Below are 72,089 nucleotides of genomic sequence, written 5' to 3'. Positions count from 1 at the left end.
CAAACGCTTGCCTATCACAACAGTCTTTTATGTGTGTGTTCTGCCACTGCTTGGCGAGTAGATTTTTTATCTATCCAATTAAATAATTTTATAAAGAGTATCTGTGTGTGATGTTTTTATTGGTATACAACTTGTTATAAACAAAACTTATTTTTACCATTTAATATGTTTCCAGATATTTACCAGTGGGAAAGATGAAATTGGGTTGATTGTACTTGGTTCTGACAAGACACAGACTCTACTTGATTACCCAAATGTGAGTGTGGAATTTCCTCTTGCACTGCCTACATGGCAGATGATACCCTTTGTGGAGAAATCTTTACATGAAAGAGAAATAAAAACAGATTGGATAGATGGTGTTGTTGTTGGCATGCAAGTCTTGAAAGATGAGCTAGAGTAAGTATTTAAAGCTGTCTGTTTCATGACATTCCTGGAACATGTTCCAGAATGTGTGTTACACAAATCACAGCGACATAGTTGTGACTTTATAAATTTGAATCAATATGTTTTTGTAATGAAAAGGAAACAGAAGGCACAATACCTGCAGAAATAGGAAATTTTTTTGTGTGATTTTACTGTATGAATGTTTTTTACAGTTTTTCAGCTCAATAATTAAGGAGGTATTGATACAAGGCTTTGCCAAAAATCAATCTGTCACCTACAATTCCAGCCCTGTCACTGGCATTCCCTATCCCCACAACATGACTGGGCCACCATGAAAGCAGCCACATCATTGTCAAATTCACTGAAACTACTGCATAGCAATTTACTTGAGTATGGCTGCTGTTGTGGTCTTCAGTTTGGTTTAAGCACTGCGTCAATACCTTCTCTTCATAGCACTCGGAGGTCGCGATCTGCGACTGTTTTTACAAATGGCAAGAGAACTTTACCTCTAGTTGCTTGTTTTTCAGTGAAAGATGCAAATATTTTAGAATGTAGTGCCTTATGTATATCTGTTAGAATAGCCACAAGGTCTGAAAGTTATTTTCAAATGATTGAGCTCTTCTACAGAGTATTGAAATTCACAGATTCTTCCAACCTGGTCCACCAATGTCTTACATACTCCTCTTCCTCCATGGATTGTTTCCAGCATTTGGAGATGAAACATTAGGCAGCAAAACGTGCCTTATAACCAAAATCTAATGAACATATAATTAAATTAACCAAAGATGTAATGTTGCACTCTCAGGTAAGACTGATCTTGAATGCAAAGCCTAAGTGGAAATTAAATGTACGCTGCAACATTCATCACACTTTTTGTTATTGAAATTATTCACAGTGCCATAGGGAGAACTGAGTTTATGTGTTTTGTAGAGTCAGATACACGCTGTGGTGCAGGGTGCTGTCCGTTATTCTCCTGACTATGATGTGCAGGAATGGTAGTCTTCCTTCTTCTTTGGTCTCCATAGTGAATTTGATTTTGTGGCGTGTGGAGTTCAGATGTACAAAGAAGTCAAGAAGTTTGTCTCTTCCATGAGGCCAGATGACAAGTGTGTTATCCACATAACAGAAGAAGAAGAAGAGGAAGAAGAAGAAGGATTTCCATTTGGATGACATCAGGGCCTCTTCCTCGAAGTGAACCGTAAATATATTCACAATCTCTGGTCAGAGTGGGCTGCCTATTGTGACTCCATCTGTTTGCGGGAGGGGGGTGTGCCACGAGTCAGTGAAGTGGGAAAGCTGACCAAGTAATATGTGTGACGTGTCATACCTCGACCGATATTGAGAACAGAATAAAAAATTCAGAGGCATTACTTTTCAGCACTCCCATGCATATTCTGTATGCAAGATAAGCTTATGGAGCAGGTTTCTCATTCAGAAATTCTATTTCGGTGTTGATTGTTTACACGAAGACCGTGTTAAGCATAATGGAAGAAGGAGAAATGTTTATCAGCATTCCAGATTTGGCAGTGGCAGGCTCATGGTCTGCTGAGACTCTGGTTTATTGTTTCACTATATTGCTGCTTGCATTGCTCAGAATCTCATTTTGTGCGAACATAGAATTGGTAGGTTCAGGAGGGCCATGCTAAATGCCTTGCAGGGCCTCAGTAGTGCCACCCAACTAGCACCTGAGAGGGCAGACAAGTGTTTGCTCATGCGTACGTGATCCTGCAGTGAAGTTGTGTACATTTAGTCAGGAAGTGGGCTTGTATACAGTGAGACAAGTATCCACACAGACAATGTGATGGCATCTGGAGCAGCACAGACTGTCAAGCCCTTAATGCAGCTCTAGAGAGAGGTGAACTGACAGTGGTGCAACTAACAACAATGCCAGACACAGGAATGGCACTGTGTCATCGTATCAGATGAGTCTCGGTTCTGTAACATCGTCACAATTGATGTACTTGTGTGTGGAGGCTCTGATGCCAACAGACCTGGCCAGATTGTACCTGTCATTCCCATGCGGGTCCAGCATGTGATGTGATGGTATGGGGTGCAACTGGATACATGTCACAACCTCTGGTTCACATAGCCAGTAATTTGGACAGCAGCCATTGCATTTGTGTTTTGTTAAGGCCTATCGCTGTGCCGCATTTTCAAGGGCTCCGTGATGTTATCTTTTAACAAGATAATGCAAGACTACACATCACCTGAGCTGTACTGAGCTACCTCGATACAGAGAGTGTTCCACTGTTGCCATATCCAGCATTTTCTTCAAACCTGTCACTGTGGAGAACATCTGTTCACAGGATGCCAAGAGATGGGTATGCCACCAGTCGCCAGCCACCAGTCGCCAACCACTACAGTTGATGAACTCTGACATATGACATACAGTTGAGTAGCATGAATTAATGTACCCATGGCTGTAATCCAACCTCGATTTGATATCCAGTGTGATGAGAGCTGTTCTGCTGTTCCAGTTTCAATACTGAAATTCATATATTATTTTTATGCTATCCTTACCAGATTGGACTGTGGTGTCATACAGCATAAAATACCTTACAACATGTTGAATCAGTGATGAGAAGTGTAGAACAGCCAGCAGGGGAAAGATGTTGGCAATGCGACAGCTTTTATGTAGAACAGCAGTACAGTGTTTTACAGTGCATAATGCTTCCTCAGATTGAGAACAAAATGTGCGGTTTGCTGTCATCCATTTTCACAAACATAGCCTTGAAAAATAATGTTGACATTACTGTGCATTTCACTCTGAGGCATATTGCACTCTGAGAATGTTCATCGAATTCAGTTACTTTGTATTATATTTCAGTAACAGTGACATAATAGCAAATTGGACTGTATGAGTTTTTATGGATTTTTTTTCCAGAGACACACTACCATTTCTTCAGATTTATTTTATTTGGGTATAAATCCTTTCCAGCATATATGCTGTACACAAAATGTTGAACATAAAATATAGCTATCTGCTGATTTAACATCTTGCTGAGTATACCAGTACAATGTTTTGTTGTAACAAATAGTTCAATGTATTTTACACACTTATAAACTTATTTATACAGTTATAGTAATTTATACCATTACATTAATGTTGTACCTTAATGTTCTGGAAGATGATATTATAAGGAACCTCATACTTTTCCTGGATGATAGAGTTGTCTATAATGAATTATTGCCTGAAAAAGATCTGTACAAATTTGAGTCAGATCATAACATTTCAAATTGGTCCAAAGATGGGCAACTGAGTTTAAGTTTTCAGAAATGTAAATTGGAGCACATCACAAAACAAATAAAAGACAGTATTGTATGACTACATTATCAAATAATCACAGTTTTAATTGGTCAACTCATACAAATATCTGGATGAAATGAAATGGTGACATAGACTCACTTGTAGGCAAAGCAGAATGCAGACTTCAATTCGTTGGTAAGATACTGGAAAATGCAATCAGTCGATAGAGGACATTGCTTACAAAATACTTGTGTGGCCCATTCTAGAATATTGCTTAAGTATGACCCATAACAAATAAGGGTAATGGCAGACATTGAATGTATACAAAATAGTGTAGCATGAATGATCATAGATTTATTTGATGCATGGGAGAGCATCAAGAAGCTACTAAAAATTGGAAATGCCAGACAAGTGAAGATAGACGCCAAATATATGACAAAACCCAACTTATGAAATTTCAGGAACATGTATTAAGCGAGGTATTTAGGGATTATACAATAACCGCATATGTATCACTCCTATAGGGGCCATGAAGGCAAGATTAATTACAGCATGCACAGAACCATTTAAAGAATCATTCTTCCCACACTCCACATGAGCACTGAATGGGGAAAAACCATAATGTGTGGTACAACAATGTACTTTGTCGGACAAACCCACAGTGGTTTATACAGTGTGCATGGAGACATGGAATCAGTTGACAGTAGTGGTAATGGTTCATATTGATTCCCATTTCTCTGTTTCAGTAGGTGATCTTATGCCTCTAATTATTTTTTCATTGCTATCTTAACTTGCATTCTTCAATTCAGTTTATTAACCCTTCTTATCTCTTTGTATTAGGGCAAATGTACAGTTAACTTTTAAGGAATTTGTATTTTCAATTTATCAACTGGAGTTTTGTTTCATATGCAGCAGAAATGTTACAAATTATTTGTTTCAGTTTGTTTAGAATAATTTGCTGTTTCACAGGTGCCCTAAAAAAAATAAAAGATCGCGAAAGTGTCTTAATGACAACCGATGGCCTCATATTGACAAGACAGCTGGTTGCCTTACAGAGGGCAGGGCTTGACGGTCTGAACATCTGCTTAGACACCCTGCAGTCCCAATGCTACAACCAGATCACGAGGAGGAAAGGCTGGGAGCGTGCCATGGCTGGCATAGATCTAGCCTTGCAACTTGAATACGACCCTGTGAAGGTATTACTAGTGCAGCTGTCATCGCATGCAGACTTTCATAAGCAAGAGATATAAATCTGTTGTTAAGAATATCAATACAAGAATCACCATTTTAAAGCAGTACGCCCTCGCCCTCGACTCCATCCCCGCTCCCACCCTCACCCCTGTCTCCACACTGCAGCTGAAAGTGAAGGAAGGTATATTAAGACAGAAGAAGTAAATTTTAGCTGAAGATGCTAACAGTTTCGTAGTTTATACAACATAAAAAAGTATGCCTTGCAAGTTTACCAATTAAATATCTTATATTTTCCTCCCAAGAGAGTCTTATGAGACTCAAGATCTTTACAGTTTCTCTTTTTTTCTTTTGTGTCTTTAGTTTAAAATAAGTTTCCTCTATTGTGGTGTTGTTTTGAAAAAAATACTCAATTGTTTGGAAAAATTATTCTTAATTCTGTAGTCACACTTTTGTTGTGTCTAAGTACTACTGGTTTCAGTAGCGAGTACCAGCATCAGTTCATCTTATTATCAAAAATTTCTTTGCAAAATAAAAGCTGACCACTGTGGCCGAGCGGTTCTAGGCACTTCAGTCCGGAACCATGCTGCTGCTACGGTCGCAGGTTCGAATCCTGCCTCAGGCAGGGATGTCCTTAGGATAGTTAGGTTTAAGTACTTCTAAGTCTGGGGGACTGATGACCTCAGATGTTAAGTCCCATAGTGCTTAGAGCCATTTGAACCATTTTGCAAAATAAAAAGCTTCTGTACAACTGCAAACTAGACATACCATTTTCAGGGTGCAGTTCACATCTATTGAAAGCACAACAGTGACCTTTACTTTTAGTAGATAAGACACCTACTGGGGTAAGTGACTTGATGAATGCACACAAGAAGTTGTCATTTATTCCATATGTAGCTGCCATGCAGAATCATATTTTGTATTAGTTTGTCCTTACTCTTCCAAAAGGTTAAACCTTGTCTCTGCAGCCACAGCTTCCTCTCTTCAGCAGTTGTTTTCATCTCCATGTGTGAAGAAAATCCCATTCATTGATCATATTGTTTAAGTAGGATGTTCTCAGTCATCCCCTTGTTTTCTTACCTATGATCTTGCCTTCAGAAATGTTTTTTAAAAGATTATCATCTCCAGTTAAGTGTCCAGTGTATTTTGCTTTGCTCTGGCCTATAACTTTCAGTGGTTCCTTCTTCTCTCCTATTTCCTTTAATTTTTCTGTCAATGCAGCTAGTTCTTGTACTTCTCCTCCAGAACCACATTTCAGCAGGTTTGAGGTGAGCTTCCTTTGGCTTTTCTAATGTACAGATTTTGCATCTGTGTGTCAGAACACTCCACACAAAGATCTTTACAAATATTTTCTTAATGTGGGAGCTGATATGTTTATTCAGTTGCAGCTTCTTCTTATTTTGGAAGGAGCTCTTCACCTGTGCTATTCTTTTCTTGAATGCCTTGAAATATTGATTGTTTTCTTGCAAAATGCTACTGAGATAGTGAATTTCAGTTCCTTTCTTGAGTTGCTCATTGCCTGTTCTTGCGTCAGTCCTGCCTCCACCTCCTTTCTTGTTTGTAGCCATAACTTTTGTCTTCTTTGTATTCATTTTTAGCTTTAGTTTTACCATTTCTTGATTTAAGGCCTGAAACATTTTATTTAGTTCCTACTCTGATTTACTATTGTGATGTCGTCAATCTGCAGTGTATATGCATGCAATTAAATTTCCATATCGACATCATGCTCCAAAAACCACCTAACTGTGTGTGACAGGGGGTACGTCTCATGCCACCAACTGACCCCCTCTGCCTTGTTCCACTTGTGAACAGTGTTTGGGAAGAATGACTGTCAGTACGCTTCTGTATTATCTCTAACTTCTCAAATTTTCTTCTCGTGATCATTTCGTGAATTGTATATGAGAGAAACTATTATGTTGTCAGACTCTTCTCGGAAACTACTCTCTCGAAACATGGGTAGTAAATCTTTCCGTGATGCACAACTGCTCTCTTATGGCATCTACCGCTGGAGTTGCTGAGCATCTCTGTAATGATCTCACAGTGACTAAATGATTCTGTGACAAAACACTCCGCACTTCATTGGATCTTCTTTCTCTCTTCTGTCAGTCGTACTGGGTAAGGACACAGGGGTAATTTACATTCACTTAAGATTCTTCCTGTGGATGTTAGTCTGGCATCTGCTTTTCTATTGCTGTTTTGTGTGATCATTCCACTTTAAGGTTGCTCTGAATAGTTACTTCTAGATATTTTATGGTAGATTCTGTTTCCAGCAATTTGTCATTAATAGTGTAGTTGTACAGTATTGGATTTCTTTTCCTGTGTGTGTGTGTGTGTGTGTGTGTGTGTGTGTGTGTGTGTGTGTGTGTGTGTGTGTGATATGTTACATTTATTTATGTGCAGGGTCAACTGCCAGAGCCTGCATCATTCACCAATCCTTTGCAGGTCATTGTGCAAATTGATACTGTCTTCTGTTGTTGACACTTTCTTATGGACAAGTGTAATACCTGTGAACAATATTAAGGAGCCTCTGACACTTTCTACTGGATCATTTATATACATTGTAAATGTAATGGCCCTATCACATTTCCTTGGAGTATTCCAGAAATTACCTTTTGATTCTTGTCATCTTTTCTTTGTTGTTGTTATTACTTCCTTGATGAACATATTAAGGAAGTAAGGTGATAGAAGGCACCCGTCTCTCACTGCCCTTCTGGTTTTCCTTCTTTCATATCCGGTTCAGTACTCTGACTTTTGTATATACTCAAAATTAATCATCTGTCCTTCCAGTTTGGACATTACTTTAAGGAATGATGATATAATGGTAATCTGTTTATTAAACAATATTTTAATGATACACTATGCTTTCTGATCATATAGTGGCTTGATGATGGAATTTGATACTGAAATTAGTAATCATTAGACAAAATAAAAGTGAAGCTATAATAAAAGAAAGTAATATTTTGGATCATGTCAGTCGTTGTTCCAAACAACTGCACGTCAGGAATAGGTTCAAATGGCTCTGAGCACTATGCAACTTAACTTCTGAGGTCATCAGTCGCCTAGAACTTAGAACTAATTAAACCTAACTAACCTAAAGACATCACACACATCCATGCCCGAGGCAGGATTCGAACCTGCGAACGTAGCGGTCACTCGGTTCCAGACTGTAGCGCCTAGAACCGCATGGCCACTCCGGCTGCCTAGGAATAGGTACTAAATTATTTGTCCGCTGATGACCTCACAGCTTAGAACACTAAAAAACAAATGTTAATTGTTTGTTATGTGCCCTGGTAGAGTGTACAACTGTTTACAGTTCACAATTGGTTGTTGGAGCTTGGGCGTTACTCACATAGTGTATTTGGTGCACAGTGCAGAAAAAGGCAGTGTCCAGAAAAGTAAACAAATGTAAAGGCAAAAGTTTCATGACAGGATGTTGTGTCACCATACTTGGAAGACAATTATAGCCAAAGACAGAAATTTAAAGGAACTGGCTCATTTGAGCTGTGGAGACCTAGTCGAGGATTCTCAGTAGATAATTGTTAGCACAGTAGAATTTATAAAGAGACAATGTCAGTTCATGTGAGGGAAGGTTGATTGGTAAGTACCTATCAGCTTTCTCATAAAACTCACAATTTGAAGAATACACATCAAGGAAAAGGTAGAAGTCCAACAGTGTCAAATCTAGACAATAATATCGATCATCCAACAGTTTTGCAAAATCCCCAGTTGTACTTACTTTACTTACTTACTTACTAACTTACTCAGATTTGCTGTGTACCATACAAGGAACTGGTTTCCACTAGTTCACTCGATCAGCTGCCAAGTTCTCACCTTCCTCCAAGTTTGTGTCCATGCATTGAAGATTCATTGCAAAAGTTCCAGGTGTTAAAAGGTCTTCCTGTACATCTGTATCAGTCCATTGATTTCCACAACAGTGTTGATTTTGGGATTCTTCCACCTTACATGTGTAGAACATAACCTGCAATCTTCAGTCTTCTTTCAACAATAATTTTGTGCAGGCTGTGTAGACCTCGTATTCTCAGCACTACATCGTTTGTAACTTGGTCGGGTTAACATCTTCAGAATTCATCTCTAGCATTGTTGGTGAAAAATATGGAGACTGTGTGCTGATTTTAATGACATTTTCCAAGTCTCACAAATATAAACAATAAAGGAGTACAGGCAAAGCTTTGTTGACATATTACAGACCTAATTGCCATATGGACTGATTTTCCAGTTCTGCTGGTGATTTCTGCATCTGTGACCTCATTATTACATATAATGCTACCGAGATATGGCAATCTGTCAACATCTTGTAGTATCTTCTATTGCACTGTAATCGGGGAAGAGACGAGTAATTTCCACTTACTTTGCACATTCTGTTTGCCTTATCTCTATTAATTTTCAGCCGTACACAATAGGGCATTTAATGAGAAAGCAGATAAAAATTAACTTGATGCCTTCCAAGGTGACGGTCTCTACTAAGTCTCTACTCCTTCAAGTCTGACTATGTAAGTGTAGACCAGAGATGGTTTAAATTCAGAGAAATAGTATCGACATCAATTAAGAGATATATACCAAATAAATTGAATGGATACCAAATAAATTAAAAGGGTGGTGCACAAAATATGTCAAAACTCAGCTGCAGAAGCAATGAAAAAAAGCATGTCAAAATTTAAAAGAATGCAAAATCTCCAAGATTAGCGATGTTTTACTGAAGCTCGAAACTTAGGGTGGGTTTCAGTGGAAGATGTGTTTAATAATTCCCATAGTGAAACTTCGTTTTGAAATCTGGAAGAAAATCCAAAGAGGTTCTGGTTGAATGTATAGTACACCAATGGCAAGACACAACCAATACCTTCACTGCGCAATAGCTGTGGTAATGTTACTGATGACAGTGCTACTAAAGCAGAGTTACTAAACACGGATTTCTGAAATTTCTTCACCAAAGACAACAAAGTAAATATTGCAGTATTCAAATCAAGAACAACTGCAACTGTGAGTAACTTAGTAGTAGCTCTCCTCAGTGTCATAAACCATTTATGTTTCTTTCAGAGAATGTTGATACAATAGCTCCATTAGAAATCATATATAGCCGCTCATTTGATAAAGATCCATACCTTGAGACTGAAAAGTTGCTCAGGTCACACCAATGCTCAAGAAAGAAAACAGGAGTAATCTACTAAATAACAGACTCATATCACTAAAGTTGATTTGCATTAGGATTTTGGAACATATATTGTGTTTGAATATTTTGAATTATCTCAAAGGTAATGATTCATTGATAAATAGCTAAGATAGATTCAGAAATATCGACCTTTTAAAACACAGCTAGCTCTTTAGTCACACAAAGTAATAAGTGCTGTCGACTGGGGATCTCAAATTGATTCCATATTTGTAGATTTCCAGAAGACTTTTTGAAACAGTTCCTCACAAGCATTTTCTAATCATATTGTGTGCCTATGGAGTATTGTCTGAGTTGTACAACTGGATGTGTGGTTTCCTGTCAGAAAGGTCACAGTTCATAGCTATTGATGGAAAATCGTCAAGTAAAACAGAAGTGATATCTGACATTCCTCAAGGAAGTGTTATAGACCACCTGCTGTTGCCGATCTACATTAACAATTTAAGAGAGAATCTGAGCAGTCCTCTTAGATGATGCTATCATTTACAGTCTCGCAAATCATTTACTGTCTTGTAAAGTGATCAGATGATCAAAATGAACTGCAAAATGATTTAGGCTACCTATCCATATGATGCAAAAAGTGGTAACTGACCTTAAATAATAAAAATTTTTATGTCATCTGCACGAGTAGTAAAAGGCATCTACTAAATTTTGTTTACATGATAATTCACACAGATCTAAAGGCTGTGAAGTCTACTGAATACTTAGGAATTACATTTACAAATAACTTAAATTGGAATGCTCGCATAGATAATGCGGTGGCAAAGCAAACAAAAGACTGTGATTTAATAGTAAAACATTTAGAAGATTAGGATTACTAAAGAGACTATCTACAACTATACTTGTCTGTCCTCTTTTGGAGTATTCTGCATGGTGTGGGATCCTTACCAGATAGGACTGACAGAGGACATCATTTAAAAGTTCAAAGAAAGGCAGCTCATTTTGTATTATTGGGAAACAGGAAAGTGCATGCCACAGATATCACATGTGAATTGGGGTGGCAGTCATTAAAGCAAAAGCATTTTGCTGGAGCAGGTTCTTAAAATTTCAATCATCAACTTTCTCCTCCGAATGTGAAAATATTTTGTTAGAGCCCTCTTACATAGGGAGAAATGATCATTGTAATGAAATAAGAGAAATCAGAGCTTGTACGGAAGTATTGAAGTGTTTGTTTTTCCTCAAATGCTGTAGGGGAGTGGAATGGTAGATAAATAGGTTGAGGGTGGTTCTCTGAACCCTCTGCCAGCATTCAATTGTGAATTACAGACTAGTCATGCAGATATAGATAATGTAGATAGGCTTTCAATATTGTGCACCGATTCTCTAATTTTATACATTGCTCAAATACTTTCGTGGCGCTTTGGAGTGACCCCTTTAAAATAAAAATTTACCAGTCTTCTTAATATGTATTTTGGTAATGAGGTTGATAAGAAGTTACAACAATACTTTCGTATTACTCCCCAGTTTTGGGTTTTATTAATGAACAAAATCGCCGCAGTGTTCCATAACAATTACGGGTTGAAGTTTCCTGCTGATGGAACCAATATGATTTTCTGTGTTTCTGAGCATACAGGTTGTGTACGCTGTTTGGAGTCTGGTGTATGCTGAATCAAATGTTTTTATTGTTGTGATCTTCCATCTGAAGATTGGTTTCATGGAGTTGCCCATGCTAGCCTATCCTGTGTGACCCTCTTCACCTCTGCGTAACTACTACAGCGTACAATAACTTGAACTTGCTTACTGCAGTCAGTTTTTGGTCTCCTACAGTTGTTACCCCCATTATATTCACAGATGACCACATATTGTGGAAATTGCATATTGTAATGTAGGATGCAATAATAACGTACGGAAAGTTTCTGTTGAAAATTACGAATTATTTAGGAATAAAGCAGATGGCTCACCAAAAGGCAGAAGCACTGTCTCATTGATAGGCACACAAACAAAAGGTTTGTAGAATGAGATTTTCACTGTGCAGTGGAGTGTGCACTGATATGAAACTTCGTGGCAGATTAAAAGTGTGTGCCGGACTAAGAGTCAAACTTGGGACCTTTGCCTTTTGTGGGCAAGTGCTCTACCATCTGAGCTATCCATGCATGACTCACGACCCGTACTCACAGCTTTACTTCCACCAGTACCTCGTCTTCTACCTTCCAAGCTAAAAGGTACGTTGCTTGGCGAGCTTCCAGAATGCACTTTCTTTTTCTAGCTGTAGGGAAAACATGCGCGCGCGTGCACACACACACACACACACACACACACACACACACACTCACTCACATGCACATGCATGTCTCCTTATGTTGTGGTCGCTCAACTGCCAGCTCTTTACTGGCCCATGGTGAGTGTTCTGGAGTGAGGTGGGGCTTTAGAGTGGGGTAGGATGGGGTGGGTTGAGGCAATGTGAGGGATGGAGAGAGATGGGAGGGGTTTGGAGGGCAGCATTTAGTGGCTCGTGGGAGAGTGGGGAGCCATCTGTGGGCTATCTAGGGGTGCAGGTAGAGGGGTCAGGCGACAGACAGCTGGGCACTCATAGACTAGGGTGTGACGTGAGATAACAGCACACAACTAGCTGATTGGGAAGGGGGGAGAGGAGGGGGGAGGGGTGGGGCAGGGGCGTGTGTGTGTGTGGGGGGGGGGGGGGGGCAGGGGGGCTGGTAGTTAACTTGGATTTAGGCCAGGAAGCAAACGATGTGCTGTAAGTATGGCTACGAAAGTTGAGTATTCTTAAATAAGATCAGCTGGTGGCAATGTATTGGAAAGTAACTGGCACACAAAGTGCAATTTTGGCTCCTTTTTCTTTGTGAATTTTAAATAGTCTGCAGAGCAAATTGAATTAGGAGGATCAGGCATTTGTGTGGGTCTAGGAAAGTAAATTGTAGAGCCAGATAAAAGGCGCGCAAGACAGGAGGGGTACTACTGCTCATCACTGCTGTATCGTGCTACTAGTACATGTCAGTGTGAGTGCACCGAGAGTGGTGTTGCCGTACATGCGTCTTTAAATTGGTCACCCACTGATCATTGCAGGCTGGCTGCTGGATTCTGTCTCTGGGAGCCAAGCGTGTGGCGCGGTCGCTGCCATGCCATCTGCTGGTGACTCGCACATATATTAGTGTGGAACAGTGCTGACTGATTCTCTGTGTGATTCTAGTTTGTAATGTGCACATCAGTGTTCTGTGCCTTGTTGAGTCCTTAGAGGCATATTGTTCGGAGGTTATTATTAAAGCCATATTTGTGTGACTTGGATCACACTTCAGTATTACTTGGTTATTACATCACCACAAACATATGGACCGGGAATGTACATGCTTTGACAGTTTGCTACGTCTCTCTCTTCTAGGACTGACATGGTAGCTGCCTTGCATTTCTTAATGACTCTGACCTTGTCAACCACAAACCGAATCTTAGTACAGTCATGATTTCCCTGAAGAGATTACATGACAGCAGAGACTTGTAAAATTGTGTTACCCATTTCTCTAGCCAGTGAAGATTCATTCTGTACCTTCAGATACAGTGTCATGTAGGAGTAGAACAGCAAGAAATACGTAGCTCCTCTAACCGTAATGACAGTTTATCACCTCCCAACACTACATGTGCCAATGTTTCAGTGCATTTTTGAATATGTTTGTTAACAGATTCATCAACACAACAAAAATTTACGATCTCAGTAGCATCTTATTTCTTAACTCATACTTTACTATTCATCAGAATCTTCATCGCTGCTCTTTGATTCGTCAGAGCTCCCTGCCATACTTTGTTTTATTTCATAGTCAGAATTAGGTGAAATACCACCTACCGTATTTACTCAAATCTAAGCTGCACTCAAACCTGAAAAATGAGACTCGAAATAAAGAAAGGAAAAAAAAAAAAAATTCCCGAATCTAAGCCGCACCTGAAATTTGAGACTCGAAGTTCAAGGGCAGAGAAAAGTTTTAGGCTGCACCTCCAAATCGAAACAAAGTCGGTCCATTGTAATATGAGACACAATTTAGGTCGAATGAATGACGATACAGCTACAGTAGTTTGGTTTGAGTCGTAAGCTTAGCACTTAAGCTTTACCAGGTAGCCTTTGCTATGCGTCAGGCCCTCCGTCCGTATTTATACTGGTACCCTTCCTTTTTCACGTGCTTCGTCTGGTTTGAATCAATTGCTTATTTTGCTTTGATCTGATAAGTGCCGTTTTCCTTGTTATAGGCGTTTATGTCACTCTAAGCTGAAAATACATTACTGTACTGTGTCATGCATTGTTTGTCGCATTCTGATAGTGCGTGTTTGCGGCCTGTCGTCGCTCGCGGCATGTCTTGCTTTTATGCACGCTACCACCGCCTACAATTAAAAAAAAAAAAAAAAAAAAAAAAAAAAAGAGAGGGAAATCATCTCATTAGCGAAACAATGGCAAGAGACTATTTGTTGTTACTTACACTGCTGCTTTCTTTGATAATGATCAACAAGAACCAAATAATAGACTGTGTATGATAGAACATGTTCTGAACGAGAGTTAGGCGAAAATTTATCTCCGTTTGAAAATCTTTGCGGCCGCTTCTTTAGTACATCAAATTCTGCACAGAAATTAGAGTCATCTTAGATTTAAAAATCTAGTCAGTTGCCGTGCTTCAGTTCTGACTGTATCACTATTAGGCATAAGAATAATACGAATATAAACATGACACGATACGTATATTCTTCCACATTTGCTGTTGTCTCACTCTAGTTTCGTAGTTTATTAGGCAGACAGGATTTAAATAAGATAGCAGCAAACACGAAAGAATACGTGGCAACATGTTTATATTCGTATTACTCTTATGATGAAGAGAATACTGCATGTGATTCACATTTCATCAGGTTCCTATAAGCAACCATCTCTTCTCACAGGTAGGAAAAAATTCAGAACGTAGAGTTGGCCATATTGACAAACATCCGAAACAGTCTTGCCAGTCGGATTTTCGTAATACATTGAAGTTCTGCTACATTCGAAGATGAACAATACGGAATTTATATTTACTTCGTTGGATAATGTATGAAAATCGTCTTCCACCTTTTTTTTTTAATTTATTTACTGACGCAGAGGTTTTGGCACAAGTATTTATCTTTGTGCCTACGAAGCATGCCTGTGTAGCGCTACATATATTCGACGGCAAAAGTTAGTTGTGGCAGCACCTACCGACATTTTTCAGAACTTCCACTTGCTTTGCACTCGATTCTAAGCTGCAGGCGGTTTTTTGGATTACAAAAACCAGAAAAAATGCGGCTTACATTTGAGTAAATACGGTACATCCTCTCCTTTGGATTCAACTTCTTAAGTATTATCTTTCAAGTCAACACCTGCTAATCTGTGAGACCGAAATGATGAGCCATACTACTCTATTTCACTGTGCCTGTTTGTTTCATTTGTATAACATTTTATTCCATCATAGATGCTGCACTTACAGTTTCATATATGCATTGCAGCAGCAGACACAATAAAAGTAGCAATCAGCAGTGCTTAGTTTGTGAATGGGTAAAAAATATGCCGTTGTCCCAGTTCCACATATCCCCAAAATTTGATTCTGCCAAATTCTGTACTCTCTGAAATCGAATGTTTAATCCAAAGATGAAAGTGAACAAGTTTGATGCAGTATTGCTAATATTGTTTATTACTCATCTTGCTGGATGAAGTGCATACTGTGTCCTTTCTGAAAGGTTTGCAGAAGTAATGCACATACCAGTTTTCTAAAAACTTACATTGAGATTGTGCTCTCCTTCCTCTTGTACAAATTAGTAGAGCCCTTCGGATTACTCCACAATATGCCTCTTGGCAAGGTGGTAACGGCAGTATTATGAAAAGGATAGATTGGCACTCACTGTATAGTGTAGATGTTGTGTTGCAGGCAGGGGGAAAAAAAAAAAAAAAAATACACCACCCATTAAACACGTAAGCTTTTGGTGCAAACCTCCCCCCCCCCCCCCTTCCCACACACACACGCACACACACACACACACACACACACACACACACACACACACACACTCACACACACACACACATGCGCGCAAATGCAGATCACACATACATGACCACGGTCTCTGGCTGCTAGGGCCAGACTGGGAGCAACTGCGCATCATGGGAGAAACAACAGTCATATGTGTGTGTGTGTGTGTGTGTGTGTGTGTGTGTGTGTGTGTGTGTTTTGTCCACTTACGAAGAAGACTTTCTGATCGAATGCTTACGTGTTTAGTAGTCTTTTTGTTGTGCTTGTCTGTGACCTAACATTTCCTGTGTACAGTGAATAGCAATGTATCTTTTTTATAATATGGTCATTATTCCAGCCTAGATTTTCTATTGTTTGTTTCCTTTTAAGACCTTATAGAGACAGTTACTGACAATTTCTTTTTTCTTATTGGAGAAAAGTAAAACCATATGGGGGCAGACGTAGATTGTGAATGAATAAGGAATAGAGTATTTTTATTCTCCCTGTATGCAGTGTCAATATCGTCACCTCACACACTTCATTTCTGGCAGCACCTCCTCCTCAACACATGACTGTCCCCCACCACCTCACCATAGTCTTCAAGTTACATCCTATAGCACTTCTGGGTGGACAAATAGATGAAGGATGTAGTTTAAAACAGTATAACTAAACTTAAAAGCCGAACTGCCCTTTTATAGAGACTGCCATCATTATTTAAACATACTAAACAACATCAAAACAGTCAAAAGAAATTGTTTTTCAAAAGAGCAGAAAATTGTAGTGAAATTCATGAAAGGATTGCTTTAAATTGTTATATCTTAAATCTGTCAGCATTTCCCAAGATTTTCTGGCTTAATTAAGACTAGGTCATGCCACCACAGTGGTCAAACAGTGGACTTGCCTTCGAGAGGACAACGGACCCGAGTCCCATCGGGCCACCAAAATTTGGGTTTTCCTTGATTTCCCTAAATGATTTAAGACAAATTCTGGGATGGTTCCTTTGAAAAAGATGACATTCAGCTGAGGAAGCTACACAGTGCTGGTGGAAGCACGAGTATTTCAGAGCACACCATCCATTGCACATTGTTAAACATAGGGCTCTGCTGCAGACAACCCCTGTATGTTCCCATGTTGACAACACAGTTGAATTACAATTTCTGTGGCTCAGGAGCATTGAGATTGGGCAGTGAATCAATAGAAATGGGTCATCTGGTTGAATCATTCGAGTTTCGCATTACACCTGCGTGACGGTTTTGTGCACATACACTGTCAACAGAGTGAATTGGTGCTTGAAAGGTGCACTTTGCTACAGACTTAGGCCAGTGGGAGCAATATTATGCTATGGAGGACATTCACCTGGTCTTCTATGGGTCCTGTGGTAGTAACTGAAGGCTCCATAACAGCTTTGTTCTGTGTGAACATTATTGTGCACTGTCCGCACCCTGTCCCTAATGAAGGTGACATGTTTCAACAATATGACTTTCAGTGTCACGAGGCCAGAATCAAATTCACCCCTTCTGAATCTGATGGAATACATCTGCAATGCTATCAGATACCAGTTCTGCACCCAGAAACCACTGATCTGCAATTTATGGGAATTACATGACCTGTGCTTAGACATGCGGTGCTGCATAATGCTGGGAACATACCTCACATAATGCTGGGAACATACCTGAAATTTGTTGAACTTGTCCCACACAAAATCACTGCTGTATTGTGTTCCAACAGTGGACAAACACATTATCAAACAGGAGGTCATAGTGTTTTGTCTCATCAGTTTATATATTCAATGCTTGAATGAAAGGTGTGCTCTTTTCCTTTTTTCTGCCATTGCGTGTATGTGTAAAGCAGGATGTTCTACCATTTGGGCTTGTTTATATGATGGCTGTCAGTATTACCACCTGCACAGATACTAAATGCTCCTTTTGTGAAGACCTTTTATCTTGAGAACACTTTCAACTTTGTTTCACAAATGGCAGCACAGTTTCATGTAATAGTTAAAATAATACCTTCAGCAAAAGATGTGTGCGTTGGAGTGGGGAAAAAGATTGGAGATGTATGTAGTTTAATTTTCATAAATTGTTAAGAAGGTTAACAGCTTGGCATGCTAAGATAAATTCAGACATTCTCTAAAAAGAGAGAAAAAGATTAATTTAACAGAATCAGTGAGGTATACAAATATAACAACAGACTTGTAGAACCATTATTTTGTAGGTTAGATTAGATTAGATTCAGCTTTTGTTCCAAGACCCAAAACATGAGACGATTCTCATGGGTGAGTAACATGCCAGAAAGTATAACATAAAAAATATAAAACATTTGAATACCCTGATCATTTGTCAGGAGATTGTCAAACTAGGTGAATACAATACAAACTGGAACAGCTAATATTTTCAGAATTGATACGCTGTCAGACTGAAACATCGTTATGCACTATTAATAAATTTATCAAACAAAAAGTACATAATCTTGACTGTTATGGCAAAGTGCTCTCAGAACTGAAATCTAACAGACATTCTTATTTAAGCTGGCCTAACAGCCACTGTTAAGATATTCGTCTATAGAGTAGGATGAGTTATCTATCAAAAAGTCTTTCAAACTCTGTTTAAACCATGCTTTATCTGATACCAAGTTTTTAATGGTGTCTTTCTTCCACAGATAAATTGTGTTGTAATGCGAGGTTTTAATGAAAATGAAGTGTGCAGTTTTGTGGAGTTAACAAAAGAGAAAAATGTTGATGTAAGATTTATCGAGTACATGCCTTTCAGCGGCAACAAATGGAATGATGGGAAGATGGTCTCATTTTGTGAAATGCTCCAAATAATTAGAAAGCAGTGGCCTAATTTTGATCCTCTTCCCAATGGGCCCAATGATACCTCAAAGGTACGTGCAGTATTACGTATGAACATACATTGAAAATAATTTAATGTTTATGACTTACTACCAATCACAAGAATACTTCACATCTGCTGGTGGTATGAGAGATGGACTGGTTTAGTTACATATTTCTCATCCCATTCAGTAAGTCTGTCCTGGCCTGGGTTTCTCTGCAGCTTTTCTGCAACTCTCCCCATTTCCTAAACCTTGACAATCCTTTTCTTTCTTCCCTTTTCCTTCCCCTTATTGTTTCTGCCAGAAGAAGAAGCCACTGGCTCCGAAAGCTTACACATTTCCATAACTTTAAGGGAAGTTAGAAGGGGAAAACATTCTTTTTCACTTTTTCGGGTTTTTAGCTGATTATAAAATTTGCCATTTTCCAAATAAAATGATATGTATATTACTTATAAACTTGCGTGAGAAGTATTTTATTTTATTTTCTAAAATATAATCTACACCAGTTGAAAATGTTAAAATTTTTACATGCATTACTTCAAGACCTAATAAAATCGGTAATTTTTTATATACAGGGTAGTCCATTGATCGTGACCGGGCCAAATATCTCACGAAATAAGTGTCAAACGAAAAAACTACAAAGAACGAAATTTGTCTAGCTCGAAGGGGGAAACCAGCTGGCGCAATGGTTGGCCTGCTATAAGGCGCTGCCATAGCTCAAACTGATATCAACTGTGTTTTTTAAAATAGGAACCCCATTTTTTATTACATATTCGTGTAATACATAAAGAAATATGAATGTTTTAGTTGGACCACTTTTTTCAGTTTGTGATAGATGGCACTGTAATAGTCACAAACATATGTCTCATAATTTTAGACGAACAGTTGGTAACAGGTAGGTTTTTTAAATTAAAATACAGAACCTAGGTACATTTGAACATTTTATTTCGGTTGTTCCAATGTGATACATGTACCTTTGTGAACTTATCATTTCTGAGAACGCATGCTGTTACGGCGTGATTACCTGTGAATACCACATTAATGCAATAAATGATCAAAATGATGTCTGTCAACCTCAATGCCTTTGGCAATACGTGTAATGACATTCCTCTCAACACTGAGTAGTTTGCCTTCCGTAATGTTCGCACATGCATTGATAATGTACTGACGCATGTTGTCAGGCATTGTCGGTGGATCACGATAGCAAATATCCTTCAACTTTCCCCACAGAAAGAAATCCGGGGACGTCAGATCCGGTGAACGTGCGGGCCATGGTATGGTGCTTTGATGACCAATCCACCTGTCATGAAATGTGCTATTCAATACTGCTTCAACCGCACGCAAACTATGTGCCGGACATCCATCATGTTGGAAGTACATCGCCATTCTGTCATGCAGTGAAACATCTTGTAGTAACATTGGTAGAACATTACGCAGGAAATCAGCATACATTGCACCATTTAGATTGCCATGGATAAAATGGGGGCCAATTAACCTTCCTCCCTTAATGCCACACCATACATTAACTTGCCAAGGTCGCTGCTGTTCCACTTGTCGCTGCCATCGTAGATTTTCCGTTGTCCAATAGTGCATATTATGGCGGTTTAGGTTACCGCTGTTGGTGAATGATGCTTCATCGCTAAATAGAACACATGCAAAAAATCTTTCATCGTCTCGTAATTTCTCTTGTGCCCAGTGGCAGAACTGTTCATGACATTCAAAGTCATTGGCATGCAATTCCTGGTGCATTGAAATATGGTACGGGAGCAATCAATGTTGATGTAGCATTCTCAACACCGACGTTTTTGAGATTCCCAATTCTCGCGCAATTTGTCTGCTACTGATGTGTGGATTAGCTGCCCCAGCAGCTGAAACACCTACTAGGGCATCATCATTTGTTGCAGGTCATGGTTGATGTTTCACATGTGACTGGACACTTCCTGTTTCCTTAAATAATGTAACTATCCGGCGAATGGTCCCGACACTTCAATGATGTTGTCCAGGATACCGAGCAGCATACATAGCACACGCCCCTTGGGCATTTTGATCACAATAGCCATACATCAACACGATACCGACCTTTTCCGCAATTGGTAAATGGTCCATTTTAACACGGGTAATGTATCACGAAGCAAATACCGTCCGCACTGGCGGAAAGTTATGTGATACTACATACTTATATGTTTGTGACTATTACAGCAGCTGGCCAAAGTGGCCGAGCGGTGCTAGGCGCTACAGTCTGGAAACGCACGACCGCTACGGTCGCAGGTTCGAATCCTGCCTTGGGCATGGATGTGTGTAATGTCCTTAGGTTAGTTGGGTTTAAGTAGTTTTAAGTTCTAGGGGACTGATGACCTCAGAAGTTAAGTCCCATAGTGCTCAGAGCCATTTGAACCATTTTTGACTATTACAGCTTCATCTATCCCAAAGTGAAAAAGTGGTCCAGCTAAAACATTCACATTTCTTTACGTACTACATGAATATTTAATAAAAAATGGGGGCTCCTATTTTTTAAAAAATGCAGTTGATATGAGTTTGACCTATGGCAGTGCCATTTAGCAGGCCAACCATAGCGCCATCTGGTTTCTCCCTTCAAGCTAGACGAATTTCGTTCTTTGTAGTTTTTTCATTTCATGCTTATTTCGTGAGATATTTGGCCCGGTCACTATCAATGGACTACCCTGTAGAAAGCTGTGGATTGCTGTGTTATAAAGGTTAAATTATGTGTTTGCATTGGTAGCACTGTCAAAAATAGTATCGTATCTTTTCATAGTATAAACATGCTTTGTATATCAAAGTGCTAACGTTTTTCCAAGGAGAAGTGATGAATAGACTGGTAAATCTCTCAAAAAGTATGACTCCAAAATGAAGTGTTTTTAAGAAATGTGGGTTTCATGGTAATAAATTTTTGAATAAAGAGAAACATTGTGTTCAGCATGTGGTGTGTGAAGTTGCAGACAATGAAATACTGGCAAACTCATGAGTATCTAGCGAAACACCCATTAGTGCTTCGAAGATTAAAATAAAACATAGTGATAACACAGTTATCTCAAAACAAAACTCATGTGAACGGTAGGTTAGGTTATATTCTGATACATTTACACGTCCTAACAGGGGTGTTATGTGAATGTGTGTGCTGTATGTATGTGGAGGGCCAGTTAGTTTACATGAAGACATTGAGGTATCAAATGGACTAGCCAGGAAACTTACCATTAATTCTGCCATTTGTAAATACACTCATTCATTTTGGAATTCTGATAAGTGTAAAGATAATTATTTTGACATAAATGTTAGGTGGTTTTATGGATTGAGAGCTATTGGCAAAGGACACACTGCAGCAGAAACAATGTGTGTCGTGATGTATATGCCACGCCCACTTTGTAAAATGGACAAGTATGCAGGATTTATTGGAGCTGCTGTGAAATCCACTGCATGTGAGTCAATTAAGGGTGCTACAAATGAAGCTGCTGAAATAATCGATGGTATGATTGTCATATCAGTAGCTTTTGGGGCACTTGGTAGAAGCGCAGCTGCAGTTCTAAGAATTCTGTTGCTACAGTGATCAGTGTTGATACTGGAAAGCTAATAGATTTCCAGATTTTAACCAAACATTGTTATAAGTATAAATCAGGGAATGAAGAAGGGCATATCTGTGACAGAAATTATGAAGGACAACTAGTCGTACGGAGGCCTGTGCAGCTGTTGAAATTTATAATCGATCTGTAAACTAAAGGGGAGTGTGTTACACTAAGTTCTTAGGTTATGCAGACTCAAATGCATATAACAGTGTAGTAGCCACTCAGCCTTATGGTGAGAAGCTTATCACAGAACTGGAATGTGTTGCTCATGTCCAGAAGAGGATGGATACCAGATTGAGGAAGTTGAAACAAAGTTTGAGAGACAAGAAACTTTCAGGTGGTAAGACCATAAGAAGCAGGCTGACAGACAACATGATTGATGAACTACAACAGTATTATGAGATTGCCATTAGAAATAATACTGAGGATTTGTTGAAAATGAAGCAGGCAGTATGGGCTACCTTCTTCCAGAGACTGTCAGCTGATGATAAACCAGTACACCATCTTTGCCCTCCTAGATCTGGTTCATGGTGCAATTACCGCAATGCCCAGTACTCAAACAGGTCATACAGCCATAAACATTCTATCCCAGCAGCAGTTGTGGATATCATAAAACCTGTTTACAGAGACCTGGCAATCCTGAATTATTGAGGAAGTGTCTGCATTGTCAGACTCAAAATCCCAGTGAGTCGTTCAATAATCTTATTGTGTCAGTGTCGTTGTAACTGCCATCTGCGTCACGTCTGCTGTGCAGCGAGCTATGCTAATTGAAGTATTAACTCTATTTTTCTTACTTGTCACTTCCTTTTCCGTGTGTTTTTGCTTTTAGGAAGCTTTAATTGTCGGGTGCTAGTAATAGTGTTCCATAGATTTCGTGTTTGTTTTGAATACAGTCAGAGAGAGTCCGTTTAGTCAGCCATAGTGCCAGTAGTGCTAGTGTTTGTTTTCAATACAGTCCAGAGACAGGTAGTGCTATTTTCATTGTTTTCTACAGGAAGTGTCTAGTAACCACAGTTTAGTCAACTATCAGCTGCCTTTAGTGAATTAGCAGTCTAGTTATAAGTTGATTAACTCTCTACAGTAAATTGATTTCTTATGATGGATAGGATGTGTGACTGCTGTGTACGGACACAGGAGGAGCTGGCCACTGTTCGCAAACAGCTGAATGTGTTGAAGCCGCGGTTAGCCATCTTCAGGCTGCTGCCTCAGAGTGTAGCGGCAGTGGGGAGTCTGGTGCGTTGCATGGTACACCCCAGGTGTTACATTACATGCTTCACCCACTGACCCTGCTGTCAAGACATCTTTGCGGCTACCGGGCACGGTTGGGCCACCCTCTTCCCAAGGGGAGTGGCGGGTTCAGCGGCATTCGCGGTGCATGAGGCGGAGGGTCAGTGTGGAGGCTGGCCGTGTGGCATCGCCCGTTCTGCCTGTGAGTGGACATGTGGCCACTCAGGTCCGAGCAGGCACATGGGGGGAGGGGTATATTAGTTATTGGGAGCTCCAACGTTAGGCGGGTGATGGAGCCCCTTAGGGAAATAGCGGAAAGGTCGGGGAAGAAGGTCAGTGTTCACTCTGTCTGCTTGCCGGGGGTCTCATCTGAGATGTGGAGGAGGCCGTGCTGGCAGTGATAGAGAGCACTGGGTGCACCCGACTGCAAACTGTTGCTCATGTCGGCACCAATGACTCCTGCCGTATGGGTTCAGAGGTCATCCTCAGTTCGTACAGGCAGTTAGCGGAGTTGGTGTAGGCGGAACGCCTCGCGGGGTGGAATCTGAGCTAGCTACTTGTTGTATCGTTCCCAGAACTGATAGTGGTCCTCTGGTTTGGAGCCGAGTGGAAGGCTTAAACCAGGGGCTCAGACGATTCTGCGGAGATCTGGGGTGCAAATTTCTCGACCTCCGCTATCGGGTGCAGAAATGTAGGGTCCCCCTGAATAGGTCACGCGTGCACTACATGCAGGAAGCGGCTACAAGGGTAGCGGAGTATGTGTGGAGTGCACATGTGGTTTTTTTAAGTTAGAGAACTCCCTCCCTAGGCCCGACAAGACACCTCCTGAGATGCGGCAAGGTAGGAGTAGACAAAATGCAGCAGGGAATAACAATATTAATGTGCTAATAGTAAACTGCAGGAGCGTCTATAGAAAGGTCCCAGAACTGCTCTCATTAATAAATGGTCACAATGCCCACATAGTACTAGGGACAGAAAGTAGGCTGAAACCAGATGTAAACAGTAATGAAATTCTATACTCAGATTGGAATGTATACCGCAGAGACAGGCTGGACAGTGAAGGGGGAGGCATGTTTAATGCGATAAGAAGTGCAATAGTATCGAAGGAAATTGATGGAGATCCGAAATGTGAAATAATTTGGGTGAAGGTCACGGTTAAAGCAGGCTCAGACATGGTAATTGGATGTCTCTATAGGCCCCCTGGCTCAGCAGCTGTTGTGGCTGAGCACCTGAAGGATAATTTGGAAAATATTTCGAGTAGATTTGCCCACCAAGTTATAGTTCTGGGTGGAGATTTTAATTTGCCGGATATAGACTGGGAGACTCAAACTTTCATAATGGGTGGCAGGGACAAAGAATCCAGTGAAATTTTTTAAGAGCTTTATCTGAAAACTACCTTGAGCAGTTAAACAGAGAACTGACTCGTGGCGATAACGTATTAGACCTTCTAGTGACAAACAGACCCGAACTATTTGAAACAATTAACGCAGAACAGGGAATCAGCGATCATAAAGCGGTTACTGCAGCAATGATTTCAGCCGTAAATAGAAATATTAAAAAAAGGTACGAAGATTTTTCTGGTTAGCAAAAGTGACAAAAATCAGATATCAGAGTACCTAACGCCTCAACACAAAAGTTTTGTTTTAAGTACAGATAGTGTTGAGGATCAGTGGACAAAGTTCAAAACCATCGTACAATATGCGTTAGATGAGTATGTGCCAAGCAAGATCGTAAGAGATGGAAAAGAGCCAGCGTGGTACAACAACCGAGTTAGAAAACTGCTGTGGAAGCAAAGGGAACTTCACAGCAAACATAAACGTAGCCAACACCTTGCAGACAAACAAAAATTACGTGAAGTGAAATGTAATGTGAGGAGGGCCATGCGAGAGGCGTTAAATGAATTCGAAAGTAAAGTTCTATGTACTGACTTGGCAGAAAATCCTAAGAAATTTTGCTCTTATGTCAAAGCGGTAGGTGGATCAAAACAAAATGTCCAGACACTCTGTGACCAAAAAGGTACTGAAACAGAGGCTGATGGACTGAAGGCCGAAATACTAAATGTCTTTTTCCAAAGCTGTTTCACAGAGGAAGATTGCACTGTAGTTCCTTCTCTAGATTGTCGCACAGATGACAAAATGGTAGATATTGAAATAGATGACAGAGGGATAGAGAAACAATTAAAATCACTCAAAAGAGGGAAGGCCGCTGACCTGATGGGATACCAGTTCAATTTTACACAGAGTATGCGAAGGAACTTACCCCCCTTCTTGCAGCAGTGTACCGTAGGTCTCTACAAGAGCGTAGCGTTCCAAAGAATTGGAAAAGGGCACAGGTCATCCCCGTTTTCAAGAAGGGACGTCGAACAGATGTGCAGAACTATAGACCTATATCTCTAATGTCGATCAGTTGTAGAATTTTAGAACATGTATTATGTTCGAGTATTATGATTTTTCTGTAAACTAGAAATCTACTCTGTAGGAATCAGCATGGGTTTCGAAAAAGACGATCGTGTGAAACCCAGCTCGCACTATTCGTCCACGAGACTCAGAGGGCCATAGACACGGGTTCCCAGGTAGATGCTGTGTTTCTTGACTTCCGCAAGGTGTTCGATACAGTTCCCCGCAATCATTTAATGAACAAAGTGAGAGCATATGGGCTATCAGACCAATTATGTGATTGGATTGAAGAGTTGCTAGATAACAGAACGCAGCCTGTCATTCTCAATGGAGAGAAGTCTTCCGAAGTAAGAGTGATTTCAGGTGTGCTGCAGGGGAGTGTCGTAGGACCGTTGCTATTCACAATACACATAAATGACCTTGTGAATGACATCAGAAGTTCACTGAGGCTTTTTGCGGATGATGCTGTGGTATATCGAGAGGTTGCAACAATGGAAAATTGCACTGAAATGCAGGATGATCTGCAGCGAATTGATGCATGGTGCAGGGAATGGCAATTGAATCTCAATGTAGACAAGTGTAATGTGCTGCGAATACATAGAAAGAAAGATCCCATATCATTTAGCTACAATATAGCAGGTCAGCAATTGGAAGCAGTTAATTCCATAAATTATCTGGGAGTATGCATTAGGAGTGATTTAAAATGGAATGATCATATAAAGTTGATCATCGGTAAATCAGATGCCAGACTGAGATTCATTGGAAGAATCCTAAGGAAATGCAATCCAAAAACAAAGGAATTAGGTTACAGTACACTTGTTCCCCCAATGTTTGAATACTGCTCAGCAGTGTGGGATCTGTACCAGATAGGGTTGATAGAAGAGATAGAGAAGATCCAACAGAGAGCAGCATGCTTCGTTATAGGATCATTTAGTAATCATGAAAGCATTACGGAGATGTTAGATAAACTCCAGTGGAAGACTCTGCGGGAGAGACGCTCAGTAGCTCGGTATGGGCTTTTGTTGAAGTTTCGAGAACATACCTTCACTGAGGAGTCAAGCAGTATATTTCTCCCTCCTACGTATATCTCACGAAGAGACCATGAGGATAAAATGAGAGAGATTAGAGCCCGCACAGAGGCATACCGACAATCCTTCTTTCCACGAACAATACGAGACTGGAATAGAAGGGAGAACCAATAGAGGTACTCAAGGTAGCCTACACCATCAGGTGGCTTGAGGAGTATGGATGTAGATGTAGATGTAGACCAAAAAATGTTTTTCTTGTAATGAAGACACTAAAGTGGGGGTCAGTCATGCTGTTATTGCTTTTAATGATGGCAACATTGGTAGCGTGAAAGTGCTACAACATATGGGAATTAATTCTGGAGCAAACTGCATCAGAGAATTTGAAGGGATGGACAAGGTTTGCACTGGTAAAGCAGAGTATGCAGCACAGTTGGCCACTACGGAGTCCAGAAAGAAGAAAACAAAAAAAAACTTAAAAAAGATCAAGAGGATGATATACAGTATGGTGCAGGGTGCTTCTGAGTGACTAAAAATAAAATGTTAAGCATATATTGAGTTACAGTCTATTGAAACTTTAAAAACTCTTCCTGAAAATTTACATTTTCTCTTGCATTTTTCCCTAAATCTCAGAAACTACGGCAAGTAGCGAATTCAAATTTTCAGGGAGTAATGACATATGTATCCTGAGTCTTCTGAACTAAAAGAAAAACATAATGTTATGTATAAATAAAATTATTTAGAATAACATACAAAAAGGTACACAAAATTTTAACTGTGTAATTAAAAAATTGTATTTCCAAAAGCAGTGGCTGAAATGCAATTATTGTAAGACTCAGAACATATAGTTTAATGTCCTGTAAAAGTTTCTTGTCAATGGCTACAGTTGTTCCTGAAGTACGGGGAAGTTAAGTCACTAAATGTAACATTGTCAGGATAGGGCGTTCAAACTCCCCTTAATGCACATTTTCTCCTTCCTCCACTTGGTGAGCAACACATTTATAGTATTTTCACAACAGCAGTACCTATTTTCTTACAATTTCTTTTTGCAGGCATACCATGTCCCGGGCTTCAAGGGACGTGTGGGATTTATTACCTCAATGAGTGAACACTTCTGTGGCACGTGCAACCGTTTACCGATAACAGCTGATGGCAATTTGAAGGTGTGTCTCTTTGGGAATTCAGAGATATCTCTCAGGTGAGTGATGAAACATAGAATAATCATGTCCAAGTGAAAATTCATGTGAGGAAACCATAAAATTACTAGAAGACTGACAGACTGATCAGTATTTTACCTTCAGGAGGTGAAATTCCAAAACTTCTTATAGACACATTTGTTCCTCTTGTCCTCAAATTAGTTGTGGAGTCCGAGTGACCTTTCAGACCTTCAGAAACTTATCCCTCTTTCCTCTCTCATGAAGGAACTGATAGTTCCAAATGCTGAGTATAGAATAATACTTTCAAACTGTTTGCCATGCACATTAGGTATGTGGTTGGTATATGGAAGAGATAAACTGCAGTTAAATCCAGCAGGTATGAAATGAGTAATCTTTTCTTGAAGTTTTCAGCTTGCACCCTCCTCCCTCCCAGACATACAAACCAGATACCTCTAGCTAAATAATTTGTGAGTATATATAATTTGCCTCTGTCAACATCATGTTACACTAACCTATTTGTTAGATTAAATTAAAGGAAAGTAATCAGAACTGGAAATTATGTAAAGACATTTTTAGCTATGTCCCTATGTTGTATTAAAGTTAACACAGTATTTCTGTCTGTGTGATGGTAACTATGATTCGCCAGCCACCGTTGCCGAGCGGTTCTAGGCGCTTCAGTCCAGAACTGCGCGACTGCTACGGTCGCAGGTTTGAATCCTGCCTTGGCTCAAATGTTAAGTCCCATAGTGCCCAGAGCCATTTGAACTGTGATTCATGATTATCAGAGTCTATATGTTCCAAATAAAAATTGGAACTTCATGTGTATAAATGTACAAATTATTAGACAATGGGACCAACAACTGACACTTTTAACTTGATGACTAGACTAAGAGATTAATAATAGGAAAAAAACTGCAAGATACTTGGCGAAAAGTTTGTTTCCGGACAAGGTAAGGGGGGTGAGGGGTGGGAAAATCAGCTCTCTCTTTGTGAGCATACCAGAAATCCTTTATCAACCGAAGGTAAAATAAGATATAAAAATACAGGGTCAAACAATTAATTTAAGTATCTTAAAAACCAAATGACTAATAAAATTGGAAGCTAAGAAAAGTAAGTTCGTAGTAAGTAGGGTGAAACACAGGGGGCTGCAACATATTGCCATTGTTGTTTGACTTGTCTATCAAAGAAAAAAGAAATGGATCAAAAGAAAATAAAAGTGAGAATGGAAATGTATCAGAAGCAAATAGGAATAAGCAAGGAACATATTCTTTAATTAAAAAAAAAAAAAAAAAAGTGACATGTGAGGCAGATGTTCCTACAATTTTATGTTCAAAGCACAGCAGTCTGTGAAAGCAAAATATTTATGACATTGAAAAAAGAAAATCAATGAGTGAAAAGTGTGTGTAGGTGAATTGTGGTGAAAGACTGGATATTGGAACTTCTGTTAGGCTGCCCAGTATTAGTTAACTTGGTAGTAAAGGAGCAAGTTTGCAAGGGCAGATAACTGTTTGGCTACGTAAAATAGAGTGGGAGTATGGAAAAGCTAGTCCAAGATAGGATGAAAAAGATAACAGCAACTTAAAAAATGAATTGATAAGTTACCATGAACCCCATTCCAATCTAGTGAATCCAGTGGTTGACAATATCTTGTGACATTCGCCTATAAGGCTCAAACAATAATTGCTAAATAAAATTACAAAATGTTGACAAGACTGTATCTAAGCTGTCACTCTCTTTTGAAACAAGGGTGTTTAAACCAAGAAACACGCAGGAAAGCAGGGACAACTCGCACACTAGAGGAGGATGGGAAGTATCATTGAAGGAGTGAGCATAAACCGTGTGGAATATGTGTGGTAAAAAAATAAAAAAAAAAAAAAAAAAAAAAAAAAAAAAAAAAAAAAAAAAAAAAAAAAAAAAAGAGGAAGAGGAAAAGTCTTGATCTGGAAACAAGGGAATAAAAATTTGCCACGTGAAGAGACAATATGATACTGTGCTGATGAGTGTGTACAAGTGGTGATATACAATATACATAGATAATGGAACTCTGCATTGGGCCCAGAAGACCACGCAATGCTCTTCGAGAGATGTCCTCTACTATAAATCTATGGAGAGTTAGGGGGTCAGTATACAACTCTCCAGGCTGTTATCAACTTCCAGAAGTTGAAGACACTACTTCTCACTTGAGTATCTCCTCAGCTGGAACTACAAGCAGAGTGTACCCTATTCCAGTCTGTCCACCGAGCAGAATTTCCCGGCTCTACAAGGAATTGAACCTGATCGCTTTCTATGGCACGCCTGTGGCATACTGACTGCGTGGCTGTGGCAAGAGTCATAATATACACTTGTGAACAATTGAGTTATAACTATTCTGTTTATTGGGGAGAGAGTATGTATATAGCCACTGTGAATGAAACAGTTTAGTGTATCATAACTGGAATGTATTCAGACCTCGTACTTGTTGTGTGAGAGCGCAGTGTCTTAGACACTTGTAGTGTTTGTCTTAGCATGTACTAACCGGTGTGCCTTACTTTCTAGTATTTTTAATTGTATATCATTACTGGTGCCTCTGGCACTTTTGTGTTGCAATAGCAATAGCTTGCAATAGCAAACATTGAGTCAACCATGGTTTTTGGATTAGAAGTAGAGGTCAGCTGGGTTGACATTGGGAATAGAGTGATGGGAAGTGGACAATAAGCAGTTATATCGAAGGGTGCATTATTTGATATGTTAAGGTTAATTACAAAATGTGAATTGGAGAATTTTTCACGTTGAGCAGAAGTAACTTTACAGGACCAGGTGTCAAATTACACATGATCAGTGTGAATCCCTATAGTCAGCATGAACACTGGCACACAGAATAATTTATAGGTAGCCTTGCTGTATATAAAAAATCAGATTTGTGCTGAACTGTCATGAACAAACTGTCACTTCTCTGGAATAAATAGACTCTGATTTGTTAATTACATCTGTGTAAATGAAAAATACAGGAAAACATAGATTGCTGCTTACTGTAAAGGAGACATGTTACATTGTAGACAGGCACAATTAAAAAGGCACTTACACAAAGCTTTCAGCCACAGCCTTCATCAGCAAAAGAGATACAGAGAAACACACACATTCATACACACAGGCAAGCACATGTCACACACATATGACTGCCAACTCCAGCAGCTTGCCCCTAGCTGCTGGACTTGGCAGTTTTTTTTCTCTGTGTGTGTGCAGGGAAAGATAGATCACTATTTACCATAAAGAAAACAAAGTTGCACCAGGCACAACACACAAGCAATCATTACGTATCCTGTTTCAGACCTCACGCCCTCCTTTTTTAACTTAGCGTGTGCCTTTCGGCTTCCTCTCATTGTGTCTAGGCTGTCTTGTCTAGACACAACAATTTTTGGCGACAAGTCAATGGAAAGGGTCTTGTTCTTTCAAATTGCTTACATTTACTTGTGTCATGGCTTCGCCAGATGTACTGTCCGAATTTTATCACTTGCAGAATCAGCAGACGCAGGCGTTATTGGATGCCCTTGGACGGCTCGTCCAGGGTCAACGTGAACTGCACAACGATGCGGCAGCCACCGCTCTACTACTACCGCAGCCACAACTCGCAGTTGCACCGCCTTTTAGGCCGTTTGACCCAGCTAAGGAAACATGGACGGAGTGGTCACGCCAGTTTGGATTTCATCTCGCCGCCTACAGAATTCAAGGTAACGAGCGGCAGCAAACGTACCGTGTGATAGTGAAATTATTTCCCCAATGCGACGTAGCAACTCTGTCCTACGAAGAACTTTTGTCTGCTTTAGATGCCTATTTCAAGGAAACAGTTAATGTAGTTGCAAAAAGGTATACGTTCTTTCGTACAAAACGTACGGCCGGTCAAACTAATAATGAGTGGGTTGCAACATTGCAAGGCCTTACAAGGGATTGTGCTTTTGAGTGTGAATGTGGACTCCCTTATTCAGATACAATGGTCCGTGATGCAATTGCACAGAACGTTTCTGATGTTCGTATATGGGAACAGATTTTGAAACTAGTTAATCCCTCCCTTCAGCAAGTGATAGACATATTAGATAGACAAGACACACTTCACTTTGCTCAGGAATCATTTGCAACTTCGCCAGCCGTGTGTAACATTAACCAGCCCGCCGGGCGCGCTGCACGGCCCGGTAAACTGCCCTCGCGCACGTCCACGCAGCTGCCACTACGCTCTAAACCAGGTGTGCCGCGACAGCATACAACTGCAGTAAAATCATGCCCACGGTGTGCTACTAGACATTCGCGTGAAAATCGCCCGTCACGCCAAGCTATTTGCTTTTTCTGTAATAAGAAAGGACATGTTCAAAGTGTTTGCCAGAAAAAGCTCAGATCAGACAATCACAACCATTCCAGGCCTTTTGCTTCGCGCCGGAATCGAACCAAGGACACTCAGGCTCATGGACCTTCGCCCATGGACATTCATGTAGTGAATTCCACCCTGTCCAGTGCCACTTTCTCAAACAGTGACAGTGTTCGTCCCACACAAAGCGTGCGTCGATGTCGCCGGAAATCACGTCAATTAGCAAGTGATGCTGTACCTGTATCAGTTCAAATTGCACGAGACAGTTGCTCTTGTCGTCAGCAGGACAATAAACTTTTCGTAGATTTGGATTTTAATGGAATGGTCATACCATTCCAGCTCAATACCGGAGCTGCAGTTTCGTTGCTCAATCACGACACGTACAAACAACTGGGCAAACCTCCGTTGCGTGCCGCAAATGTTAAGTTAAATAGTTATTCAGGTCAGAATATCCCCTGTGTTAGGACAGTGCAGCCTTCTTGCAACATACAAGGGACAAACAAAACTTGTCTCATTTTACGTTCTTCGTTCTTCTACTGCAGTGAACTTGTTTGGTTTCGATTTATTTCAGTTGTTTAACATGTCTATAGTAAATCAGGTCCTATCAGTGAATCAGACTGTGCCTTCAGACAGTGTTTCTCGTCTGTGTGAAGAATTTGCAGACATTTTTGCGCCGGGCTTAGGTTGCGCTAAAAACTATGAAGCACATTTGGAACTGAAAGTCAACGGGCAACCGAAATTTTTCAGAGCGTGCAATGTTCCTCACGCATTGCGTGATGAGGTTGCAAGAACATTACACGATTTAGAATCACAAGGTGTAATTGAACGTGTGCAGGCTTCTCTCTGGGCCTCACCATTAGTAATTTTGCCCAAACCTTCCGGAAAACTGAGACTTTGTGTGGACTTCAAGGCCACTGTGAATCCACAACTAGTGTTTGCAACTTTTCCATTACCCCGCCTGGAAGATCTTTTTGACAAACTGTGCCCGGGTAAATATTTTTCAAAGTTGGACGTCACAGATGCGTACTTTCAAATACCAGTGGACGAAGAATCCCAGCGCGTCTTGGTGGTTAACAAGCATCTTGGTTTGTACCGATTCAAAAGACTGCCATTCGGGTGTGCATCCGCCCCTGCATTGTTTCAGCAATATTTACAAACTGTTTGTGCATCAGTCCCAACTGCTGCGAACTATCTGGACGATATTGTGATCTCCGGAAAGACAGCAGACGAGCATTTAGCACACCTACGAACATTATTTCAGGTATTGCGACAAAATGGTCTTCGCTTGCGGAAGGACAAATGTGTGTTTTTTGCTCGTGACTTACCATACCTGGGACATGTCATCAATGCCCAAGGCACACATCCGAGTCCAGAGCACCTCCGTGCCATACAAGACTTGCCTTCGCCGCAGAATTTGAAGCAGCTACAGAGTGTGTTGGGTAAAATTAACTATTATCATCGCTTTCTGCGCAATGCCTCTTCCATTTCAGCTACGATTCATAGCTTACGCCATAAGGGTGTTCCGTTCGTCTGGACGACGGAATGCGAACGCGCCTTTCGCCAGTTGAGATCGGCGTTGCTTTCTAATACTTGCCTTACGCCATTCAATCCCCAGAAACCCCTTTTGTTGATGGTAGATGCATCGGATTTCGGGATCGGTGCTGTGCTTGCGCACAAAGATGGGTCGCATGATCGCCCTATTGCCTTTGCATCCAAATTGCTCTCGTCTGCGCAAAGAAATTATTCACAGATAGAGAAAGAAGCTTTGGCTCTCGTGTTTGGTGTTACTAAGTTCCATGATTTCTTGTATGGTCGTCACTTTACCATCATCACACACCACAAACCTTTGATGTCGCTTTTTCATCCGAACAAGCCTGTACCTCCGCGTACAGCGCAGAAATTCATTCGCTGGTCTATTTTCCTCTCGCAGTACCGCTACGATATCTTGTATCGGTCCACTGCTAAGCACGGAAACGCCGATGCGTTGTCCCGTTTGCCTGTTGCTGAGGATAAAGCATTCGATTCTTCTGAACTTGCTTGCATGTTCATTGATTCGGAAACCGATGACGTGGTCGACTCGTTTCCGATTGATTTTCGTCGTGTAGCTACAGCCACAGCTGCTGACCCGGTCCTTGCTACCGTTTTGCATTTTGTTGCTACGCAATGGCCTTTGTCAAAGTCTCGGATCGAGGATCCGTTGGTTTGCTGATTTTTTGCTCACAAGGAGAGACTTTTTGTTCGACGCGGTGTTTTGTTGTTGCGTTCTGATAATGATCAGTCCAGAATCGTGGTCCCACGTTCGTTACAGTCCTCTGTTTTACGGCTACTTCACCAAGGACATTGGGGTATAGTGCAAACGAAACAACTTCCTCGTCAGCACTGTACTTGGTTCGGAATCGATGCTGCGATTACGAATATGTGTTCTTCTTGCATGGCGTGTGCCAAAGAACAATCCGCACTGCCGCGGAAAGTCTTTGCATGGCCAAAAGCCACTTCCCCTTGGCAACGCTTGCACATCGATTTTGCTGGTCCATTCTGGTATGCTCGGTGGTTTGTTCTGGTAGATGCCTTCAGTAATTTTCCTTTTGTTGTCCGGATGTCTTCCACGACATCAACTGCCACCATCCAAGCGTTGTCTGCATCTTTTGCATTGAAGGTCTTCCGCAGACTATTGTTTCCGACAATGGCCCACAATTCATGTCCGCAGAATTTCAGTCATTCTGCCAGGCCAATGGTATTCAACATCTGACATCCGCGCCGTTTTCGCCTCAGTCAAACGGTGCCGCTGAACGATTGGTCCGGACTTTCAAGTCACAGATGTTGAAGTTGAAAGAGTCGCATTCTCGGGAGGACGCGTTGTTGCTCTTTTTGTCTTTGTATCGCTCTCAGCCCCGAGATGGTCGCTCGCCAGCTGAGTTGCTCCACAGTCGTCCTCATCGAACCTTGATGTCTTTGCTGCACCCGCCGCATCAGGTTCCTGTGCAGCGGCAGACTTCTGCTTTTGCTCCAGGCGACGTTGTATTTTATCGCAACTATCGAGGTTCACGGCGTTGGCTCGCAGTGCACATTCTTCGCTGCCTCGGCCGCGTGATGTATTTGGTTTTGGGGGCCTCTGGTGAGGTGCGTCGGCATCTCAATCAGCTGCGCCTCTGTCGTCGCACGGGTTCTGCCGCTCCCCGTCTGCTTTCAGCGACGGTGCCATCCGGTCAGCGCCCTGGGGACCCATCTACTGGCTCGCCTCATCCCCAGGTGTTACCAACGATGCCTTCCATTTTGCCCCATGGCGACGCGCCGCTGCCGCCTCCGCCGCCGCCGCCTGTCCAGCTGGTGCCGCCCGCAGTGGACGCTTCGCTGCAGCCACCAAGCGCCTCCCTGGGTCACACACCGCCGATCGCTTCCCGTGACCAGCTGTCCTCCGCCATGGAACTCTTGCCCGCTCCGGACCACATGGCGTCTTCGCGCGTCGGGTACCCCGACGCAATGGAGGTCGACCCTTCGGCCCCTCCTGTCTCTTTACGGGCACATACACCGCATGTTGACGTGCACCCTGGACTAGGTTTTCAGGTGTTTCCTAGCTCCCCTTGGACCGAATGGCCGCGTGCGGGTGGCACAGCCTCGCCTGTTGTTAGGCTCCCCACCTCATCGCATACGTCAACATGGGGTTCTCCCCACGGCGGGCGGAAGCCTTATAACACGACCATTCGCCGATTTGCAGGGGAGGAATGTGGTGTCACCGCCAGACACCACACTTGCTAGGTGGTAGCTTTAAATTGGCCAGGGTCCATTAGTACATGTCGGACCCGCGTGTCGCCACTGTGTGATTGCAGACCGAGCGCCACCACAAGGCAGGTCTCGAGATACGGACTAGCACTCACCCCAGTTGTACGGACGACTTTGCTAGCGACTACATGGACGAAGCATTGCTCATTAGCTGAGCCGATAGTTAGAATAGCCTTCAGCTAAGTCAATGGCTACGACCTAGCAAGGCGCCATTAGTAACATTGCATGTATATAAAGAGTCTCACTTGTATCACCACAATCTCCAGATGTACCAAAAGGATGGATTAAAGTTAAGTATTCCAGAAGCTACGTACTTTTCTTTATAGCATTCATTACGTATCCTGTTTCAGACCTCACGCCCTCCTTTTTTAACTTAGAGCATGCCTTTCGGCTTCCTCTCATTGTGTCTAGGCTGTCTTGTCTAGACACAACATGAAGCATGCAGGAAGGTCGTCTGTCTGATGATTTGCGGTACATATTGCCAAGGTGGCAGGGAGCAAAATAAGGAGTGATCAAAAAACTTCCATTTTAAGGCTGCATAGTTCAGATCAGATCAGTATGCCACACACACACACACACACACACACACACACACACACACACACACACACACACACACATATATCCATCCACACATATACCCTGCTTGTGTCTGTATATGTGCGGATGGATATATGTGTGTGTGTGTGCGAGTGTATACCTGTCCTTTTTCCCCCCTAAGGTAAGTCCTTCCACTCCCAGGATTGGAATGACTCCTTACCCTCTCCCTTAAAACCCACATCCTTTCGTCTTTCCCTCTCCTTCCCTCTTTGCTGATGAAGCAACTGTGGGTTGCGAAAGCTTGAATTTTGTGTGTGTGTTTGTTTGTGTGTCTATCAACATACCAATGCTTTCGTTTGGTAAGTTACATCATCTTTGTTTTTAGATATATTTTTCCCATTTGGAATGTTTCCCTGTATTATATTATATATCAGTGCTTTCCTCTCCCACAACTATCCTGCAGACCTTGTCCACAAACAGATCTCCCAAGCAATACATTCCTCCCCACCCAACAACAATGGTACTACCCCCAGACCACACAGAAGCATCCCCCTTGTCACCCAGTGTTATCCTGGTCTCGAATACATCAACTAATTACTCCGCCAGGGATATGACTTTCTCAAGTCAAGCCCTGAAATGAGATCATCCCTTGACAATATTCTCCCCACACCACCCAGAGTTGCCTTTTGCCAACCCCCTAACCTCCGTATCATCCTTGTCAAACCCTACAATATTCCCAGACCACCTTCTCTACCCAGCGGTTCCTACCCCTGTAACCGACCCCGATGCAAAACCTGAATCCACTTTCCCTTCTTCCCCTTTTTTCCCCTCTCTCCTCCCTGATGAAGGAACGAAGTTCCGAAAGCTAGGATACGTCAATTTTCTGTTCTGTTTTGTGTATGTATCGGCTGTACTGAGCTGAGGTAAGTACTGGCCAGGCCCTCTATCTCTTTGTTAGTATTTGTTTCATATATATAAACACACACACACACACACACACACACACACACACACACACACACACACACACACACACACACACACACACACAGACAGACAGGGTGATGCGTATTAACATTTAAAAACCTCCAAAGCACTGTAGATGACCCTAAGACAAGTAATTTAATACAAGACACATGGGATCACAAATGTTGGATATGATACAAATGTTGGGAAATGTGTCAAAAGTGAATGATAAATGTCACCAGATGATGTACCTTGTCATGCTTGCAGTGGTAGAGCCTCTCGGTCTGTCACACTTGATCATCCCAACCCAAGTCAAGTATTCATATCATTGTGGCTACGGACACACATGTGCGACTTTAGTGATGGCGTTCAGGATTTGAGTCTTGCATCTGGCAGGCAGTATTTTTTCATTGTGTTTAACAATTATGTATTTATATTGAAGTTTATTATTTTATTTACCGATCTTGCAGTTTCCTTGATTTCTTGCAAAGTACAGTACAAATCAAAACCTACCGTATTGCATAAAAAGTAGATGAGTATAAACTTCAGAATAGCATCATTGCCATTAAATGACCTATGTTTTCTTTACTAACTAATGTCTGTAAACAAAAAGAGGACAGAAGCAAAAAACACAAAATCAGAACTGCTTTTGCTTGATTACAGCAGGGACAATAATTTTGTAACATCTACATTTACAACAGATCATATTTACAAAATGTTTTCGAAATTTGCTCTGTTTGCTCAAATGAAAGTATTGCACTGCTCAATCATTCCTTTACACTCAAGCCCGACTGCTGCACATGCTGTGGGGTATGTCATCTGGTTATGTCATATGTTCAGTGTTTCTCGCCAATTTTTGGGGTATTTTGAAATGTACAAAAAGGCAAATGCAGAAAATTATCACATTTGGCTGCACATTACCTGCGTCACAGAAAAATAATGTATACGAATCTTCTCAGATTTTCCACTGAATAACTTTGTGCAAGCCTCACAATATTTCACCAACACAACTGTTCGTCATCTTCAGGTAGTGGTGGGTCCTGTCATCACTGCTGCAAGATGTGACTGGTGATATCTGCACAGCAGAATTGAAATTTGTCAGGCTAGAAGCAGGAGTACGAAGGCACTCCCAGTTGGATGGAAATGCCATTCATAGTAGCCTTCTGCTTATGTGTTGTGGGCAATGACTGCACTTCTGGACACTCGTGTGGTTAAACGCTGAATTAACTCTCTGCAAGGTGCTGCATCAGGTCATACATCGGAGGATCTGGTTTCTACTGTTTTAATTTCATGGCAGTCAGTGCTGGATTCTGGGCAGTGCTTAGTCAAAATTCCATATTCCTGTTGGTAAGATTGCCCACCGTATGGATACATGCCTCATTCTTAAAAACACAATCCTAGAGTGATGATCCTGAGAATAAAATTTCAGTCCTCTTGGGAAACATGTGGTGCCCTGTATTCAGGCAGTGCTCTGCTACCACTAATTTACTGGGTGGGATTTTTGTCAGCTCTGTTGAACACAGTGTTCTTGCACAATGTGAGGTGTCTGCCCTATATAAGATTTCCCATAATGGCATCAGATCTTATATATGATCTGTGTTTTCTAAGGTCGAGATTGTCTTTAACTGAACACAAACAATTCCTTAGTTTTGCTGGTAGACAAAAAACACACTTGATTCTGTTTCTCTTAGTGATTCTTTCTATTTTTGAAAACATGCCGCTGAAATATGGTAGGAAAGCCATTTGCAGTGCTTGTCTAAGTAACTTCATTTACATCCCTACACTGAACTTGCTTTGCTCAGAACACATTGCAAATCTGTTTACAAGAATAAACATTCTGCTGGAACACTGTTCTTAGGTGTTACAGTTCACCAGGCAGACTGTCGGTATCTGAGATCACGTGTGCTCTATGTGCCAGGGAGTGTAAGACACCACCACATTGTGCAGGGTGACGGCAACTTTTGGACCGCAAATATAACTCTGCGTGTATCAGTTTGCAGTAGAGACTAAGCCCCAATGTTCTGTCAGCTTTTCTTCTAACCGTGACATCCAGGAATGGTAAGCTGCTATCTTTTTGTACTTCCACAGTGAACTGAATATTTAGATGGACCGAGTGCAAATGCTGCAGGAACATAGGTAGTGTCTGTATTATGTGGGCCACACCACAAATGTCTCTTCAGCATTCTGCCAGAAGGAGGAATGTTTGATATTTACTAAGGGAAATAGAGGATCTCCCATGGGAACACTGTCCACTTGATTAAAGTAGTTGGTGTTACATAAGAAATAGGATGAGGTATGCACATTTTTAAACAGCACCACAATTTCTTTCTCAAACTTGCTGCTAATAACCTCTAATGAGGGCTGCAGGGCACTTTTGTAAGTAATGATATAACATTTGAGCTAACTAAAAGATCTGAAAGTTCTAGTTTAAGCATTTTCAGGTATTCTATGAAATCCTCTGAATTCTAAATATGATGGTCATAGTCATCCACATGATAAATTTCAAAGCTGTCATGTGGAAATTGCCAGTTCCATCTTGCAGCAGTGATGGTGGAAATCACCATCACCTGAAGATGCCAAAACGTTGTGTCACTGAAATATTGAGGGAGGGACTTGCATAATGTTATCTGGTGGGGAACCCAAAGTGTTTTTGCAACAGATCTATCAGGCAAGCCTGAAAAGTCACATATACTCCAAGCAGCAAGTATCTGTTGTAAAATGGTCACATTAGTGAGCTTCGCAATTAATTAACAGTTTATCAATAAATTTGGCTTCATTTTGCAAGAAATTGTGCTGTGTTCCACTACTCCCTCTTCAACAAAACTAATGTCAGTTTCTGCTCCACCTCTTCAGCCCGAGATCCTATGTATACTCTTGAGCATTTGTGTAAGATACCTGTTTATTTATAAAAATAAAAGTAACTTCTATCATGACTTTCCCATTTTTGTCCAGTGGGTTTGTTATCCTGCTGTTGCCTACTGCAGACTACAAGATTACTGTTGAAGATTTCTGCAAAGTTTTTCTTCCTTTTTAGTGTACCAACATTTCACTGTGTGGTGTTGGCCTGGTACTGTTTAACGGGTGTTTTAACTGTTGTTTCAGAGATGCAATACGAAGCAAATGCAGTGAGGATGACTTGCTTGCCATGATTGGGGCAGCAGTGAGAAGAAAGAAGAAACAACATGCAGGTAAGATACATTACAGCAAATGTAACTCTATAGATAGAAAGAAAATTTCTGTTTAACAAGTCATAGCAAACATAAGAGCAAAACAGAACGAAAAACAACAGTGATAGAACCTGAGTTTTTTGTGTAAAATTGGATTTAATTTTTTATTTAGTATTCATTCTGATTAATGCCCATTGGTCAACAGTACATTTCAGCCCTAGAATTTGGTTCTGCAAGGTCCACCAGATAACCATATATGGCTGTTGTAACTCCTTTATTGGACTTCAGAAGTTTTCCAGCAACAAATCTTTTTTTTTTCTTTCTTTCTTTTTTTTTTCTTTTTTTTTTAAAATAGCTAAAATGCAGAAAACATCATAAAGGAAACACTCACAGAAAAGCATCAGTGTCCTTGAAACAATGGAAACTCCAGTAGGAATACCAACAATGTTGGAAAAGACAGATTACTACTTACTGATGAAGGCTGTGGCTGAAAGCTTTGTGTAAGTGTCTTTTAATTCTGCCCATCTGCAGCCTAAGGTATCTTCTTTATGGTAAGTAACAGTCTGTCTTTTCCTTCATTATTCATTAGTGTTCTTTGTTTTTATTGCTGTTTAGCAAGCATCGTGTGGTATATAAGGGATGTGAATAGCGTCAGATGTTGAATCATCACTCTGGAGGATATGAAGGTGCTGCATATTGGTGTGAGACAGCATTATCTGATGAGAGTTTGAAAGAAACCTCATTGTGGATGTCCATTTGGTCGCCTGGTTAAACCTTGCAACATCTGTATTTTTGGAGTATTTGGATCTGACAGTGGCCTGATGTTGGAAAGTAAGGGCATACTCATCATCAATCTTCCAGTTGACTACATCAGGCCGCTACAAGGGAGCATCACTGTGTAGTGTACTGAGTACATTGTAATCTGTTCATGTCTGTGACTGCCATCTGAGAACAAGTACAGTAAACTCTCGTGCAGCTACACTTTTGGCTAGCTAGATTGACGCTTGACAAGTTTCAATTTGCATGCACCTGGAGCCAAGCATTTGCTGGTGTTTTTTGGCAATCTACTGCTAATCAGTGCACTGGTGCGTGTCAAAAGTCCAAGTATCATCAATTCGTGCGTGTGTTGGTTGAAGCTCTAGTGTGTTTCTTATTCGTATGCCACTGCCATCTATTGGAACTCCTTGGAAGTACAGTACATACAGTATTGTTCTATGCAGCGCAACGTAGCCCTGTCGAAACCGACAATTAGAGTGCGCCGCCTAACACTTTCCACTTGTTGTCGGTACACCAAAGCTGAGTGTTTAACAGTGAACGTACAACACCCTGTTGTGTTGCCACGTGGGCTTGGGTAGAACAGAGGAAATGGCATAGATGTATCGAATGCTTTCATTTGATGGCTGCCACAGCCTGGTTTCAAAAATCAAAAGTTTGTCTAGTGCATCTCGAGTGTTGTCAAGTTTTGCATCTGTGTGTTTCTGATTTGAGGTTTTGTGCTCCCACTATGTGCCTTAAAGTGTCCAGAGATAAAAGGGGCCAAAAACCATAAAGGACTCAGTCGAGTGTCTGTAAAAAGAACACTGAACGTGACTACGGGCACAAAACATAAAACGAATGTGATCTTGTTGGAAAAAGAGCTTCACACTTTGCAGATAATTGATGCTGGTGAGCCACCCACAAAAGTTGCTGCAGAGTAGGAGTACAATTACTGATCGGAAGACAAATCGATCAGGAATTTAAAAATTTTGTTCCATCCAAGCATTGGGCAGCGCAGTGAAATCTTGAAAAACAATGAGAAAAGGTGCACATCCTCAGTTAGAAGAGGCATTATTTTTGTGGCACGAATAAATAAGAGCCAAAGATGTGTCAGTTTCACGTCCTCTACTTTGTCAAAATGAGCTGATGAGCTGATTGAAGGAAAGAAGCAAGAATTCCTCGGAAGTAATGGCCGGCAGGATTGTTTCAAGAAGCGGCATGGCATTCATGAAATTGCCGTCAGTGCCAAATCATTATCTGGGGATGAAGCTGCTACGCTGATTTTAAGAAGAAATTGCACACAATCATTGACAAAGGCAATCAACTTTACAAATGTGATGAGACTGAGTTGAATTACAAAATGCTGCCAACGAAAACCCTTGCCTCTAAAGAAGAAGAAATGGCTTCCGGATACAAAAAAATCAAAGAAAGATTTACTGTCCTCACTTGCAGTAATGCCACTGGCAATCATAAACTGTGCCTTACTTTAATTGGCAAATCCAAAACACCAAGAGCATTTAGACACCAACCAACCAGCTTTGCCACTGAGGTACACGAATCAGTCTTAAGGCATGTATGAACAGTGCCATCTTCAGAGAGTGGTTCCAGGCAGAGTTTGTTCCAGCTGTAGTAAATTACATGGAAGGAAAAGGACTTCCTTGAAAAGCGCTACTTCTTGTGGATAATGCTCCTTATCACCCAGGTGATCTGCAAGATGGGGATATCAAAGTTGTATTTCTCCCACAAAATGTCACATCTCTATGTCAACCGATGGACCAAGGTATTCTTGAGGCGATAGAAAAACATTACAGACGCAAGATGCTGGAATACTTAATAGGTGTGATTGATGCTGCAGATGATTTTGTGGAAGCTCTTAAAAAAATCGATGTTTTAAGTGTCATTCATTGATTGCTGAAGCTTGGAATCTAATTCCTCCAGTTCCTCTTGTTAGGTCTTGGAAAAAACTCTTAGATCGTAAGGCAACCTAAGTGGTGGGAAGGAGGAGGCAACACCGAAACTCAAGCTGACATAATTTTGGTGAATTTACTGGAGAAGCTGGTTGTAAAGACACACACTTCGAAGACATTGAAGAGTGGATGGAAAATGGCATTTTTTCATGTGACTGAGGATGAAATCGTCCAAATTGTGACCGATCATAAAGCGTTAGAAGACTATGTTTCTGATGATGAATCAGAGAAAAATATTCCTCACACATTCTGTTACGAAGTGATCCAAACTGCCCTGGAGTACATCAGCCAACAGGAGGAGACGATTTATCCTGAAATAGTTTGATTTCAATGTTGGAGATGTATTGTTGCAGCAATAGTTCCTCAAGCAAAAAAACAAAAAAAAAAAAAAAAGACATTCGTGACTTCGTTACCAAAAAATAAACTCTAATGAAGCATCCTAGAACTTCTATGTCGATAACTTAAAAGGTTTCTTTTTTTTAATTTTCTTGAAAGTTCCTCTAGACAGACTTTTCGTTCCTTTGAGTAATCTCTAGATTTGTTTCACAATTTTGTTCAGTAGTTTATTTTTTATTCAAAAGAGCAGGTAATAAAATTAAAACTCCTGTTTTTTCCTGCTGCCAAATAAGGGAGATTTTTTTCTGTAAGAATGCAAAATAAACGAGCTTTGTTATACAGCATTTAAAAACTTTGAGTTTTCAATCATAGTTTGGTGCCTTTTTAACATGTCAACACAATTTTTTCAGTAAAAAAGTACAGGGTTATTTGCAACCGTATCAGAAACGTTTTACATACCCTACGCACGTTTTACGATTGTATTTCGCAATATTGACACAATTTGGAGTGTTCACATGTGAAAACAGGGGGACTTTGATTTATCTGAAATTTTCGTTATCGGAACCGGCCACCGTCCTGATCATTTCGGATAAACAGGAGTTCACTGTAATAGACTCCTTGCAACATGCTGTGTCATACAGCTAGGAGCAGCCAGACTATGGCATTGCCATCCTGCGCATAGGCTGCCATTAACACTCAAGCAAATGACTGCATGCGAAGTGGTGCCATGATCGAGAAGTATGGACTGCTAATGAATGGTGTCACATTATGTTCACTAATGAGTCCCAGTCCTGCACTGCTCCAAATGACTATCGTGGAGAAGTTTGACAGTGACCCGGGGAGATTGGGAGAGGTCCCATTCTTCCACATTTTTGGGGGGGGGGGGGGGTCACAAAGGAGTCCCATGGTGTGGGGAGCCATTGGGTATGACTTCAAGTCACGGCTTGTAATGGCCGAGGGAACTCTGATGGTACAGCAGTGTGTAATAGTATTGTGGTGCTATTTTTCAACAGGCCAGTGCTTGTCCACATGTAGTATGTGTCTCTTTAAATTGTCTGTGTGATGTTGATATACTCCTGTGGCCAGCAAAATCCCCATATCTGTCCCCGATAGAACATTATGGGACCAACATGGACGTCAACTCCGTCCCACTGCCTGTATCCATGATTGCAATGTCCAGTTACAACAGTTGTGGATCACCTTTCTCAGGAGGGTATGCAGCAGCTTTACGACATCCTCCCGCACTGTCCAGGCCAGACAGGGTGCATTGCTGTATTGATAAGTGGGCTCAAACTGATAAGTTCTGTGTAAATTTGACTCTGTTTTGTTATCACTGAAATAACATCACATATCCTCTAAATTTGCTATGTTTCAATTTGTTTTCTCCCCACCTTCTGAGTGTCTCACTTTTTTTCAAGCAGTGTAATTTAAGACAGACATAAGAATATGAAAATGGGATGGCATATCACATTGCTATTCAACTATGCCCCTAAGAAAATGGTAAGGTAATGGAGAAGAGCAGGTGCACTATTACACTGACTAGAACGTAAACTTAAAGATAGAATTATATTGTGTAACCTATACCGATGACATAATACTAATTGACAAAAACATTACTGATGTGCTAAAGCAATTTGAAATATTAAGGGAGCAAGCTAGGAAAATTGGACTACTAATTTCACCTGGAGAAAAAATTCTTGGCTGATACCAAAATGGCACTAGTTGAACTTATATAGGCAACAACATAGTATTTGGTGTTAAAGAGTTTAAATAATTAGGTGAAAAAGACCACTGAACATCATAATGAAAAGAAGGCCATAGAATCCAGACTTCAGAAAATACAAACTGTCTCTCAGTTAACTAAAAGTATTTTTCCTGGAACTTTAAAATCTAACATTGTACAACAGTGATCAAATTAGAATTAGAGACTCTTTGTCCAACACAAGACATGAAAACAGCAAACTGAATTAGAAGAATGTAAAATTGTAGTAAAAATCTTAGGCCCAAGAATAAAAGATGGAACACATCACACAGAACCCAGCGTGAAATCTCCATCAAATTCCTAAAAACTCTTGTTACAATGTGTCTCCAAAGAATCCAACTTGTGGGACATACAGAAAGAATGTGTCCAAACAGGCAGCTCATTGGATTCCCACATACTTGAAAAATAAGATCCAACTGATAAAAACAAACAGGAAGAGACCTTAAGAAATTGGAATCACTACATTTACAGTATTCTGATGTAGTGATGAGTCACACAGAGTGCAGTTTCACAGTAGCTTGATCGATGCTTGTACTTGTGTATGTAGTATATGCAAGTGTGTACAGCGTCTATTCTGGTGTACTCACAATATGCTAATTTAGTGGCCGAGCAGTAAACCGGATCCCTACTCGGTTCCAGTGTGCTGTGCTAATTATTCTTCTTCACTTGACATTTATGCTTGGAGCTGCAAGAGAGGTCATTTTCCAGATAGTGCCACAAAAACAACAAATTCTCAGATATCAGTTTAACTTACACGCTTCAACATCATAGACAACATTTCACATTAATATGTAGTAGAACACTAGATTAGTGTTAAAATTGCCAGAGTAAACATTGTTCTCCATGTGACAGATTGTCACCCGACGTCCAAAATCGATAAATTTTATATCTTTGCACAGAGAAGCAGCTGGTTGGTCATTGTCATGTGTGGTGCTAATCAATGGGTCGAGCTCGTTGCTGGCACAGCGCCACCACAGAGTAAGTGGCCCCTCATCCCAGCAGGTGGCGATGTTTTAACACCCGTATAGCTCCCCAGACTTACCACATCTGTGGATAACTCCGTCTCTGCACAGAACTTCCCACATTTCCCACACAGTGGGCCATAGTGCCTTTTACACACAATAAATCTTCAAACTTATTTCATTGGCTAAGTTAAATTTCGAGTGTGACATGCTATTTAGTAAAAAATAGCAAACGGTAGACATGGATGTTATTGTGACTCTTTCCTAAGGCAACATTTGTGTATTACACTTGTAGAAGTGCACTGCAAAATAAAACAGTAGACCGTAAGTTCAAACAATGGAAACTCCAGGTTGGAATATCAGCAGTGTAGGAAAAGATAGAGTGCTAATTACCATAAAGATAGCACGTTAAAATGCAGACAGGCGCAGTTAAGACACTTACACATAAGCTTTTGGCCACAACCTTCATCAGAAAAAGAAATAGAAATACACACCATTCATTCACACAAGCAAGCACACCTCACACACACATGACCGCCAACTCCGACAGCTCAGAGCAGAATGCTAGTCTCTAAGTTTGCTACACAATAAAATAATTATTCTGAGCTACAAGAAAAATGGATTCAAAGAACTAAACTGCTTGAAGAAAAAAAAGGGAAGCTCCCTGAAGCAACGTAGTTTCACGAGTGTGCATACCAGTGGTAAATTATAAGAGTCGCAACTCTCTGAAATGGATACAAAGGCCACCAGATTGCATTAGCTTTGTTTGTGTCTCGGATTGTTACCATGAATGGTAGGAGCTATAAGAGATGTGAAGAGTGTAAGATGTTGAGTGATCCCTGTGAAGGACACAGATGACCTGTACTTCTGTGAGTCAGCATTATCAGCACGTAACAAGATTTGAAGGGGCCTAATTGTGTGTCTCCATTTGCCAGGCTGATTGAATTATGCAATATGCAGATTTGTGAGACATTCAGATGTGGTAGTGGCCCCATGTTGGACTGCTTGGGAACGTAAGGGCAGCGTGCTTGTCAGCAAGCTTCCAGTTGACCGTGTCTGACGAGCCCATGGGAGAATCGCTGTAATGTACACCGAGCACATTGTAACCCTTTCACACCTGCACCTGTCATGTGATCAGCAGTGAGTCACATTCTGCAAGACCCACGATTGCAGTTGTCAGTCAGTATGACAACGACATAGGGAGAGGGCGTGTGGGGCAGCATCGGATATGACTTCAGGTCACTCTGACAGCACAGCAGTATGTCATGGACATCCTATATCCTCATTTGCTACCTCCATGTCCAACAGAGTTACAAGAGACAGAGCAGTGAAAACATATCCAGTTGTTGACTCACAAAATGGTTTTGAGCTGTGACGCATATGGTGTTAAGTGAATCATTCATACAAAAAGAAAAGAAGAAGAAGCTAAAGTCAGAATGTGAAAAAATTGGAGAATGGAATAGATATTTGAAGACTTCACACTTGAAACTCCCAGTTTTCCTATTGTGAAAGTGCCTTTGTGACCATATGCATTTCACTGACGATAAACTTTTTTTTTCCCCCTGGGTCTTGGCTCCATATTTTTTCATCCAGTTGAGTCAGAATACTTGCATAGTATTTGTGAGGTATTGTTTCAGTCTTGCAAGCTAATCTAAAATACAAATCCCTTTTGCATCCTAGAAAACAATGACCACTCTTTCTCTCCGATGAAGTCACCTTAGCTATTTTTGTGCAACTGCTGTTTCATTTCGGTCATCTCTCATCCACGGGAACAGATTGGTGCATAGAATCAGTTGTGTGTCAGATTGTCCCAAATTGTTTTTCACATTAGGTTGTAGTGAGGCTTCAACAGATATGCCACTCACTTTCTGGTACAGCCACGGCATCAACTGTTTTGCACATCTTTTTAATTACTGATCTTGCAATATCACACTGTGTTCTTTCTCAGCATTTTCATATTTGATTGTAATTCTAGGAAATTGTTCATGAGTCATCTTACAGACATATGCCACATATGAATTCAGCCACCCATTCCTTAACTGTTGACTATGAAGGAACTCCCCTCATGAACCATGGACCTTACCGTTGGTGGGGAGGCTTGCGTGCCTCAGCGATACAGATGGCCGTACTGTAGGTGCAACCACAATGGAGGGGTATCCGTTGAGAGGCCAGACAAACATGTGGTTCCTGAAGAGGGGCAGCAGCCTTTTCAGTAGTTGCAGGGCCAACAGTCTGGATGATTGACTGATCTGGCTTTGTAACATTAACCAAAATGGCCTTGCTGTGCTGGTACTGCGAACGGCTGAAAGCAAGGGGAAACTACAGCCATAATTTTTCCCGAGGACATGCAGCTCTACAACTAGACTAGAAGAAGAGATCGGTTGGTAGGACACGTTTTGAGGCATCAAGGCATCACAAATTTAGCATTGGAAGGCAGCGTGGAGGGTAAAAATCGTAGAGGGAGACCAAGAGATGAATACACTAAGCAGATTCAGAAGGATGTAGGTTGCAGGAGGTACTGGGAGATGAAGAAGCTCGCACAGGATAGAGTAGCATGGAGAGCTGCATCAAACCAGTCTCAGGACTGAAGACCACAACAACAACAACATGAATGAACTGACTCCTAATAAGTAAGATGATGCCTGTAGAAAAGTACAGCAAAACAGTAATCTCAAAAAAGGACAGGATAGACAGCACATTCTGTAGGACATATTAAAAATGATTGGTAAAAGAGACTTGGCGTGTTAAATGCAGCTTTTGATTACATGATAATTGAATTGGATAGATAAACAATCTACTCGCTAAGTGGCGGCAGAACGCACACATAAAAGAAGATTATAATTAGGCGAGCTTTCAGAGCCAGTAGCTCATTCTTCAGGCAGAAGGGTTGAAGTGGAAGGAAGAGGGGTGAAGGATAGGTCTAGGAAAAAGGTTAGATTTTGAGAAAGTTACCCAGAACTGCAGATCAGGGGAGACTTTCCAGATGGGATGAGAAGGAAAGACTGATTCCACATCTACATACATACTCCACTAGCCATCATATGGTGCATGGCTGAAGGTACCCTGTCTCACTACAATAGTCTGAATAAAATTACTTGATAGTTGACATCAATCACTTGCTGCAACAATGTTGCCACATTGGCTACCAGCTACCGTTTGGTTACAGGTAACAACAAACAAGCAGCTCACTTCACAAATTATGTTAAATGTTTAACACAGAGCAATTTTTCTAGTGGCTGGTGCAAGGTATGTCAGAAATGTTGGATACTCTGTTGACTATTGATTTAAAGTGACCAGTGACTGAACTGGGGCAGACAACGCGTTTTGTATCCCTGACTGTAAACTTGTGTCCTAACCCAGCTGAGAAAATTGTGGTCAACAGTCTGCAGCAGTACTAATATCATTATCGCTTTGTTCATGGCGATTAAAGCTAACCCTTAAGGGTAAACTCAAGACAACAAAAACTCAATTTCAGGGCTGAAAGCAAATTGAAATTTCTCCGTGACATTTGTTACCTGTAACTATCCTTAAACTAGCTGCACATGCTGCCATGTTTGAAACCAGTGAACAGTCCGTGTGGGCCCTTAGTCGTGGATTATAGATGACTGAGACAGATTCCAAATGAAGAAATAATGACAAGATGAAAAATAAGACCAAATAGAACAGTCAAAACAATGATGAAAAATGATGCAGCGAAGTATTAAAAATAAAAAAATACATTTAAACCAATTAATTGAATGAAAATAATAATCACACTCATTTGGTTAGATTTAGAATTAAAAATTTTGCTACATTGATGAGATTCAAACCTACGACATGCTACACATTAGATTAATCTGCCAACCATTGTGCTATGCCACAGCACTGCATGAAGTATTTATATATGTGAATGTAGTGACCCAGTTCCAACTATGAATTGCAACCTTAAAAATTTCAGTTTCACGCAGTGTAGTGAAAAGCTTATCTAATGTAAGATGATCTCTGTGAATATGATAACTATAAGTATGATACTGAATTACACCTTGTGCTGATTTATTCAGTAGTGTTTGGTTAGTGCTATGAATGAAATATGTGTCTTTCATTAGCATTGTTAATGTGTGTTGTTTTTGGTGTAGTTATCATGTGTCATGAAATACATAATAAAAGTGTCGGGCTCATAATTCGGGATACAAATACATGAAGAAAGAATGCTGTACCAGGAATTGGAAGTGACTGGCCAATTTTGGTGGAGTTTGGCAACAGCAGACAGTTCAAGTGTGACGCTGACAACTCTTATTGGCGTTTGAAGTGCCAACTATCAAGTAATTTTAATTCGACTGTAGTCAGTTCCTTTCCCGTTCCATCTGCCAATCGAGTGGGGAAAAAGTGAATGTCTATATGCCTCTCTATGAGTCCTAATTTGTCATCTCTTATCTTCGTGGTCCCTATGCGTAATGTATGTTGGTGCAAGCAGAATTGTTCTGCAGTCAGCACAGTGTTCCTCAAAATCCCTCCAGGGATTCCCATTTGAGTTCCAGAAACATCTCCATAATACTTGTATGTTGTTGTTTCAACCTACTGTTAACAAATCTAGTATCCTGCCTCTGAAATACCTCAATGTCTGCTTTAATTTGACCCCTTGCGGATCCCAGACACTCAAACTGTACTCAAGAAGAGATCACACCAGCACCCTATATGTGATGTCCATCACAGCTGAGCCACACTAGTAAAATCCACCCAACAAACGAAAGATGATTATTCACCTTCCCTACCATGACCCTCACAAGTTCGTTCCATTTCATATCACATTGCAAAGTTATGTCCAGATATTGAAACAATATGACTTCTTCATTCATGACACTACTAATGCAGGATTCTGGCATTATGGATTTGTTTTTCCAACTCATTTGCAGTAACTTATACTTTTCTACATTTAGGGTTAGCTGTCACTTATTGCACCAACTGGGAACTTTGTCCAAGTCATCTTTTATCCTCCTAAATCACTCAACAATGACACCTTCCATACACCACATCATCATCAGCAAACAACCATAGATTACTGTCCACTTTGTCCATCAGATCAGTTATGCACATAGAAAATATGAGTAATAGCGCTCCTAGCACACATCCCTGGAACGATCCTAATGATACCCTAGTCACTGATGGACACTCACCGTCGGGATAATGTAGTGGGTTCTATTACTTCAGAAGTCTTTGAGCCACTCACATGTCTGGGAACCTATTCCATGTGCTTGTACCTTTGTTAAAAGTCTGCAGTGAGGCACTATGTCAAATGCTTCTCGGAAATCAAGAACTATGGAATCTGGGTTTGTGAATTTTTGATGGCAAAGTTAGAGGAGCAATGCATCTGCATTAAATTTTGCGTGAAACTCAAGAAAACCTTTACAGAGACACACCAAATGATGCAGGGAGCCTATAGCGATGAGTGCTTAAGCCATACTCGGTGTTACGTATTATTCACACGTTTTAAAAATGGCTTTACAAAAGTCAAAAATGATCCTTGTTCAGGACGCTCTTAGATGTCCCCTGATGACGCTTGTGTCAGGAACGTCAACGAAATTGTGTGTGCCAGTCGAAGATTCACTGTCCGAGAGATTGTAGAAGAATGTAACATTTCAATTGGATCATGTTATGAAATGACACAGCATCTTGGAATGCATTGTGTTGCCGCCAAGTTCATTCCACGGCTCATGAGTCAAAACCAAAAAAACTTTTTGGATCTCACAAAAGAGAATGAGATGTTCCATGTGAGAATAGTATGACCCCTGCAGACTTCTTTTTATTTCCAAAGTTGAAAAGGATGAAGTTTTGCAATGGTAGATGAGATAAAAGAAAATTCGCAGACAGCACTTTATGCGACCCAGCAAGAGGTGTGTCAAGACTGCTCCTGGAAGTGGAAATGATATTGGGAGCAGTGTATCAATTGTGGAGGAGAGTATTTCGAAGGAGACAATCCATAGTAACTAAAAGATAAGCATAGAAAATTTTGTGGACAAAGTTCTGGAATTTTTTGAACAGACGTCGTATGACAAAAGAGCATGCTGAGTTGCCCATGAGTGATGCTTTGTACTGATTTGTGGACATAAACTTATTGGTCACTATGAAACTGATTAGATTCAAACCCAGAATATGTACAAGAATTCTGCAGCAAACTGATGTTACGGATTGGTCTGTAATTTCGTAGGTCTGTTCTTTCGCCCTTCGTATTTACAGGAGACGCCTCTGTATTTTTTTCCCCAGTTGCTTAGGTCTTTCTGCTGGGTGAGAGATTCACAATAAATACAAGCTAAGTAAGGGTCCAGTGCCATATAGCACTCTTTGTAAAACCAAATTGAGATTCCATCTGCAACTGGCGACTTATTTGTTTTTAATTATTTCAGGTGTCAGGGATGCTTACGAGGGTGGTTTGAAAAGTTCTTGAAACAGAATAGAAAAAAAGTACTTATGTCACTGAAACTTTTTTGTTTTTCAATGTACCCTGCTTGTAGATTAATTCACTTGGTCCAACAGTGTTCCAATACCTTGATCCCATCTCGACAATGATTTTCCTCCAGGCCTACAAAATAGTTGTCAACTCAGGCTACCAATTCTTCATTTAAGTGAATCTTCATCCACAAAGAAAAATTTTCAGTTTAGGGAAGAGGCACGTGTGGCAACAATTCATACCTTAGTTTGTGTAATTTTACCATGGCGATGGCACACGCGTGTGAGCGTGCATTGGCTTGATGCTAGATGACTTTCTTCCTTATTAAACCTGGCCTTTTTCGCATACCTTTTGTTATAATTTGTCCAGAAGGTTAGCATAGTATTCTCCAGTAATTGTTTGCCCAGTGGGGAGATAATGTACAAACAGAATCCCCTTCTCATCCCAGAACACTGATGCCATGATCTTCCCCGCTGAAGGAATTTGGTGGCGCATCCCAGAACACTGACGCCAAGTCCTTCCCCGCTGAAGGAGTTTGGCGGCGGAGATTCAGCATGTTTTCACTTCTTTGATTGTTGCTTTGTCTCTGGGGTATAGTAGTAAAACAAAGTTTCTTCGTGGTCACAAACCAGCACAAAAGATCTTGTTTGTTTCTCCTAAAACAGGCCAAACATTGTTGTGATATGTCCATTCTCATGCGTTTTTGACCCAGCGTCAAGAGTCGCGGCACCCATCTTGTGAATACCTTTCAGATACATCTGGCAAGCGTGAGCAATTTCATGCCCTCTAAATTGGTGATCCTCCTTGATCATTATGCGCACTTTTGCAATGATTTCTAGAGTAGTGACACATCTTGGCTGACCTATTCATGGATGATCATCATCTAAGCTCTCCTGACCAAATTTAAATTCATTTATCCACTTGGCAACAGTTGAAGACAAAGGAGCAGAGTCCCCTGGTGTATTCTGGAAATCGGCATGAATGTCCTTCGCTTTCATACCTTTCTTTATGAAGTTCTTAATTACTGCTTGAATCTTGACCCCCCCCCCTGTACCGTCCCGTCATTGCAGATCACTACACAGGAACAACAACAGAGCCGTGTCACTGCCACAGCTCTCTTCCAAGAGCACTGACATGGCATGTGTTTACAGGCAACAGTCCAACGAATATCATGTGAACAACTTGTGCTAGCGCTGGCCTCTTGTGGTGATTGTTGTTAGGTGTCTTTGTGCTATTGTCAAATGACGGTATGTTTATATGATTCTCTTGCATGAATGATTTCTTGAATGCAAAATTTAAAACATTTATCTCCTACTGCCACACCAGACTGGTCAAGTGACTTGATGGAAAACTTTGACTCACTTAGTGATTTTACATAGGACAATAATTTCCCCTGCTTCTCAGCCAGATCTTTTGCTGAGGTATGACAGTGGTAGTAACCTTTCCTTGTTGGCATTTGGCATTCTCGTTTGAACTAAGAGTGCAGTAGCTTTTCCTTCCTCAGTATTTTCTGAATTTCATTGTTAAACCACAGTGGCCCTTTTGCATCCATAATTCGTTTACTAGGTACAGACTTGTTGAGAGTGCAATTCACGATCTATTTAAGCTTTGACCATAATCTCTCTATGTCCATCTTAATGGAACTAAGTGGGAACTAAGTGATGTCAGTTCTGTCTAAGTGAGATGCTAACATCTGCTTATCTGCTCTTTCTGGCATGAACATTTTCCTAGCCTTCTTGACTGATTTATTAATTTTTGTAATCTTTGTTGTTATGATGTTATCATGATTATTAATCCCCATCTCTATGCTGAAGTCATTGATGATATCTGGACTGTTTGTAACTACAAGGTCTAAGATATTTCCATTGCATGTGGCATGACAAACTAGGTGCTCAAGACAATTTTCGAAAACCACATTCAAAAGTGCTTCACAAGATTGACTGCACCCCCTGAAATAAAGCCATAGGCTACCATCTATACTCAGTAGGCTAAATTAACCTCCAACTAGCATTGCATGATCTAGGTATTTACGTGCTACTGTCTGTAGACTTTCTTTGAATGGCTCCAAAACTGTCATAGCAGAACCGGGTGGATGATTAAAACATCCATTAATTAACGTGATTTCACATAGACTTGTTATAGGCAACCAGGTAACTTCACTGTCACAATCAGCTTTGACCTCAATAGAGACAATGGACACTTCCTCTCCTACAGTGTCTAACCTGCCTTTCCGATATATATTCCATTAATCACTAAATATGTGAGAGCTTTCTACTCTGGGTTTCAGCCAGCTCTCAGTCTCTGAGAATAATTTGAGTGGGAGACTTTCCTGGATGGCAGTAAATTCAGAAACTGTGTTACAAGTACTTTGACAACTGATAAAATTTTGACAATCTACACTGGAGTGAATTCAAAAGATAAACCTCAACCAACATTGAATGTATCTTGGTGATAAAGAGCCAAAATAAATAAATTGATGATTTTATTCCATTTCATCTGATTGAATGAAACACACACAGCATAACTACTCAGAAAACAACTATAGTGCGGATTACATTTACTATCATACATGTAGCACTCTGAGAACATTTCACCTTGTCATAGTAGTCCTGTGTTTTGGAACTAGGCAGTGCTTCATTTCACAAAGCGAAAGGAATAGCTTGTGTAAAAAAAAAAGAAGAGGAAATAGTGGTTGCTGGTGTTTTTAACACTATCATTCAATTTAGTTCCTACTGTGAACTTTGCAGCTAGGATATGTAAATGCTCTGAGACTGCTATTGATAATATCTTTATGAACAAATCTAGGGGAAAAAAGTCATATCACAAAACCAATAGTAAATGGACTATCTGATCACGACGTGCAGCATCTTGTGTTAAATGTTGAAACTTGTCAGGATAAAAAAATATTAAATCTGAGTACAGGAGGATAATAAATAAGCCAGAAATTGAGGAATTCAGGAAATTGCTCAAAGACATGAACTGGAGAGATGTTTACCTGACTCAAATGGAAAATACAAAGCATTTATTAATAAAGTTACCTCCTCTTTTGAAAATTGTTTTCCCCTAAAGGTAACTCAGATCACACAGAAGTCAAAAGATAAACCATGGATTACACAAGGAATAAAGATATCATGTGGGGCAAAAAGGAGACTGTATCTACTATCTAGGAACATTTCTGATATTAGAATTGTAATGCATTGCAAAGAATACTGCAAAATATTGAATCAAGTAATCCAGAAATCGAAGTAGCTTTATTAAGAGAAAAAGATAATTGTATCGGGCAACAAAATAAGAACTGTATGGGATATAGTGAAGACAGAGAGAAGTGGGGCCAAAAAGGAAGTGGAACCGATAGCTCTAAAAGTAAATGAGACTTTGGTAACAAGTGCATGTAGTGCTGTAAATCTCTTAAGCAAGACTTAATTTTTGTTACTGACGGCTCGGGGTTATCAGGTTTGGTGAATGGTGCAATGGAGTATCTGGGACCAGTCTTTGAAGAACATCGTGCAGAACCTATACGAGGAACTTTGAATTCCAACCATTGCTTCTCAGTATACTTACTCCATAATGAAATTTGATGCAAGTTATATATCTATATTTCCAACAAATAGCTCAATACATATTATCAATACTAGGAATAAGAACAATCTACATAAAGACCTAAAATCACTTATGTTGGTCCAAAAGGGGGCCCAATATTCAGGAACACACATTTTCAATAAATTACCAGCAACCATTAAAAACTTGGTTTCAGATAAAGCACAGTTTAAACAGAGTTTGAATGACTTTTTGATAGGCAATGCCTTCTACTCTACAGATGAATATCCTAACAGAGACTGTTAGGCCAGCGTAAGTAAAAATATGTTAGATTTAAGTTTTGACAGTACTTGGTTGCAACAGTCAATATTAGGTATTTTGTGTATGCTAAATTTATTAATAGTGCATAACATAAATTTATTAATAGTGCATAACAATGTTCCCCCCCCCCCCCATGAACCATGGACCTTGCCGTTGGTGGGGAGGCTTGCGTGCCTCAGCGATACAGATAGCCGTACCGTAGGTGCAACCACAATGGAGGGGTATCTGTTGAGAGGCCAGACAAACGTGTGGTTCCTGAAGAGGGGCAGCAGCCTTTTCAGTAGTTGCAAGGGCAACAGTCTGGATGATTGACTGATCTGGCCTTGTAACAATAACCAAAACGGCCTTGCTGTGCTGGTACTGCGAACGGCTGAAAGCAAGGGGAAACTACAGCCGTAATTTTTCCCGAGGGCATGCAGCTTTACTGTATGATTACATGATGATGGCGTCCTCTTGGGTAAAATATTCCGGAGGTAAAATAGTCCCCCATTCGGATCTCCGGGCGGGGACTACGCAAGAGGATGTCGTTATCAGGAGAAAGAAAACTGGTGTTCTACGGATCGGAGCGTGGAATATCAGATCCCTTAATCGGGCAGGTAGGTTAGAAAATTTAAAAAGGGAAATGGATAGGTTGAAGTTAGATATAGTGGGAATTATTGAAGTTCGGTGGCAGGAGGAACAAGACTTCTGGTCAGGTGACTACAGGGTTCTAAACACAAAATCAAATAGGGGTAATGCAGGAGTAGGTTTAATAATGAATAGGATAATAGGAATGCGGGTAAGCTACTACAAACAGCATAGTGAACGCATTATTGTGGCCAAGATAGATACGAAGCCCACGCCTACTACAGTAGTACAAGTTTATATGCCAACTAGCTCTGCAGATGACGAAGAAACTGAAGAAATGTATGATGAAATAAAAGAAATTATTCAGATTGTGAAGGGAGACAAAAATTTAATAGTCATGGGTGACTGGAATTCGAGTGTAGGAAAAGGGAGAGAAGGAAACATAGTAGGTGAATATGGACTGGGGGACAGAAATGAAAGAGGAAGCCGCCTGGTCGAATTTTGCACAGAGCACAACATAATCATAACTAACACTTGGTTTAAGAATCATGAAAGAAGGTTGTATACATGGAAGAACCCTGGCGATACTAAAAGGTATCAGATAGATTATTTAATGGTAAGACAGAGATTTAGGAACCAGGTTTTAAATTGTAAGACATTTCCAGGGGCAGATGTGGACTCTGACCACAATCTATTGGTTATGGCCTGTAGATTAAAACTGAAGAAACTGCAAAAAGGTGGGAATTTAAGGAGATGGGACCTGGATAAACTAAAAGAACCAGAGGTTGTACAGAGATTCAGGGAGAGCATAAGGGAGCAATTGACAGGAATGGGGGAAATAAATACAGTAGAAGAAGAATGGGTAGCTTTGAGGGATGAAGTAGTGAAGGCAGCAGAGGATCAAGTAGGTAAAAAGACGAGAGGTAGTAGAAATCCTTGGGTAACAGAAGAAATATTGAATTTAATTGATGAAAGGAGAAAATATAAAAATGCAGTAAGTGAAACAGGCAAAAAGGAATACAAACGTCTCAAAAATGAGATCGACAGGAAGTGCAAAATGGCTAAGCAGGGATGGCTAGAGGACAAATGTAAAGATGTAGAGGCCTATCTCACTAGGGGTAAGATAGATACCGCCTACAGGAAAATTAAAGAGACCTTTGGAGACAAGAGAACGACTTGTATGAATATCAAGACCTCAGATGGAAACCCAGTTCTAAGCAAAGAAGGGAAAGCAGAAAGGTGGAAGGAGTATATAGAGGGTCTATACAAGGGTGATGTACTTGAGGACAATATTATGGAAATGGAAGAGGATGTAGATGAAGATGAAATGGGAGATATGATACTGCGTGAAGAGTTTGACACAGCACTGAAAGACCTGAGTCGAAACAAGGCCCCCGGAGTAGACAATATTCCATTGGAACTACTGACGGCCGTGGGAGAGCCAGTCCTGACAAAACTCTACCATCTGGTGAGCAAGATGTATGAAACAGGCGAAATACCCTCAGACTTCAAGAAGAATATAATAATTCCAATCCCAAAGAAAGCAGGTGTTGACAGATGTGAAAATTACCGAACTATCAGCTTAATAAGTCACAGCTGCAAAATACTAACACGAATTCTTTACAGACGAATGGAAAAACTAGTAGAAGCCAACCTCGGGGAAGATCAGTTTGGATTCCGTAGAAACACTGGAACACGTGAGGCAATACTGACCTTACGACTTATCTTAGAAGAAAGATTAAGGAAAGGCAAACCTATGTTTCTAGCATTTGTAGACTTAGAGAAAGCTTTTGACAATGTTGACTGGAATACTCTCTTTCAAATTCTAAAGGTGTCAGGGGTAAAATACAGGGAGCGAAAGGCTATTTACAATTTGTACAGAAACCAGATGGCAGTTATAAGAGTCAAGGGACATGAAAGGGAAACAGTGGTTGGGAAGGGAGTAAGACAGGGTTGTAGCCTCTCCCCGATGTTGTTCAATCTGTATATTGAGCAAGCAGTAAAGGAAACAAAAGAAAAATTCGGGGTAGGTATTAAAATTCATGGAGAAGAAATAAAAACTTTGAGGTTCACCGATGACATTGTAATTCTGTCAGAGACAGCAAAGGACTTGGAAGAGCAGTTGAATGGAATGGACAGTGTCTTGAAAGGAGGATATAAGATGAACATCAACAAAAGCAAAACAAGGATAATGGAATGTAGTCTAATTAAGTCGGGTGATGCTGAGGGAATTAGATTAGGAAATGAGGCACTTAAAGTAGTAAAGGAGTTTTGCTATTTGGGGAGCAAAATAACTGATGATGGTCGAAGTAGAGAGGATATAAAATGTAGGCTGGCAATGGCAAGGAAAGCGTTTCTGAAGAAGAGAAATTTGTTAACATCCAGTATAGATTTAAGTGTCAGGAAGTCATTTCTGAAAGTATTCGTATGGAGTGTAGCCATGTATGGAAGTGAAACATGGACAATAAATAGTTTGGACAAGAAGAGAATAGAAGCTTTCGAAATGTGGTGCTACAGAAGAATGCTGAAGATTAGATGGGTAGATCACATAACTAATGAGGAAGTATTGAATAGGATTGGGGAGAAGAGAAGTTTGTGGCACAACTTGACCAGAAGAAGGGATCGGTTGGTAGGACATGTTCTGAGGCATCAAGGGATCACCAATTTAGTATTGGAGGGCAGCGTGGAGGGTAAAAATCGTAGAGGGAGACCAAGAGATGAATACACTAAGCAGATTCAGAAGGATGTAGGTTGCAGTAGGTACTGGGAGATGAAAAAGCTTGCACAGGATAGAGTAGCATGGAGAGCTGCATCAAACCAGTCTCAGGACTGAAGACCACAACAACAACAACAACAACAATATTTCATTCTGACAGCGTATTAATTCTGTAAATATTAGCTTCTCCAGTTTACTGTATTGTATTCACCTATTTTGACAATCTCGTGACAAATGATCAGGGTAGTATTCATTATATTAAAATGTTTTGTGTTATACATTCTGACATGTTCCACACCCTTGAGAATCATCTCATTTTTTCGGTGTATGTAACGAAACTGAATCAAATCAAATGCAATCACCATCTCTCACCATGTAATAACTTCACTTCTTCTTCTTCCCTTGTCGTCTCCTGTTTTTCCAGTACTCATCCATCTCCTCCTCATGTTTTTCCCCCTTTATTCTATTCGTGTTGTTCTCAATCCCCTATTTCTTCTGCATCGAAAGCCTTTTATTTTTATTTTTTTTTTTTTTTATCGAGGTGAGTCTTTATGGACTGCGTGGTAACAACCGACTTCACTGTAGTGTCCATGTCTTGTTCTTGCTCCAGCTTTGACTTCCTGCCAGTATCTTCTGAGCCCCTCCAAGAAGTACCTTTTTATGCCCTTCAGATAAGGGTCCTCACTGTCTTTCGGATGTTGATGCCATGTTAAAACCTTGGTAGTTTTTCACCAATCTTCTAAATTTGTTCCTTTCAGGAATTTCTCTCTGAGATACCAATCTGCTTAAGATCTTTTTCACATTCTTTGAACCATCTCGGCCTCGTTTTCTTAGATAGGATGAAACTCTGTATTCTTTTTGATAGTCGATCACCGTCCATTTTCATGAGATGACCATAAAATAACAATCATTTCTTTGTAATGGATGCTGTGATAGGTTCTGTCTTGCTGCACGATTCCTCATTTGCTCTCATTCGCCATTGTCCATCGACCCATCTATTACCTTAGGATTTTCCTTAATATCCTACACTCACGCTTTTCCAGCCGCTCAGCTTGACCTTGTCTATTCGTGGTCAAAGGTTTGGATGCTTATAAGCCCTCAGGTTTTACAACTGTATTATAATGTTGGAACTTGGCCCACATACTCATAGACTTTTTGTTATAAGTATTCTTTGTCAGTTGGTATGCTTGGTCTAACTTCCTCATCCTGGCAATTGCTTCTTCTTTTAATCCATTCTCCTGGTGGATGACTTCACCGAGATACCTGAAATTCTTAATTCATCCGATTTTTTCCCAGGTTGGTTATCATCCATTCAGGTCCGTTACAGATGTTCGTCATATATTTTGTCTTTTGAATAGAGATCTGGAGTCTAACTTTTTTCAGCAATTTCTGACAGCCTATTTATCTTGTTGACTGCTGACTCTATGTTGTTAGCAAAAATGGCCAGGTCAGCCGCAAAATCTAAGCAGTCAATGCACACCCCTTTGTTCTTAGGACCAAGTCTGAACCACTCTTCATTTGTTTCTTCTTGGGCTAATAACTTTCTCCACTCTCGAGTGACCTTTTCCAAGACACAATTGAAAAGGAGAGGGATAGTCCATCTCCTCGTCTTATGTCCGTTCTGATTGTAAAGGGTTTAGATACCTCACCCATAAATTGAATTTTTGACGCTGTGTTAGTAAGAGTTTATTTGATCAGCTTTCTTGAGGTATTATCCATCCCAAACTTTTCCAAAATATTCATTAATGCCTGTCAGTCGATGGAGTCATATACTTTTTGAAAATCAACAAACATGACCACATAGTTATTTCTTCCAGTTTTTTGGACCTGATGATGTTCTTCAGGCTAAAGATCTGTTCTGCGCAAGAATCGCCCTTTCGGAAACCAGCTTGATAGTCCCCAATCAGTTGGTTACAATGACCTTCTATTCTATTCTGTATCACTTTGGAGAGAATCTTATATGGAACAGATACTAATGAGGTACCCCTATAGTTATTGACATTCTATTTATCACCTTTTTTGTGTAGACGATGGATTAAAGCTGACTGCCGTTCAGTTGGTATCATCCCAGCTCTCCAGATCTCCTCAAAAAGTTGGACTAGTATATCTAGAGTTTCATTATTAGCCAGCTTCAGTAGTTCCACCACTATTGAATCCTCTCCAGTTGCCTTATTATTCTTAAAGTTGTTGATGATCTCTTTGGTCTCCTCTTTACTAGATGGAGATTAGGGGTAGTTTGTGGATTGGGGCACATGCAGGGAATCTTTCTTTCGGTTCATCACAATTAAGTAGGTTTTCAAAGTAACGAGACATGATCTTGCAGTTTTCTTTGTTGGTCAGGCCGAGTGTGGTGTGCATACTGTAAGACCTTCAGTACACACACCATCAGATTATTTGACTTGTTGCTCTAACGAAGTAAGCGAGTGTCAGCAATATGTCTCGTGGTCTTATCATGGTGTGTTTATCTTCTGCCATTCGGTCAGATGATAGAAATGCCACTTGCATGCTTAGAGTAGCAGATTGACGGTGACCAACTTTAAACAGAATTTGATTAATTTTCACACACATTTACTAAAATAATAACAAATATAAAAATTACTTAACTTGGTTCTGGATGCTATTTACAGTTGACAATCTGAAGTTCTTTGGGATTGGTACGTTAATCTTATTCTCACATATATCTCAGATACTTGACAAAAGTGTCTATACATTTATCTTCATGGCTATGTACAGGAATATGGTAATCTTATCAGGCGCAGACTGAATCTTGACTATGGACTGGTACAGACAATTGTAGAACTCGACGGACTGGTACAGACTAATGCAGACTGGTACAGACTAATGCAGACTCATACAGACTGGTGCAGACAAATGCAGACTGACTGATTGAAGGTCTTTACACTCGTTATAATACCTCGCACGTTCATGTATCACTGCGCGAGTGTGATGCGCGAGGAGAAAATGTTCTATGTTAGCAGCAATCTCATTGGCTGCGTTACATACACTCCTGGAAATGGAAAAAAGAACACATTGACACCGGTGTGTCAGTTCCACCAGACTTGCTCCGGACACTGCGAGAGGGCTGTACAAGCAATGATCACACGCACAGCACAGCGGACACACCAGGAACCGCGGTGTTGGCCGTCGAATGGCGCTAGCTGCGCAGCATTTGTGCACCGCCGCCGTCAGTGTCAGCCAGTTTGCCGTGGCATACGGAGCTCCATCGCAGTCTTTAACACTGGTAGCATGTCGCGACAGCATGGACGTGAACCGTATGTGCAGTTGACGGACTTTGAGCGAGGGCGTATAGTGGGCACGCGGGAGGCCGGGTGGACGTACCGCCGAATTGCTCAACACGTGGGGCGTGAGGTCTCCACAGTACATCGATGTTGTCGCCAGTGGTCGGCGGAAGGAGCACGTGCCCGTCGACCTGGGACCGGACCGCAGCGACGCACGGATGCACGCCAAGACCGTAGGATCCTACGCAGTGCCGTAGGGGACCGCACCGCCACTTCCCAGCAAATTAGGGACACTGTTGCTCCTGGGGTATCGGCGAGGACCATTCGCAACCGTCTCCATGAAGCTGGGCTACGGTCCCGCACACCGTTAGGCCGTCTTCCGCTCACGCCCCAACATCGTGCAGCCCGCCTCCAGTGGTATCGCGACAGGCGTGAATGGATGGACGAATGGAGACGTGTCATCTTCAGCGATGAGAGTCGCTTCTGCCTTGGTGCCAATGATGGTCGTATGCGTGTTTGGCGCCATGCAGGTGAGCACCACAATCAGGACTGCATACGACCGAGGCACACAGGGCCAACACCCGGCATCATGGTGTGGGGAGCGATCTCCTACACTGGCCGTACACCACTGGTGATCGTCGAGGGGACACTGAATAGTGCACGGTACATCCAAACCGTCATCGAACCCATCGTTCTACCATTCCTAGACCGGCAAGGGAACTTGCTGTTCCAACAGGACAATGCACGTCCGCATGTATCCCGTGCCACCCAACGTGCTCTAGAAGGTGTAAGTCAACTACCCTGGCCAGCAAGATCTCCGGATCTGTCCCCCATTGAGCATGTTTGGGACTGGATGAAGCGTCGTCTCACGCGGTCTGCACGTCCAGCACGAACGCTGGTCCAACTGAGGCGCCAGGTGGAAATGGCATGGCAAGCCGTTCCACAGGACTACATCCAGCATCTCTACGATCGTCTCCATGGGAGAATAGCAGCCTGCATTGCTGCGAAAGGTGGATATACACTGTACTAGTGCCGACATTGTGCACGCTCTGTTGCCTGTGTCTATGTGCCTGTGGTTCTGTCAGTGTGATCATGTGATGTATCTGACCCTAGGAATGTGTCAATAAAGTTTCCCCTTCCTGGGACAATGAATTCACGGTGTTCTTATTTCAATTTCCAGGAGTGTATTAATACGCGGATCGGCGGAAGCAGAATTTGGTCCGTCTCTATGGCAGCGCCATCTCATAGTGCGGAGATGGACGAGCGCTGCGCCTGCGCTGTTTTGCTTAGCGGGGCGCACTCTAGTGGGAAATTTGTGTACGCGCTGAATATGCGGAACTATGTACACAACACTGAGCTTTCCATTTTCGTCTCTAAAACAAAAACTAGGGGCTTGGTATCCTTTCAAGTTCGATTTGATCGTCTGATAGAAGTCTCTGACATTGTTTATCTGGAAACGCTGATCGATCTATTCTAACTGCTGTTTCTCATGCAATTGCTTAGACCTTCATAGAGTTCTGGCTGCATATTTTCGAACTTCATGGAATACATCAAAATCATCAGGACTCCTGGTAGAATTCCACTTTTTCCATGCACTTGCTGTTTGGGCCACCACCTCACCACAAACCTCATTCCACCATGTATGATTCCTCTTTTTAGCTGTCAGGATTGTAGTATTAGCTGCTTGTTGGATCACGGAGGCAATGTCTGCCCATTTATGGGATTCAACTGTCAGTTACTGGTGGCATTGTTCCAATATGTTTTGATTGATTTTGATCTTCGCAATATCATATTTATGAATTTTATTTCCGGTTTTCACGGTCTTATTGAGAGGGATGAAATTAATTTTGATCTTGGAGAGGTGATGATCCTTTTAAATTCAGTATTTTATCTGTAAAAAGGTTTCTTTCTATTATTTCTGATTGTTTGATGTCGTTTCTTTCTTATTTCTGTAATCCATGCTATCATTGAGTCCTTCTTCCAGTACTACTCATTCAGTAGAGGTCTCTAAAAAAAGATTAATCTTCTTTTAGCCATTACTTCTGATATTTTCTCAAAATTTTTGTAGATCTCCTCATTACTTCTCATTTTCCAGCCATCTGTAGCTTGTATTGCAACCATTATTTTCTAATAATGCTCCTTTGAGGAACCTCTGTTCTGTCCAGCTTATAGTTCATCATTAGGCATCCTCATCCATATAAACATCCTGGTCATACCACTGTGGGATAGTGTTTTAGTTTTGTTTTTTTAGTTGTACATTTCTTGTTGTAAATATCCTTTGTAAAACGATTTGCTCTCTCCAGTTTGCTGACTCTTGCATCTACTGTTAATTCTTCTAGTCCATTTTGTTGTACAGTTTGTCCAATATATTTAAATTTACTTACTAATGCTATTTTACATTTTTGTTTTTCTAAGAATGTTGATGCATTGTTTGAAATTGTCATCAATGTTGTTTTTTCGGCTGAAATTTTGGGACCAGCTCTCTTTGCTATTTCTTCCAAAAGATTTCTTTCAATAACTGTCTGTCAGATTTTTTTGAAAGTATATCAGAATCATCTGCAGAAGCCAGGCAGTTTACCTTAATTCCATTTGTTATTCGTCCTAAAATTATTGGTTCAATTTTGTAATTTTTTTTTCTCCAAATTCCAGATACTTTCTATTTTTTCTAGAATGCAGTGTTACAGTAAAGGTGATAAACTGTCCCCTTGTCTAACACCAGTTTTTATTTCAAATGGTTGAGATACTTCTCCCATAAATTTAGCTTCAGTCATCCTATTTGCTAGTGTTTTGAAGATTATGTTTGCTTTAATACAAAATTCTTTGATGATTTTACCTATAATTTCTCTGCCTACCAAATCAAAAGTTTTCTTGAAACAAATACATGATACTATTATAGGTTTGGTGATTAGCAGTCTGTGGAGGATTATCGATTTTCTAATAAACATCTGCTCTGTGCAGGGTCTTCCCTTTCTAGAGCTCCTCGAGATTCTCCCAGTTATTTGTCTAAAGTTTCTACAACTCTGTCCAGAGAATTTTTGATAATATTTTGTATACCACTGGCAGAAGTGAGGCATCTCTGCCATCGTTGACATTTTGAGTGTCCCCTTTTTTTCATAGCTGTGGATTAATGCTTTCCATAATCTCTTCAGCTTTCCAAATGTTCTCAAACAGCAGTTGTAGATCATTTGTGTGTTCTGACTATTTCAATAATTTTGCTGTAGTGGAGTCTTCATTTGTTGCTTTGAAGTTTTGGAAGATTTGATGGCTTCATGAATTTATTGCTCTGTTAGTGGAAAATCTTCCTCCAGATGTTGTGGGACTGCTATTATATATTGCTACAATGTGCTGTTATTGTTGTTGTTGTTGTTGTTGTTGTTGTTTGGTTGCCTGTTCTTCAGCACTTTCTTTCTGTTTCCTTTATCTATTTGCCGCCATTTTAGCCCATTTACCGGTATTTTCAGCTTGTTCTTCACTTATTTGACCTTTTGGTGGCTCCTCTTGAAGAGATCTTATTTCTCAGCATTTAAAATTACATCATCTGCTGCTCTTTCGCAACTGAATTTCATCATGTCCATCTTCCTTGACTCAAGATCCTGAATTTTCATCCTTAATTCTTGAACAGTCTCATTTCTCTTTTTGTGTTTTCCAGATGAAGAAACTTTTGGTCCTCAAAGCTAAGATTAGTATCAGTTTTTTTATTTGTTTCTGCCTATGGCTGCTACATCTCTTTAGTTAGAATATTTTCTCTCTCTGTATTTGATTATAGTCTAAGTCTGAATATTTTTATAAGTACATTTATTGCTGTAGCAATGAGTAAAATAAATTGTATTGCACTGCCTGTAGCATGTAGCACCATTTTGACTTTTAGTCCTCTTGCTGTACAAAAAGTAGCTTTGATGATTACTTAATACAAGTATTTTGTAAGAGCTGTGGAACGGTTAGTATCTGTTTATATTTTTCTGATTAATTCAAGCTCGTCAATGCACATCCTGTGTTAAGGAAATATTTGCACTGAATTTACTGTGTGTTAAATATAAGCAGTGGATCCATTGGGGTAGTCTGTTTGGTAGAAATATGTCAAGGTGAACAAAACAGGAGATGGTGAAGGAAGAGAGGGAAAAGAACAACATTTGCTTCTCATCAGCATTATAACTGGGTTGCAACATTCAGTGAAAATTATCTGTGACAGGAAGTTGTCATAAATACATTTTTTGAAGAAACTTTATGTTTGTATAAGCATTTATTAAATTTAAAAAGTTGGATTTCATCTGTTAATACAAAAGATAATGTTTTGCATTGCAGGCATGATGAACCTGTCAAAGATGAAGAATCGGCCAATGATTCTTATTGGAGGATAACAGTATGTATAACTTAAACTTGAGATTCTTGAAAATAAAGCTAGTCAGTATTTCTTAACAGTACTGATTTAAATACATCTAAAAGATCGCTGTTACCTAAATGAAAGTTGACGAGCAAAGTCTTAGTGGACATTTGTATAAAATTGTCATAGGTGTTATTTACAAGAAGAGTAAATAGTTTCAATAGGAATGTGGTGAGACATTTAACAAATGTCATGACCACACATTAATAGGACCTTATAACACTACCATTATGATATTAGTATGCTTTTACGTAAATAACAGAAACCCTGTCTCTATGTTGCCACGTATAACCCTCTTACTAAAATTTAGTTTAGTTTTAAAATAAAATACACTATCGAAGGATAGTCCTGTTTACAGGAAAAGATAATCAATAGAGTTATCCTTCTTACAGGATTTACCGTGTGTTGCGTCTAATGGATAAGTAAATTGGACTATTCACTTCTTTTCCTAAGATCTTACCCAGTGGCTAGATAGGAACACAGTATGAATAATAATATACTGAAGCTAGGAAAACTCATTTCCAAGTTCATTTAGTGGTTTAAAACATGTACTTAATGGTCACCAACCTATCCTGGCAATGAAATAGTGAAGTATTGGAGAAGCAGAAATGTGAATTTTGCCTACTTTCTTGCTACTGTTTAGTTTGGCTCTTCAAATAAATTACCCCACTTAAACAATTTTGGGCTACATCTTTATACATTATGTTTTTAAAAAAGAAAAAGCCCAGTAGATAACTTCAAGGAAGGTAAAAAAAATTAGCCGGGGTGGGGGGGACTACCTTTAGAAAAGCACTTTCCATAATCAAGAAACTTAAATACTTAGACACTAAAGCACGCACTTTTTAACTGAACATTTCACTTAAAGAAAACCTCTTTCTTGGTGGAATTTACATTCAAAAGCTATTATTCTTTGAAATAATTCTGTGTAGCCATCTAACAGGTTCTAGTAACTTGGCTTCACTCTGATTGAATTTTATGTAAGCAAACCATAACACTTTACAATAGTTAAGAAAACATTTTTATTATTTACACTAAAGCAATTTAAATGGTGCCTCTTTATATTAACTTGGCACTTCATAAGTCTGTAAAACAGGACACTCGGATTAATCAAACACCAGGAAGGAACCCTATACAGATGTATGATTAGGATGAAATAACAGGGTGAGCCAGTTTCCGTAAAGTTCAAGAATGATTATTAAAACACATTTTAAATTAATGGTTCATGCTGTACAAAGGTAAAAATAGAAAAAAATCTTATCTGGTGGCTGTAGGCTTGAGTGTGGTGAACAGTTATGATGGCTACACTACCCACACTACGGCCTGCAAGTTTCTTGCTGTATGGGCTCAATTTCTCTTCTTGGCTTCATTCAGTTTTACATACAGTAGCTCAACAACTCGCAGCTATGCTGTAAGCTGTTTGCAGTCTTCAACCGAGGCATTTTTATGAAAATTTGCAGGCAAAGCTTCTGCTCCACAAAGGAGTTACCTCAATCACTGCTGCCTTCAGACTGTGTGACTTACTTCCCGAACTTGCTCAAGGTAGCACGCCAGTTCGCCTTTCGCACCTCTTCCGTGCGCCACAGCCATTTTCGTTTCAAACAAAAGCACACTGGTTTTTACATAACACCTATTTCTTACATTGTTCCTAAGCATGACCATTTCTTAAATTGTCAAATATACATCAACATGAACAATTTATACACACACATATTTTTAAATACAAAATGTTATCAAAACATTATTTAGACACTTGGTATCCTTTGTAGAGGACTTGGGCAGGTTTGTCCCATCCTAGTACACATTATTTTGTTACTTCCCTTCAGATATTCCATTTAGCTACATCTACAATAATTCCCAATGTTCTGACTTTTGAGGTGTCCAGTGTGGGTTGCTCGCCACTTCCTGGGTGTATTGTATCGAGTTAGCTTTTTCAAATTTCCATGAGGGTTTATCAATGTATTTTGTAACTGATATTTCAGCACCAATGATAACGTTTGTGAGCCAATGTACACTCCTTGAAAAATGTTTAGGTACTACTATTGAGTGATTCAGTGGTAATTTGTTCTCATCAGTGGAAAAGATGGATGGGTCAGGTTTTGTATCAGTTTCCATCTGCCTGCCCAAAACTTTTTAAATTCCTTGGCATCAAACTTAGATAATTTCTTGTGTGTTGATCCATTCGAACAATGGTTCTCTATTTTTGTCTCTATTTATGTATCTCCAGGTTGTGTTTTGGAATTAAAATCTTAAACATATACGTGCTGTCTAGTTGCTGTGTGTAAGACTAGTGTCAGACACTTTCCGTTAGGTGATTTGTGGACTGATGTAATAACCAGGCCTTTGAGTTTTATCCTAATTACTTCTACATCACTAATTTTCTGACAGCTTAAGCCAGCATAATCCAAGAGCTGTTTCTTTTTTCATTTATTGTGGATGCACCTAACAATTGAGAGGAGTATTGATATTGCTTTATATTGCGTAATCTTGCATGTAGCTGCTGAATTATCACCTAAATGCATTTCCTTTAGAGCTATAATACTGATGGCATGCTCATCATTTAATTTGCTTTGGTAACTGCATTTGTCACTTGTTAATCCTACATTAATTTGCATAATATGAACACCTTGCCTGATAATGTTTGACTGTAAGCTCTGAGACGTGCTGGACCATCTTTTGTGTAGAGTTTTTGCTGTCTGCTCCTGCAGTCACACAGCCTTGGTGCACCATCTCAGGGGTTGTCTACATGCCCCACAACAGTCTTTTTGGTGTCCAGTGTGAATGATTCACTGGTAAATATCCTGTCCCATACACTTTTGTTTGTAGACAATACTACTGTGTTAGCTGAAAATAGAAACCCTGAGCCAGGAAGCAGTAGTCTCAGAACCTCAGAGAATTAGTTTCAGGTAAAGTATATGGATCTAACATATCTAAAATGCACATGGTTTAGTTTGGAAACCACACAGACAGCCAAATGTACACACCCGCAGTAGCTGCTAGGGGTGGGGGGGCAGAGTGATTGGAGAAGACAGTACATGGTCTGAATGGGAAAAGATTGGTGGGTACAGAAGAGAGAAGGGAAAAGGTAAAGTGATACAGTGGGAAACAAATTAGCAGAGGTTTAGGTCAGGTGGATGGCACTAGATGTGCTGGAGAGACAATTTCCACCTGTGTAGTTCAGAGAAACTTGCACTGGAAGGGAATATCCAAATGGTATGTCTAGTGAAGCAGTTGTTGAAGTGGTGTACAGCCTCTTGGCAACTGCAATGTCAAGTCTGTGGTTTCCACAGTTTGATGCTAGACATTACTGCGAGTGAACAGTTGGTTACTTGCCATCCCTACATGGAAAATTGTATGGTAATTGCAGCATAGCTGATTTTTAACAGGTTGCTTTTGCACATGATCGTGCCTTTTATATGGTGGGAGATGCCTGCGACTGGACTGCTGTAGGAGGTGGTGGGTGGATTTGTGGGACAGGTCTTGCACCTGGGTCACTCACAGGATTAGTGGCGGACAAGTATGTTCTCTAGATTGTGCAGGCCGTGGAACACTACTTTGCAGGACATTGACTGTGAAAAACAGAGATTGCATCGGGATTGAATACAAAACACACAATGCCAAGTTAAGCACAAGAAGAGTGAATCTTCTAAGAGTTTGTGCTTCCAGCGGCTCCTGGGAGACCAGTATTAGATTCCGATGCACCAGTGCAGGTTTACTGTATCCTTTATACCTTCACATTGACCATGAAACACAGAAATTCGATCGGGACTGAATACAAAATGCACAATGCCGTCTTAAGTACATTAGGAGTGAATCTTCTAAGAGTTTGTGCTTTGAGTTTCTCCTGGGAGACCAGTATTAGACTCCGATGCACCAATGAAGGTTTACTGTATCCCTTGGTCTTTCACATTGACCACGAAACACAGAAATTGCATCGGGATTGAATACAATTGGCACAATGCAGACTTAAGTACAAGAAGAGTGAATCATCTAAGAGTTTGTGATGTGGGCGTCAACTGGTAGACCAGTATTAGATTCCGATGCACCAGTGCAGGTTTACTGTATCCCTTGGACTTTCATATTGACCATGAAACACAGAAATTGCATCGTGATTGAATAAAAATGGCACAATGCCGACTTAAGTACAAGAAGAGTGAATCTTCTAAGACTT

At 40.5% G+C, this 72,089-nt stretch overlaps 1 protein-coding gene across 1 annotated transcript; it reads left to right on the top strand.

Moving 5' to 3' along the window:
• The first annotated feature begins 18,622 nt into the window (after positions 1-18,622).
• On the top strand, positions 18,623-67,898 carry LOC124619523 (molybdenum cofactor biosynthesis protein 1-like). The gene is made up of 4 exons (XM_047145971.1): positions 18,623-18,832; positions 28,060-28,205; positions 40,889-40,974; positions 67,843-67,898. The coding sequence occupies exons 1-4, from the start codon at positions 18,623-18,625 to the stop codon at positions 67,896-67,898; spliced, it is 498 nt and encodes a 165-aa protein (XP_047001927.1).
• The last annotated feature ends 4,191 nt before the right edge of the window (positions 67,899-72,089 follow it).

This window comes from Schistocerca americana, chromosome 6, assembly GCF_021461395.2.
Source record: "Schistocerca americana isolate TAMUIC-IGC-003095 chromosome 6, iqSchAmer2.1, whole genome shotgun sequence".
NCBI lineage: Eukaryota > Metazoa > Arthropoda > Insecta > Orthoptera > Acrididae > Schistocerca > Schistocerca americana.
This window is presented reverse-complemented; position numbering and strand designations above follow the sequence as displayed.

Bases quoted from the DNA above. Each gene is read 5' to 3' on its own strand.
- LOC124619523 (XM_047145971.1), top strand. From the start codon at position 18,623: ATGCGAGGTTTTAATGAAAATGAAGTGTGCAGTTTTGTGGAGTTAACA. The intron at 18,833-28,059 runs GTACGTGCAGTA...TTCTTTTTGCAG, and splicing joins GGCCCAATGATACCTCAAAG to GCATACCATGTCCCGGGCTT. The intron at 40,975-67,842 runs GTAAGATACATT...TTTGCATTGCAG, and splicing joins AAAGAAGAAACAACATGCAG to GCATGATGAACCTGTCAAAG.